Source organism: Gossypium arboreum, chromosome 6 (assembly GCF_025698485.1).
Source record: "Gossypium arboreum isolate Shixiya-1 chromosome 6, ASM2569848v2, whole genome shotgun sequence".
NCBI classification, from domain to species: Eukaryota; Viridiplantae; Streptophyta; class Magnoliopsida; order Malvales; family Malvaceae; genus Gossypium; species Gossypium arboreum.
Genome location: NC_069075.1, coordinates 23,066,130 through 23,138,218, shown reverse-complemented (window position 1 = coordinate 23,138,218; position 72,089 = coordinate 23,066,130). Strand labels below are relative to the sequence as shown.

Below are 72,089 nucleotides of genomic sequence, written 5' to 3'. Positions count from 1 at the left end.
ACTCTTCCAATAAAGAAAATTAAAAGCGGTGGAGCATCGATTAATACGTAATCAACTCCTCAAGCCAAGACAAAATTGAGAATAGAGTTGCTTCTTCACCGCAATACTCTATCGCCAAAAACAGACAAGAAGAGAAATTAAACCTCCAAAGAAGTATGCCGAGGTTGATCTAGTTGCTTATGCTTTAAATGTGGTGAAGATATAGATGCGAATCAAGAGCCATTTAATTATTCGAGGCGATTAGTGTGAAGACTCGAAAAAGTGGATGTTTGCTATGCAAGAGGAGATGGAATCACTCCACAAAAACAGAACATGGGATCTTGTAAAACTTCCTAAAGGTAAAAAGGTTGTTCGTTGTAAATGGGTGTTTAAAAGAAAGAAGGGACTCGAGTTGAAGAACCCAAATATAAAGCAAGGCTTGTTGCAAAGGGTTACATCAAATTCGAGTGGACTTCACAGATGTGTTCTCTCCGGTTGTTAAGCATAGTTCGATTCGAGCTTTGCTTGGTATTGTTGCCATGCATGATTTGGAGCTTGAGCGTTAGATGTAAAACGCATTTTGCATGGAGAACTTGAGGAAGATATTTACATGCAACAACCGGAGGGTTTTATAGTCTCGAAAAAGAGGACTATGTTTGCTTCTGAAAAAGTCCCTTTACGGTTTGAAACAAATCACCAAGACAAAGGTACAAGAGGTTTGATTCCTTTATGACTTCTCATGATTTCAAAAGAAGTAGTTTTGACAGTTGTGTCTACTTTAAGAAAAAGCAGTGATGGTTCTTTTGTGTATCTACTTTTTATGTTGATGACATGTTGATAGCAACAAAAGATAAAAGAGAGATAAGAAAGGTTAAAGCCCAACTAAGTGAAGAATTTGAGATGAAAGATTTAGGACCAGCAAAGAAGATACTTGGTATGGAGATTCTCGAGATAGAAAAGCAAGTAAATTGTACCTAAGTCGGAAGGGTACATTGAGAAAGTTCTTTGCGGTTCAATATGCAGAGTGCTAAGCTTCATTAGTACTCCTTTAGCGACCCATTTCAGACTTTCATCGGCCTTATCTCCTCAATCGATAATGAGATTGAGTACATGTCACATGTTCCATACTCTAGTGCAGAGGATCTCTCATGTATGCTATGGTTTGTTCACGTCCGATTTATCATATGCAACGGTGCGCTTAGCGATACATGGCGAATCTCGTAAAGAACACCGGAAAGCGATTCGATGGATTTTAAGATACTTACGAGGCACTACTAATGTTTGCTTACAGTTTGGAAGAACTAAAGATGGAGTTATAGGGTATGTTGATGCTGATTTTGCTGGAGACCTTGATAGAAGAAGATCTCTCACGAGTTACGTCTTTACAATCGGAGGTTGTGCAATTAGTTGGAAAGCCACTTTGCAAACTACGATCGCTTTGTCTACCAAAGAAGTCGAGTACATGGCGATTACATCGAGGCTTGTAAAGAAGCTATTTGGTTGAAGGGACTATTTAGTGAACTCAATGAAGACCTTCAAATCAACACAAGATTTTGTGACAATCAGTGCCATCTTTCTTACAAAAGATCAAATGTTTCATGAGAGAACAAAACACATTGATATTCGGTATCATTTTGTTCGTGATATTATTGCTCGTGGTGATATTGTTGTGAGCAAAATTAGCACTCATGAAAATCCTGCAGATATGATGACTAAGTCACTTCCTATAACCAAGTTTGAGCATTGCTTAGACTTGGTTGGTATTCATTGTTGAAGTTAAACCCTTAAGGGGTTTTTGGAAGAGGTGAAGAACTTGTTTATTGAAAGTTCGCGATGAAGAACTTGTTCATTGAGAATTTGTGTCAAGGTGGAGATTGTTAGAATTAAGTGACCCAAATTCTTATTTAAATAAAATACGATGGAAAATAAAATAAAAGTAAAATCCATATAGAACTAGACTTCTTTTATTTTATTTTAGAATAAGGTTTTAAACCTTATTAAACTCCATCTATTTTATATTGATTAGATAAGGTGTTTCAATCCTACTAGAATATGGCTTTGCAAGCCTATAAATAGACATAGTCTATTCCTCTTGTATTTGTGTAAAAATTTTTCGACATAGTGAATTTTCTTCTCCTCTCGCGTGGTTTTTTTCCGAAAGGGTTTCCACGTAAAATTTATGTGTTCTTTATTTTTATTTATTTTATTCTATTTTATTTTTCACAGATATATTTACAACTTTCTTTTTTTAAATGATAGTTTTTAATATAATATTAAATTTGAATTTAGGTTAAAATTCAATTTGTCATCAACGTTTTCATGTGTATGGTTTGTGGCTTTGGGGTATGTCTTGCAGTATTTTTGGTGGTTATTGTTGCTTTGATGTTTGAAAAACTTGATCCTAGGACTGTACGATTTGTTAGTGTTGATGAGTGGTCACAGTAGGCAGGAAATGTTGGTCTTGGGTGTATTAATCTTATTTGCTTTTACAAGTGGTAAAGGCATTAATGAGAAAAAAAAAAAAGAAATAGAAAAAAAGAAGAAGTCTATTTGCCTATTGCTATTAACAACTATTGTCATCAACGTTTGTCCTTCAAACGCGGCTTCGAGTTCATCTTCTAAGGTTTTTCTTTCCATCTTCTTGCAATTTTACAATTGTTTTTATTGTGTTTTAAAGTTTATAGTTTAATTTTATTTTGTAGTTATTATTATTTTTTATCTTTTAAGATATTGCAGTCATAAAGTCGAAAACAATTGATTCGTTTTTAAAAAAAGAAAAGTACAAAGACTACACAATCACCTTCAGAAGCGTCACAAATTGAGGTACCACCTTCGTTTTTTATTCATTTAAACTCTGATACTCGTCCTTCTAAAATTCCTAGAGTTGAAGATGAGGCACTTGATTTGTCTAACTTAGAACGTGAACCTAGATTACGTAAGCAAATATATGAGTATCCAGTTAATATGTGTGATGAAATTCAAAGAGCTTATATTAAGGCTGGACTATATCAACATATTCTTTCAGAATATCTTGCTTCCAATTAAAAAAAGAATCCTCGTTATTTTTAACCATAATTGTTTAAACAATTTTGCTGGTTAGAATATTCAACTTCTAAAGATGTAGTATTTTGTTTGCCTTGTTTTCTTTTTAATAACAATCCAAGTAGTTGTTTTAGATCAACTGCATTTACTCATAATGGCTTTAGTAATTGGAAAAAGGTACACGATAGATGCAATTGTGCTTTTTTGAAACATATGGGAAAAGATCCAACTTCACTGCATAACAATACACAACAAGCTTATGTAGATTTAATGAATCAAGCTTAACATATTGAAGTATCACTTGATAGACAAACTGCACAACAAATTTCAGCTAATCGTTTATGTTTGAAAGCTAGTATAGATGTTGCTGGATGGTTGTCATTTTAGGGGTGTGCTTTTAGAGGTCGTGATGAAAGCTCGAGATCAAAAAATTGTGGGAACTTTTTTGAATTATTATCACTATTAGCATCGTATGATGAGAAAGTTGAAGATGTTTTGAAAAGTGCTCCACAAAATGCTAGTTATACTTCTTCAACAATACAAAAAGAGATATTGTAAATTTATGCCAGTAGAGTTCATATTGTAATTCATGAAGAAATTGGTGATAGAAAGTTCTAGCATTATTGTGGATGAAGCGAGAGACGAGTCAAAAAAAGAGAAAATGGCAATTATTTTAAGATTTGTTGATAAATAAGGACAGGTAAAAGAATGATTTTTTGATGTAGTCCATGTTAAAGATATTACATCATTGACTTTGAAGAAAGTGATTTTTAATGTTCTCTTGCAACATAGTTTTGACATACAAAATATCCAAGGTCAAGGCTTTGATGGAGCAAGAAATATGCGTGGGGTATTTAATAGCTTTCAAGCTTTGATTTTGAATGATTGTCGATATGCTTATTATGTTCATTGTTTTGCTCATTATCTTTAGTTAGCATTGGATGCAGCAATAAGAGAACTGGTTGAAGTGCATTAATTCTTTAAAGACTTGTCTGATATTGTTAATATTGTTTCGGCTTCTTCCAAATGACACGATGAATTACAGAAAGCCCAAGCAACTAACATAACTCATTTGGTATCCATCAATGAGTTAGCAACTGGATCTGGAATGAATCAAATTGGCACTTTACAACGTCCTGGAGAAACTCGATGGAGTTCCCATTTAAATTTAGTTACTAGTTTACTGAAGATGTACAATGCTACTAGTACAGTTCTTGAAAATCTAAAAAATACTGCTTCTAGTTATTCCCAGCGAGGAGATGCTCATAACACATATAATAGATTGAGATCTTTGGAGTTTATTTTTATTTTTCATATGATGAAGGAAGTTTTAGGGATTATTGATAACCTTTTTCAAGCTTTGCAACGTTGTTCTCAAGATATATTAAATGGCATGAGTTTAGTTTTAACAACGAAAGATTTAATTCAAAAGTCGAGAGATGATGGATGAAATGAATTGTTGAAAAATGTGATATCTTTTTGTGAAACTTGGGAGCTGGATTTTCCAGATATGAATGCTCAATAAATTGTGGATCGTAGTCGCAACAAGAAGGAAGATGTTATTGTGGAGCATCATTATCGAGTGGATATATTTTTTGCTATAATAGATACTCAGTTGCAAGAATTGAAGAGCAGGTTTAACGAAAATGTTGTTGAACTTCTCACTCTTACTACAGCTTTAGATCCTAAGGAATTTTTCAAGTTATTTGATATTGATAAAATTTGCATTCTTGTAAACAATTTCTATCCAAAAGATTTTTCTTAAGAAGAGAAAGAATGTCTCCCATATGAGTTGAAGCATTATGAACTTGATGTAACACCCCTCACCCGTATCCAACGTTGGGATAGAGTTCGAGGCGTTAACGGACTTAAACATTCACAACAACACATAACATATTACCAACCATGCATGGCAAACAGGCATATGCACATCACCAATATCAAACATAACATAAATAGCTAGATTTATAAGCCAGAATCATTAGCTCACTAAAGACCAATATATTTGGCCAAATTATAATAACACATGTTATAAAACTACGTCCCTATACATGCCACTCACTTGATAATTCTAGCATATGTGTTTATACTGTCAAGGTGTTGGCTTGATAGTGTGATGCTGCCTCCGATGATCTCCAACCCTGAGCTAACCTGACAACACTAAAAGAAATGGAAAGGAGGGGGTAAGCTTTACGCTTAGTAAGCTCGCATGAAATAATAATAAGCAATTTACTAACATGCTTTCCATAGTAAAACTAACCAAATTGTACATTTACACATGTTCTGGTTAAGCTGCTTTCTTGAGTCAAAGTTACTAAATCATTTATATCTGGAGTTACGGAACTCCAAATTAATATATATAAATTTTCCTAGAAACTAGACTCATATATCTTTACACCATAAAATTTTCATAATTTTTGGTCTAGCCAATAAGTACAGTTTATTATCCAAAGTCTCCCCTGTTTCGCTATTTGACAGCTTCGACATTTCTTCACTAAACTTTATTTATCTCATATTACGAGACTCTGATAATGTTCCCATTTGTTTATATTAAAATTAGACTCATCAAATATTCTAAGCATATAAATTATAACCCATAATTATTTTTCTACAATTTTTAACAAAATTTCCAAGTCAGAACAGGGGATCTCGAATCCATTCTAACTGTCTCACAAAAATTAGAATATCACATGATATACAACTCTATTTATCCCCCTGTTTCCTTTATATGAAAATAGACTCATTAATATTTAATTACATAATTTATTTGAAATTTAATTCAACTTACACAAGTTTTGGTGAATTTTTAAAGTCATACAACTGCTGCTGTCCAACATATTTTACTACTAGAATTCACTCGTACATAATTTCACTTAATCCATTTTGTCTTATCGAAGTTCACTCAAATATCAAGCATATTGCTCAAAATTTTCTTAAACATATACCTGCACTTATTCATCATATAATCATGTTCACATGTATTTTTACTTAATCGATTTTCCCGTTAAACTCTTCGAAATAATAACTGATACTCAGTTGCCTGCACATATTTTCACACTTGTAGACAAGGTTATCTGGTACGCATAGTAGCCTGCACTTAGTACTACACATGCGACCAATTATCTGGTACACGTAGTAGCTTGCACTTAGTACTACACACGCGACCTAACCATCTGATACACATAGTAGCTTGCACTTAGTACTACACACGTGATCGAAGTTATCGAGTACGTATAGTAGCCTGCACTTAGTACTACACATGCAACCAATTATCCTGTACACGTAGTAGCCTGCACTTAGTACTACACACGTGACCTCACAATAGATCATTCGTATCGTTTCTATTCCGAAGGCTCAACCGAGAAATTCCTCACTTTCCAACATGTTACAATTTATTCATAGTCCTTTTTCAATTTGCAATTTACAACAAATAATCATTCTATAGGCAGCCACATTTCATATGATAACAAAATATAATAAAATAAAAATAATCGATAAATTATTTACGTACAAACTTACCTCAGATCCAGAAATGGCAATTTACCATTCTAGACCATAACCTTGTATTTTCCCGATTTAAGCCCAAATCTCGATTTCCTTGATCTATAATATCACATTTAGCCTGCTAATTAGTCACATTATTCATATGGGTCTAAAAATCATATTTTTACAAATTTTCATTTTGACCTCTAAATTTTTGCATATTTGCACTTTTGCCCCAAGGTTCGGAAATTAAACTTCTTCCTATTTTCTTATGTTTTATGACATGCTGATCATTTTTCCCTTCTATAGAAACATCAAATTCTCACCCTAACATGTACTTATGAACATTAGGTATTTTCACCGATTATACCGTTTTACTCGTTTTCACGTAAAATCGCTTAGCAAAAGTTGTTTAACACAATTTCAAGCTTCATATTCTACCATTAAACATAAAAATATATGCATATCATTCATGGGTAAATTTTTAAACATAAATCCTAGCTCAAAATAATGGTAGAAATGAGCAGATCATGTTACCGGGATTTCAAAAATACATGGAACATTAAAAACGGAGCTCAGAATCACTTACTATTAAGCTTGGAAGCTTGGAAAAACCCTAAACATGGCTGATCTTGGTACATTGTGCTGTAGCAAGAAGAAAGGGACACATTTGGAGTTTAAAATTTGTCTTTTAATTCATTTTACCCCTAAATGACCAAAATGCCCTTTTTACTATTCTTTCAAATTTTACCCTATCAAGGCCATTTTTGTCCAAAAAGTTATAAAATGGTTTAATTATCATTTAAGGACCTCCCATTTAAAATTTCATAACAATTTGATACCTCTAACATGTAGAACTCAACTTTTGTACTTTTTACAATTTAGTCCTTTTTACTAAATTGAGTGCCTAAACGTCGAAATTTTCGAAAGAAATTTTCACGAAATTATTTCGTGAAATCGTAGACCATAAAAATATAATAAAATGAAATTTTTCTCATCGGATTTGTGGTCCCGAAACCACTGTTCCGACTAAGCCCAAAATCAGGATGTTACACTTGATGTATGTAAGCATCCTGATTTGAGAAAAATATCAACACTTTCTGAACTTTGTAGAAGCTTAGTTGAGAGTGGAAAGTCAGTCATGTACCCATTCATTGACAGATTGATTCTTATTATATTGACTCTTCCAGTTTCAACAGCATCCTCAGAACGTGCTTTTTCTATTATGAAGATTATGAAGACTCGACTTCGTAGTAAGATGGATGATGGTTTTTTAATAAGTTCTTTGGTTGTGTACGTTGAGAAAGAAATTGCAAAAAAGTTTGATATAAACGAAATAATTGATGATTTTAGTGAGCTCAAGGATCGAAGAGTGTAGTTCAAATAAATTTTAAGATATCTTTCTAGTTTATTTTTATTTATTAAATTATTTTTATTTAATTAACTTTTTATTTTTAAATTTTTTATTTTTATTATCTCGGCCCCCCTCTTGAAATTTCTTGGCTTCGCTCCTGCTCTCGCATATATGTATATATAAAACCAAACCTCTCTCTCTTTATTATATAAATAAACAAACCTACCTTTGTAATTCCTTAGCCAATAAAGCCCACCCAGAGACGCAACAATTAATGCTCTCAGCATTATCACGTAAACTTCATAAAACAATCACAAGACCATTTACGCATATATATTGTATATATGCGTACTTATTTACACATATATTATATATACACTCATTAGCACGACAGCTCACAATTTTCACACACACACACACACACACACACACACTCAACCTTTAATGCACAATTCACTCACACACATTTGATACCCTCAACATTGCATAGCAACCATATTTGGAAACTTAAGTAAGACTTCAACGGTTTGCACAAGAAAAAGCCAAAGTTTTCATACCACAAAGAGGTTCGTAGGCCTCATTTTGACATTTCGGATCTTGTAATTCGTGCAAAAATACAGCATACAAGTGCACTCACCTGTAGCTCATCATGACTCGTCGAACTAGATAACTTTCTACTTGCCTTTATCTCGGTTTGTTGAGGCTCCACTAACATTTTCAGCTTTACACAAGAATATACATATTACTAAGTATTCAAAAATAATTTAGCTTAGTCTCTTTATGCTCATACAATGAGTCTCTACTCACACATACTTATTCGGCTTATTTTGTACAATCTATTTCACTTAATTTCTTCTTTTGAACTTAATTAAATCCTTAACCTCTAGCTCCTAACCCCCTAAATAAGGTTTAATTATAGATCTAGATCTTTAATTTTGCTCAATTTCTTTAATTAATAGTTTTTTTCGAAAAAAAACATTCTTCATCCTCATTCTTAAAAGAAAACCACTTAATTCATGAATTACTTAATGATTTTGATAAATTGAATTTGTAAACCTCTTAATCTTGTCAAAATATACTAAAAATCATTTTAAAAACATATCTTAGATCTTTATTATGAGATTCACCATTTTTATGCAAAAGATAGCTTTAAAACCATGAATCTTTAATTTTCTTGCTTAGATCTATGAAAATTCAAATTAAAAACACCTAATAAAAATTTAATACATAAGAAAATAATACATTTACCTTTAGTTTGAAAACCTCCATGAACTTGTAACAATTAAGCAAAAACGAGCTAAGTTTAGATGAGAAATTGGAGAAGAAAGAGTGATTTTCTTGCCAAATTGAAGGAATACAAGGTTTGGATGCCAAGAAAAACTAAAAGGTGCAGAAAAATTTGAGAGAAATATTTCAATCTTAGATCTAACAAAATTTTAAAATGAAAAAGCATTGAGGGAAATTGGGATGGCAGGTGGCTTTTATAGCCAACTAACTTTTTTTTTAAATTGGGCTATTTGTCCTCTAAATCCTCTCTTATTTTTCCCTTGTTCTAATAACTCTCTTTTTAACAACTAATCTTAAGTTACACATTTAACCTCTACTTTAATCACTATTCCAAATTAGTCTATTAATTTTTATTAATGCCCCAATTATTAATACCATTATTATTTTTACTATTATTAACTAATTATTTATTTTATCCTATTTCAATTTCTACGACACAAAACCCGATTTTTCTCTCGAGCCCATAGTCCAATACCCAATACCCAATTCTACTAACCCAGTTTTTGGGATGTGACAATTCTTAATAATTGATTAAGTTGTAGATGTCATATGCATAATTTGGTTGTTGTTGTAGTGCGAACATCCCAAAAACGATTAGGTTTTGACTCTAAACTTGAAAATTAATGCAATCATGCGAAATTGAAATTGACAGTCGATGTCACACGATCATGTGGGCCACATGGGCTGGATAGGTAGGGCGTATGGGCCACATGGGCTTGATAGGTAGGCCGTATAGGCCACACAGGCGTGTGGGCGCATTTCGAACGGTTTAGTTAGGTTGGATGTGTGAGTTTGCAAAAATCTGTAATTGGTTATGTAATTACATCAGATGTACGATAAGGTTAATTCGTTATGTATGGTTTTATATGCAACCATTCTGTGAGCATGTTAGATATGGGAAATTTGTAAAGTTGTTGTATGCGTAATTGTGTGAGCATGCCTCTATTCTGTAATTTCGACTAAGATTTTGTATGTATTTTTTATTTGTAAAATCTGTATATACTCTTAGCATGTTTCTATTTTACTATGTTCATAAACGAGCATGTTTAATCTAATTATATCTGAATGTGTTATGATGTTGAATTTGCATTGGGGTGGATTTTTATTATGTTGAGAGGAAGATCTGATAGACTATGTTCTATAATTTTGACGGTTTACCTGCAAAATCTGCTTATTTGATCTGGTGGTTTTCTGCATTATATATGGCAGCTTGACTGCATAATGATACAGTGGCACATGACCACTAGTTTGGTGTGTGGGTTATATGGGTAAATAATTACCTTAATTGGTGTGTAGAGTGGGATAGAGATGGTGTGTAGTAGTTGAGGGTAGATTATTCTGTATGACATTGCACTGCTAAGCATGCTTTGTATCTGAATTTCTGCTCTGATATGTTATCTATGCATGATGTGAATATCTTTTTTTGTTTTGGTTCGTGTCACACACTAGGCTTCTAGCACACCCAATTACTTTATCTTCTCAGGTAATCCTCAAGACTAAGATCGAGCGGCATTTGAAAACTCTAGTTCAGATTCGTATAAACAAACTGGTTTTCTTTAAAGGTTTATTTATGTTTTAAAACATAAATTGTTTAAAATTTTTGGGATGTTAATATTGAATTTAAACTTTTATTGGGATTTGGTAAGATAGTTTAATTAAACCACACTTTTCTATTATTAAAATTTGATGCCAATTTTCAAAAATTAAATAAGTTGATTTTTCATTGCAAATCAAAACACACAAATGGGTTTTCCAAGAGAGATTTAAGTTAATGGTATGGATTTTTAAATCAACTTGGTTGCAAACAACTAATGTTTTAGAAGTTCTACGCCTAACAAAAGCTAAGTTTACTAAAAGATAAACTAAACAGGTTTTCGTATAAATTATCTTCATTAGAATAAAAAAAGAGTTTAAAAATATAAACAATCTAGTTTAAAGTAGTCAATGTAACCTTCAAGATCCGGTCATAACGCCTAGATCAGATTTGGGGTGTTATATTTTGTGGCATTAAAGTCAAGTTCAAAATTCAGCCTGTGGCTTTTGGTTATAAAATTTGCATGCATAATTTTCAAATTTAAAAGGAAATTTTTGCGAATTATGATATGGGTAAATTTACATAAAATTTACTAAGATTTTGGAAATCTGAGGCTCCAATGTCAATCCATGTAAGATACTTGTACTGTAGCTATTTTAGACAAACTGGTAAATTGTAGAATAAAGATTACTTTACTTTAACTATAGACTGAGATACTTCTATTAAACTTTAGATTTAAGATTAAAATAACCTAAGCTAATTCGTAGAATTTTTGAACTGTAGACAAGTATAATGAGTACTCATGGTATACGTGGTCGTGGTATGCGAGGGCATGGTGGGTGATAAATGTGATGCACACCCACATAAGTACATTCTCATCAACGATGATAATTACTCAAGATGAGGATATTTGGTAGCAAGTACATTGTTAAGTTGCTACATTTTTTCTTCTTTCATGATGCAACAAGCATATTTCTTGGCCTTACTCCTTTAATGTTTACTGTAACACCCCTTACCCATGTCCTACGCCGGGACAGGGTATGAGGCATTAGTGGACTTAAACACAAACAATCATGCAAAACGGGCCATAAAATTTTATTCATATTTTAAATTATTCTATCACATGCACATAGTCCCTTATTTGGGTCTACGAAACTGAAAACATACATTAGAAAAGGTTCGGGACTAAACTGAGAACTTTGGAAAGTTCTGGGAAAACTTAGAAATTTTTCTCATGAAACAGGGTCAGATGCCCGTGTGGACACAGGGGCACACTGTGTGCCATCAACACGCCCGTGTCCTCAGGCCGAGTAACTTTCTGTTTATGATGTCAACAAATAAATTGAACCACACGGCCAGGCCACACGCCCGTGTCACCAGGCCGTGTCTCTCACATGGTTGAGACACACGACCGTGTCTCATCCCATGTAGTTAACTCTTAGGCTATTTTCCAAGCCTTTTTGTCACCCTTTCATGCACACACATAGACACGGATCCAATGGCATTCAACATCCTCAATACTGATACAAACATATCATTTACCTATCAACATGCATCTGTTACACATTCTCACATTAAACCAAGACTAGTCATACCACAGTTATCTTTGTGCCAATTTATTTCAACTTATCATCAAACTTTCATGTTCAAAGCATTATTGGTTTATATCCTTATTACCAATTTAATTCATGGTCATAAAACATGCATTCAACACACATGACATATTGCCAACCATACATGACAAACAAACATAATCATATCTTCACATCATAAGCAATAAATCATAACATGACTCGCTAGACTTACAAGCCATAAACAATATGAGCCACATCTCATGGCTATATATAATAGATCAAAATAGGCCAATACACTTGGCCAAATCATAATAACACATGCCATACAACTAGGTCCCTATACATGCCACTCACTTGATATTTCTAACATATGTATCAAATCTCCAAAGGTATTGGCTTGATAGTGTGATGCTGCCTCCGACGATCTCCAACCCCAGCTGACCTAACAACACTAAAAGAAATGGAAAGTAGGGAGTAAACTTTACGCTTAGTATGCTCGTATGAAAATAATAAGCAATGTATTAACATGCTATTTTTCAATTTCTCTTTATTTATTCAAAGTCCAGTTAAGCTATTTTCTCGAGTCACATTCACTAAATTATTTATGTATGGAGATATGGAACTTAAAATTAAGATTCACTAGTTTCCCTTGAAACTAGACTCACATATATTCTTACCATAAAATTTTCAGAATTTTTGGTCTAGCCAATAAGTACAGTTTATTCTTTAAAGTCTCCCCTATTTTGCTGTTTGACAACTTTGACTTTTCTTCACGAATATTTATATATCTCTTAGTACGGGATTTGAATAATGTTCCCATCTGATTTTATTGAAAATAGAATCATTAAGGACTTAGTCATATGAATTCTAACCCATAATTATTTTTTTAAAATTTATATTGATTTTCCCAAGTCAGAACAGGGGATTCCGAACTCATTCTGACTCTGTCTCACAAGAATTTGAATATATCATAATATTAATTTTTTTTCTTGTACCATTTCTTCTATGTGAAACTAGGCTCAACAAGCTTTCATTTCATATTTAATTCAGCCTTTAATTCGACTTTCAAAATTTTTTGTGGATTTTCAAAGTAGGACTACCGCTGCTGTCCAAACTGTTTTAGTACAATATAATGATACCATCACAAGATTTTCATGAAATTATGAAATTACTCTCATAAGTATCACTCATTCATTTTCATTCTTATCACAAGTCCATGGGTTTCGAGTACTTACTTGTGCTATCATTTAGGACAACACTAGTCCAAACATGACAATTCATATGCATCATAGTAGTATCATATAACATAAATGAGTTTATCATGGCAAGAACCTTTTTATTTCATTTCTTATATTAATCTCGTTGAATTTTCTCAGAAATTTCGATGGATATCCCATGTATTGTCAAATCGTACAAATGATCATTTCAAGTATGCACTCCCACAAACTTCGCATCTTATGGAAGAATTACCAGTCCAAGCTAAATCCCTTGTAACGACAATTACTCTCATGAGCTCGGATCTAAATTACCAGTCCAGGCTAAATTCAGACCCTAATCAGATTACCCGTCTGGGTTAAATCCATATTGCATCCATATTCTTCAGGAGGCTAGATCACTTTACAAGTTCATGTCAGTCAATTCGTATTTTCCTTTTCTAAAAAGCACACTCCCGTGAACCTCCTTTCTTATAGCGAGATTACCAGTCCAGGCTAAATTCCCTATAATATAAACTCATAGAGTATTGTCGGGATTACTAGTTCAGGCTAAATCCCCTACAAAGACATATACTCAAATGAGATTGGATCTGAATTACCAGTCAGGCTAAATTTAGAACCTAATTCGGATTACCTGTCCGGGCTAAATCCGTTCACACATATTCTTCGGGAGGGCTATATAGGGATTGGATTACCCATCCGGGATAGATCATTTTTACCATCAATTACTTTTCAAGAATCCATCGAATATCCTATTTCATTCAACCAAGATTTTTCTTCCTCTTATTATCAATCATGTCAATGTTTCATAAATTTTCATACATTGAGCATTCAAATCATATCCTTGTCAAGAGTGTACATTTATCACATAATCATTATTTGAACAATTAACATACCTCACACATTGTATTTACTTACAAATGGACTTACCTTCCTTTTCACTCTTTCACAAGTTATCCAACTTAATAAAACATTATGTTATATCAAATTCTCAATATATTCAGCTATTATATAGCAAGCCATCAATGATTGAACCATCAAACATTTCATGTGCTACTAGACATATATCATTGTTCTCACAAATTTTATTTACCATTCTTTCATCACTTTTCAATATATATTAAATCATGTCATTTGTGCAATAATAATATAGAATTTTTAATTCAAATATAGGATTGCAATATTATTGACACACAAACTTACCTCGGCACCAAAATAGCAAAAAGGAACCTAACGGTCGATTTTCCATTTTTCACTCGATCTAGGTCCAATCCTCGTTTTCCTTGATCTATAATATCACATTTAGTCTAATTATTAGTCATATTATTTAATGTGATCCAAAAATCATATTTTGGAAAAATTATGTTTTTGCCCTTAAACTTTGTCAAAATTACACTTTACCCCTGGGCTCGTAAAGTGATTTTTATTCAATTTTATCACTCTATAGGCCTAGTCGAACCATTTCATAACTATAGAAAACTACAATTCTCATCAAAAACACCCTTTTATGCCATTTTTACAACTTTTACAAAATGGTCCTTTCTGACGTTTTCATCGAAAATCGCTTAGTAAAAGTTGTTTATTTAACACCCAACACTCATTTTCTACCATTGGAAATCAAAATGCATGCATGTCACACCTGGGTCAATTTTTAATTATGAACTCTAGCTCAAATTAATGGTGGAAATAGATAGATCTTGTTATGGGGATTGCAAAACGTAAAAATCATTAAAAAGGGACTAGAACAGACTTACAATCAAGCTTGGAAGCTTGAAAAACCCTAGCCATGATTTCTCCATGCAAGTTTTGGCCAAGAGGTTGAAGATGGACAAAAATTGGCTTTTAATTTTGTTTTTAATTCATTTTAATAACTAAATGACCAAAATGCCCTTAATGAAAAACTTTAGAAACATGCCTAACCATGTCCATTTTTGTCCACCAACTTAACCAATGGTCTAATTACCATATAAGGACCTCCAATTTAAAATTTCATAACAATTGGACACCTTTAGCATGTAGAACTCAACTTTTGCACTTTTTACGATTTAATCCTTTTGACTAAATTGAGTGCCCAAACGTCAAAACTTTCGAACAAAATTTTCAAAAATCATTCTGTGAAATTGTAGACCATAAAACTATAATAAAAATAAAAAAAATTTCATCGAATTTGTGGTCCCGAAACCACTATTTCGACTAGGCCCAAAATCGAGATGTTAAATTTACTTTTCTTTTTTTAAAAAAAAAGGAGATATTGAACTTCTTGCATTATCTGACACTACTTTATTTGGATTAGAAGAAAGTGCAATTATACTGATTTTCTCACTGAATTTTTGCTTGTTTTGTTTTTCTAATGGTAGGTTATTAGAAATTTGTTTTGTTTTGTTTTTCAAAATTTTATTTCTTGGGAATCTAAGATAAATTTTCTTAGTCATGTCTCAAAATTAGAAGCTAAATATGTTATTATTGATAATTTTTTGTAATATTCTATGGCTAGCAGGTAGAGACTAATGATGATGAGTGACTTTGTCATCCAAAAGCTAATAGATTGCTTTGATTTACAATCTACATGGTGCTCTTACATTAAATGTTTAAGCTTTGAAAAATAATTCCTTGTGTATAGTGGGTCTAGGCTTTCTTGTATATAATGTATATTAATATTGTGTTATATGTAATTAAGTTCTCATGTCATGGAGTATTAGTTGTAAATGTTAGCGAGCCACTGATGAAATAAAGATTCATGCTTTAAGGAAATGTATAGTTGTTAAATTAGCATCACTTGCTTGCAAGTCCATAATAGAGGTTGTAGAATCTAAAACTTGGACAAGTGTGGACTAGCTAGAATCTGGGACGAATATCATAGGCGAATTATTCTGGATGGAGACACAATGTAAGTTATCAACAAGCTGCAAGATTCGAAGATGATCCTTTTGTATTCAAGATTTGCAATTGAAGCTAGGGAAAAGGATTGCTCATGATTTTCTTGAATGCTCTTTTAAACTTGCTGAAAGAAACTCAGAAAAAAGCTACTTATTTGCTAGCCAAATATAGTTTTAGTATGAACTCTGACCTGTAGTGGATTATAAATAAATTAATATTATTTTGTTTAATATTATAAAAGAAACATAGTTGGATTTGGTTAAAGATTATGCTTAGACTAATATTTTTAAAGTATATTGAATTAAAGGATATAAATAAATCAATATTATTAATTGAAGTTACAAAATTCATAATTGGATCATATATCAACAATTAATACTGTTGTTATTTGTTCAAGGATATAATAGAAAATTCCCCTTATACCAATGCAGGAAGAACTATCAATATATTTATATTAGTAAGATCCTGACGATTTGTATTGTCGCTATTTGTCAAAGGATATGATAAAAATTTCAAATTGTACTTATGCTGACATAAATATCTGATGTTATATGTACTAAGCAAATCATGGTACATATATAGACAATTGCTACTTTACTAACATTTTAACTGTCGTTCTAGGACTTTATAGTTATTTCGACAATCACAATTTCCATTGATATACCGTCAGTAAAAGTTTATACCAACGTTACATATACCAACTGTTATTTTTTTTCATCAGAATAGCTCTTTTAACTGTCGGTATAGGGTTTTAAGATTGAATTTTATTTATTTTAGCGAAATTTTTGAGTCGTCGATATATGAAAGTTTGTTTGTAATGTTATCTCATTCAACACTTTTTTGTTGAAAATTTTAAATGATTTATGAAACACACTATGATTTATGAAACACACTATCACACCCCAAAATTAGGCCTAGAAGTTTCGAGGGTAAAATGGGGATTTTAGCTCTAGTGAGCTCGAGAATTTCATTAGCATGGTATTTGGAAATGTTTTTGTCTATGTCATTTTGAAAATTAAAACAATTTTTGAAAATAATGTTCAAAAGACTTTCAATTTTGCAATAAGGACTGACTTGTAAAAGGGTTTAAGTTATGAGTTTTTAAAAGTCAATTTAAACCAAATTCTAATTTTCACATTATTTTCCCATTCATCTTTATAAAACTCATGTTAGTCTCTTCTCCATATTTTTGTTTTGCCGTCCATTGCATTCCAAAGCTCCTCTTATTTAATTTTGATTCCCAAAATTAATTCTTTAGATTTCTATCATTCCCCAAGCCATAAATCTCTATAGTATTTCAAGAAAAAATATCCAAGAACACTATAGATTTCTTCATTGTTGAGTATTTGGGTTTTTTGGGTTTTCGATCAAACGTTCAATTTTTTGTTAACTAAGGTAACGATTAGATTCCTTGTTAGTTTTTGATGTTATTTGATACTTTAAATTGAGTTTTTACCTATTAAATCACATGTTTTGAATAAAAGCCGAAAGTTGGGTCATTAATGGTGGATTTCAGGATTTTGGGTAAAAATATAGTTTCAAAGTGTTTCTCAATTAGTTATGATATGATATTGTGATATGAGACATATGTGATGACTATTGTGAATTGTGTCTTGTTGTGGGCATGATATACATACAAAATAATAGTGATAATGATATGTTAAGAATGCAAATATGCAGTAGAAGTAAGCGATATTTCGGTAAGTACATATTTGTTGAATTGTGGAATGTGATATTATTATGATAGGTAATATGTGAGAATAATTGTATGTGATATATGATGTACTGATTTTAATGCACACATATGTGGTTGGATATGTGATAGCTCAATGAGCATTATTGGGGCACTAAAGTGAAAATAAATGTGAATTCGATAAATGTGTAATGTGTAAGACACTGCAATTTGAACAGATGAATATGAACAGAGATGATGTGCATTAAATCAATAATTAAAATTATGTAATTGTGGATATTTTTGGCCTTGTGATCTCTTGAAACCGTTGGATATAGTTGGCATGCCATAGGATTGTGAATACTCACCTATATATATTGTGTTTTTGGGCATTAAGGCCTTGGGACAAGTTTTGGAGATAAGGGAATGTGAGCTAAGCTCCATTCAACGGGACATGTTTGGTATGTTGAAGAGTGTTAGCTTTATACTTCACTTTTCGGGATATATTTGACTCTACGAGTCAAATGGTGTGTTTGAGATCCATGTATCCGATGTGTGGTGGTAAAGCCAACTTTTATGTTTCATAGCCTCAAGTACCAAATTACCATTTAAATGTGATCTTATATATTGTGATTACGATGTGAGATGGATGCATTAACATGTGAATAATATGCTAAATGAGCTGATTTAAGTTTAATGAAAATGTTAGTATGTTCTCATAGTAAATTGCGTTTGTAATTGTGGCTTGGGTCATTTCCATTTAACTTGTGAATGCATACGAATATATCAGCTAGACTTGTGAAGTTATTAAAGCATGGATACGTTGTTTAGTCTTGATGAATTATTGTTAAATGAATTACATATATAAGCAAGTTGAGTGTAATTGCATGTAGGAGTGTATGTTAGTTTATGATTTAAAGAAATGTAAATATGTTATTTTGACTTGGGTAGAATATGGTTGCAAACGTGTTGTAGTATGCTATTGTTTAACCTTTGATATTGTGTATACTTTGTGGTTACTTCGACATTCATTAAGCTTGTTAAGCTCACCCACTCCTTTTTAAAACCATTGCAGATTAGTAGCGTTTCGGTGTGAGTGATGTGGTTCCAAGGGATTGATCCAAGTGAGACTTCTACATTATTCGTAGGTTCATGATTTGAGGAAATAAAGGCAATGTGGTAGAAATGTTGCATGATATTTCCATGATGTTTTGGATGTTTTATAGTTTAATTGTTCCTAGGAATTATAGGCTTGGTATGTTGATTCTTGCTCAGACATGTTTTTGGTGTTTTGAATTGTTATTTTGGTTGTTTTGACATTGGTTTAAAGTGGTAAATGATACATGTTGATTAGATATTTGTTGGAATGGATTAAACTCTTAGATGTGTTGTATTTTTTTGGTATAGAGTAGAGGTATCGATATTCAGGGTTATAAAAATGATACCTCCATGATTTTCGAAAGTGCAAGAAGTTAGATTGTAATTCGGTATTGATACCATATCACGAGTATCAATACTCGAGGTAATAAAATCAATACTTTTTGAAATGTACCAATATTTTCTTGGATTTTGATTTTAGACGAGAAACAAAATGTTGTTTTGGTATTGATTTTCCAAGCGGTATCGATACCTCAGTTTCAGTATCGATACCTATGTGAATCGTATTGAAATTTTCCTGAATGATTCATATACATGCTATAATTGTGCAATAAGCTCGATTGATGTTTGTATGGCTTAATTTAATGCTGCTTTAAGTATTTGTGACTTAGGAAGTCTATATATATGTTTAAAATTAATAATGTGACATTAATCGCATGTTTGGCTATGATTGTTGATGAAACGATGGTGTGACATCCTAATATTCAGGCTAGGCGACCTGGTTGGGTATGGGATGTTACACACACCCTTATTCTAGGTAAAACTTCCTTAACTATCAACTACGTACTACAGGATAGGAGTTTTATTAGACAACTCGTGTTTTTTTTTCTTTTTTGCAAATGGAAAATTTCAGATACAATTCATATATAAGATAAATTACCATATATAATGTTGGATATTTGAGTGGAGACAATAGAATCGGAGACTTGTTTGGAAATAAGCAGTAGATTTTAAGGCACAAATGACACTTTCCAAAGAGAACTATTTGCCCCCACACAAAGTTGCTAGAGGGTTAAGACAAAGGTCCTCCTGGGATACAATAAAGTTTTGAATTTCCTTTGATTAGCAAAATTGAGGAATTCCCTAACTCTTACTCTAGTTTTCAAAAATAAGATTGATTGTAATTGTATATTTGTGAGCACCATAATGCCTCTATTTATATGCACTCAATGAATACAATTTGAAGAGCTACAACCCTTCATATTGGACATAATCCTTGGGAGAAACATGTCTAATGGAAATGTATTCATTGGATGATAAATCATCACTTTTAATTTGAATAAGCACTTTTAATTTGAATAATGCTTATGAATAATTAAATTTGTAAGATGATAAACCATCACTTTTGATTTGAATAGTGCTCATATTAATTTGTAATCTATACTTTCCATCAATCCCCTACTATATTGTTAATTCTAGAAAACAAGTACACAACGATTATGCATAAAGAAGGGTGTCCGCAGATTGAGCCTTTCTTTAGTGCAAACTTTTAGAGTATCAACAAAGTGAATGGTGGCTAGTCGCTTGAAATATCACTCTTAAAGTTAATATCGAAAAAATTTCAAACATAATCGTAAATTATTAGAGTAAGAATTTAATGTGCTTTAGCGCTGTTATGGCCATGTGCTCATCCTGTTTCATGAACATTTACAAAACCATAAAGAAAATCTCATTGAAGCAACACTGCTTCTTGTCCATATAGGTGGATTTCATGACAATTAATGTCCATCCATTAACAGTAAACCTCATTCTCCTAAAATATAAATACTAAATCCTGATTCTTAGTGTACATTGTCATTCGATAACTTGTTATTACCCTTTAAACCTTGAAAATAACTTTTGGCTAGAACAAGGTAGGGTTTCCATTATCAATGATGTGATTAGAATGATTTTAATCCCATCTTAGTGGTGGTACTCTTAACCAAATCCCTTGACAAACCTTTTGTCAATGGATCCACTAAATTGTCAATTGACTTAACATAGGTAACAATTATCACATCGTCCTTAATCAATTATCTCACATACTTATGTCTCAAACTTAAAATTCTAGACTTTCCATTGTATACCTTATTGTACGCTCGATAAATGGTAGATTCATTATCACAATATACGAAAATGGCGAACTTACGTTGTGGCCACAACTTTATATCTAGCAAGAGATCTCTTAGCCATTCCGCTTTCTTGACAGTAGCCGCTAAGGCCATAAATTCAGCCTCCATAGTTGAATGTGAAATGTATGTTTGTTTCTTGGAAGCCCAACTAATGGCTCCACTTCCTATTGTAGAAATCCATCCCGATGTGAACTTATTATCACTTAAACTTGTAATCCAACTTGCATTCGAGTAACCTTCTAGTACTGCAGGATAATCATTATAGAATAATCCCAAAATTTTTATTTTCTTAATATAGCCAAAAATCCTACAAATTTCTCTCCAATGATCGGTACTAGGACAATTTGTAAATCTCACCAATTTGCACACAACAATTAGGATAGCAGGTCTAGTACAATGCATTGCATACATTAGACTTCCGATTGCGCTAGCATACTCAAGTTGCGCTATAGCCGTACTATTATTCTCACTTAACTTGAAGTTCAAATCGTATGGAGTGTTCGAATCTTTGATATTCAAGTATTTAAACTTTTCCAATACTTTCTTAATGTAGTGAAATTAACTTAGTACAAAGCCCTTTTCATGTTTTTTCACATTTATACCTAGAATTGTATCTACCTCATTGAGATCCTTCATTTTAAATTTCGAGGCTAGATACTCTTTGGTCTCACAAACACCTTCTATGTTCATACCAAAAATCAACTAATCATCTACATAGAGACAAATAATTACACCACACCTATCGATGAATTTAGTGTAAATACATTTATCCGCACCATTTTGTAAAAAACCCTATGACAAGATAACCAAGTCAAATTTCTGATGCCACTATTTAGGCGCTTGTTTTAAACCATATAATAATTTGATCAACTTACACACCTTATGTTCATTTCTAGGAAGCACAAAACCTTCTGGTTGCTCCATGTAGACTTTCTTTTTGAGATCACCATTCAAAAAAGCCGTCTCAACATCCATTTGATGTACATGTAACTTATGGATAGATACAAGTGCTACAAGAATTCGAATGGAGGTTATCCTAGCTACTGGTGCATAAGTGTCAAAATAATCTAGGCCTTCTTTTTGCCTAAATCCTTTAGCCACCAACCTAGCCTTAAAGGTTGGAGAACCCCCTATTAGAGTATTCTTCATTTTAAACACCCATTTACACCCGATAGACTTTGATCCTTGAGGAAGATCAAGTAGAATCCAAGTATTGTTGGATAATATTGAATCCATTTCATCATTGATCACTTCTTTCCAAAATGTTGCATCACTAGAAGTCATGACTTCACCATAGGATTGTGGATCACTATCCATATTAAACATTATGGGGATCTTTCTAATTATGAATTCTCTATTTCTCACAACAAGGAATGCTAGAGATTGCAAGGAAATGAAATTAGGACCAAAGTCCTTCACTTTTCTCACTCTTTGACTTTTTCAAGGCTCCGTATCCTTATTATCACAAAGACTTCTTTTGGTTTGATCACTTGAAATATTGGCTGATATTTTTTTTTCGAACTTGTTGAATCATTGGAAACCTTATTTTCAATGAATACAACATCTCTTGTTTCAATTATCATATTTGACACTAAGTCAAGAACACGATAAGCCTTAGAGTGTTGAGCATATCCAACAAATGCACCCTTGACTGTTCTTGGACCTAACTTTGTTCTCTGTTGGTCGGGAACTCTATAGTAAGCCAAACACCCCCACACTTTGAAATAATCTAAGTTTGGCATCCGACCATTCCATAACTTGTATTGAGATACTTTGAATTTTCTTGATGGTATTCTATTAAGAATATAACACGCAGTCAATAATGCTTCACCTAATAGATTATATGGAAGTTTAGCATTTAACAACATTGAGTTAACCATATCTACTAAAGTACGGTTCTTTCTTTCCGCCCAACCATTTTGTTGCGGAGTATAATGTGTGGAACACTCATGTACCACACCTTGTTCCTCACAAAATATATTAAATTTATTTGAAAAATATTCACCACCTCTATCACTATGGAGCACTTTGATTTTCTTACTAAACAAATTATTAACCTCATTTTTAAAATGTTTAAACATATCAAAAGCCTCGTATTTACTTCTCATGGGATACACATAAGTAAATCTAGAGAAGTCATCTATAAAAGTGATAAAATATCATTTTCCACCTCTTGTTAGTGTTCCATTTAATTCACAAACATCCAAATAAATTCAATCTAACAATTCTGAATTCCTTTCACACTTATTAGGAAATGGCTTCTTGGTAATTTTTGATTGAATACAAATTTCACATTTATCCTCAAACTCATCATTACTTAGACTTATATAACCATTCTTTTGCATATATTGTAAAGTTTTAAAATTAAAATGTGCTAAACGTGCATGCCACAACAGATAAGATTCAACAATATAAGCAGAATAATTAACTTTATTCATATCAATGCTCAACATACCCTCGTTACAATATCTTTTTCCTACATATATCACCCTTAAGCAAGACAAACTTACCAGATTCCAAGATAATTTTGAACCCCTTGTTACATAGAATACTTGCAGACACTAAATTCTTTTCCACTGTCCCTTGACCAAGCACCTTAACCGATTGATAGTTGCCTATAATCACTTTACGATTTGTCATTCGTTCATAACTCTTGAATTGTAGTCGGTCATTACACACATGGATAGTAGATCCAGAGTCGAGCCATTATTACAGGACTTATCAATCATGGCTATGTTGAGTTTAGTAATCATACCAATCTCCAAATTTTTTATCCCTTCCGTAACCATGGCCACTAAGTCTATGCCCTCCACCATATTGGCTTTGGAAGTTGTGGCATCTTGCTTCTTTTTGATAAGTCTGCAATCCTTAATATAGTGTCATTTCTTATTGCAATTATAACAATTGTGAGCTTTTTTCTTCTTGTCTTGTACATCCTTGGTCTCGGATGTGGCTTTTCGCTTACCATTTCGAGAGTTCTTGGACTCGTTCACATGGTTCACTTTAGAACTTTAGGGAAGATACACTACATCACGCTTCCAAGCTTCCTCTTCAATACATAAATGCCTAAGTTTTTCTCCACAATGAAGTCCTCTACCATATGTAGAAGTTTCTACTGATAATTGTTCCAAGATAAGGGAAACTTCGAGATGATAGGCCCAACTTGTAACAATTCCGGAATAAAAACTTTCAAGTCACGAAGCTTGCTTACAAGGACTTGTAATTCATGGACTTGATTCATGATCGGGATACTATCGATCGTTTTGAATTCGAAATACTTCATCATTAAAAATTTATCAGTACGTTGCAGCTCAGTGTTGTATTTCTCTTTAAGAGCTTTCCATATTTCCACCGGAAATTTCATTGACATGTAAAGATCATACAATCAATCAGACAAGGTGTTGAAGATATGTCCTCGACATGTGAAATTGTCTTCTCTGTGCTTCTTCTTGAGTTCATCCGCTTTCACAATTTTCTCGGAGTTTGCATTGGGGGCGAGATCCTTTACAGGTTGTAGGTTGGATCCAGAACGTATGCCACATTTAAGACAGTAAGAAGGAACAACATTTTGTCCTTCCAATGATTGAAGTTTGAACCATCAAACCGGTCAAGTTTCATAAACTCTTGCTTCATCACTTTGAATGCAGTGTTAGCCTCCGTCGCCATCTCAAAAAATAGTTCTCTTTGATTGTTGGATATTTTGGTGGAGGCGATAGAACCGGAGACTTGTATGGAAATAAACAGTAGACTTCGAGGCACGAATGACGTTTTCGAAAGAGAACTATTTCCCCCCACACAAAGTTGCTAGAAGGTTAAGACAAAGGTCCTCTCGGGATACAATGAAGGTTTGAATTTCCTTTTATTAGCAAAATCAAGGAATTCCCTAACTGTTACTCTAGTTTTTGAAAATAAAGTTGATTGTAATTGTATATTTGTGAGCACCATAATGCCTTTATTTATATGCAATAAATGAATACAATATGAAGAGCCACAACCCTTCATATTGGACATACTCCTTCGGAGAAACATGTCTCATGGAAATGTATTCATTAGATGATAAATCATCACTTTTAATTTGAAAAATGCTTATGAATAATTAAATTTGTAAGATGATAAATCACCACTTCTAATTTGAATAGTGCTCATATTAATTTACAATCTATACTTTCCATCATATAATACAAAATTTCTCTACTGATTCCTTCTAGTCAATTATCTCGATTTGTCATTATACCTTAAGAAGTAGAAAGAATCACAATCCCATCCCGCCTAAAACTTTAAGAATTTGTTGATAGTTAGAATAAATTCCTATACCTAATCTACTGATCCATCGTAAATTTATAAACTAGTGAAAGTTTATAATTCACACCTACATCCATCAGCATCCATGTATAACAAATTTACAAAAGTTAATTACATTTCTCAAACATAATCACACTATATATATACCATTTCCATTTTTTGTTTTCATTTTTCTTATAAACCCCAACTTAGGAATCCAAATTTTCACCACAACAAAAGTGAATATCTATGATATAAAAAAAGATAAAGTTTCTGATCATACTCTACTTTTTGAAGCATATACACTCCATCAAAACTGTTCATCAAGGAGTGTGTGTTTGCTTTTCTCTATCAGCATCAAAGGCATCAAAAAGTAGAGTATGAAAACTTTTTGACTACTTAGATAGACACAGAGGGGAGTTTGAAACGCATTAAAAGAATCCAAAGTTAGTCAAACAAATTGGTAAGTGCATTACGTTTGGCACATGGTTGAGGCAACATCACCTTTTGGTTAACCCTTTGAGTGACTACAATTACATTCTCTTGATCAGAGGGTAGGGGTGGGAGGGAGGCTTGCTTTTGTATATGCTCCCATTTGTCTTGGAAGAGGTAAAACAAAGCAATGAATGAGACTTGAGCTGTGAAAAGTATGGTCCAAATTCCTGTACTTTTTGATGTTTTCTTATGGTAGGCTTCTAGACCTGTGTAGATGTTAATGATCCCCACCATTGATATCACTGTTCCAAGAATCCAATGTGTCAAGTACCATGTACTTCTTCTTTTGTTTCCTCTGTAGGAAAAGAAAAATAAAAATGGACAATGAATTTATATAATATTTTTCTTAAAAGAAATTGAATTGATGGTTACCTAGGAGGCCTGAATATTCCAATCAAAGCTTGCATCCAAATGGCAACATAAAGAGCCAGACCTAGTCTTTGGTGGTGGTTGTTGAATGAATTCTCAAAGTTCTTTATGGACATTACAGCTCCAACAGTTACAAGCAGCACTGCAAGTGTCTGCCAAATGGAAAGCCCCAATAGTAATCATAAGAACAACAGCTAGCTTTCTGAAAAACTATAGCTTTAAAGCAATTTGGACCCTTAATTAGTTTAGTCCTGCGACGCCCACTATATGGATAAATAAAATATATAATATAAAATGAATTTTTCAAAAAAATTATTTTATTAATAAAAGGAATAAAATTTTAAAAATTTATTGAGTTGAATTTGTGAAAGTGTTTTTTAGGTTAGTAACTCTGAATTTTGTTTTTAAAAGATATTTAAAATGAGTAAACTACATTAATAGTCATCCAACTATTTATAAATTTCTTTTTGGTCACTTAACTATAAAAATTACAAAATAGTCACCTAACTATTGGTAATTTTTTTTGGTCACCCTATTATATTGGATTTTTGGGTGTTTTCATATTGATGTTAACATGCTGGTGACAGAAAAAAAAAATAGAATAGTTAAGTGATCATTTTATAATTTTTTATAATTTTTTATAGTCGAGTGAGAAAAAAAATAAAAATACACTATTAACTCGTGAGTGATTCCAGTAAATAAAAAATTAAATAATCACTTTAATATTGCAGAGACATCTGAGCAAACCAAAACATGATATGAGCATATATAAGTATATGGAAAATTAAAGTAGATGATCTCCCTTTCGTCTTATTCAAGTCTTCATGATAAACCTGATTGAGGTTAGTTTAGATATCAGTAAATGGAAAACCTTGGGGTGTTTTAAGAAATTAAAAATGGTGGACTAGACAGCATCATTAAAGTGAAACGTAGGTTTATAATATTGGTGAAATAAAGCATATTATATATAAAATAGTTGCTGAAGGGATGAAGATAAGATAATTACCTGAAATATTGCATGAAGATAGAATAAAACTTTAACCCTTCTGCCACCTTCCTCTTTGTTGGCCATTCTAATAGTAAGTATACCAACAGGCATTAAGAACCCCATGGAAACCCAGAGGATAAGGCCATGAACAGCGATATAAGATGTCATTTGAGGACTCGTCTGCAATATTGTTGGTTAAACTCAAATCCTAATAATAGCAGACAAATAATATTGCATGCATGTTCCTATATGCTCACTACTCAGCATCCAAAAAGAAGAAAGAGAACTACAAACAATTGACTTACCTTATGCAAATTTTCCTTAATGCTGGTGTGATTGCTGATAATCTCTCCATGGGATGAGCAAGAAACAAGTGGTAAAAGGAAAACATAAGCTAATGCAGTAACGGTAAAAGATCTTAGCATATGATCAGAAATTTGCATCTTCAATGTATCAATTCCAAGCAATACAGCAAAAGAACTTAAAAGCTTTTATAAACACAGCAACTGGAGATAAAGAAAGGCTTATTCAAGAGTGGCCATTAGAGCAAATGGAGAGGAAAGCTGGTTTATAAAACTCTCTTTGTATAAAGAAGCTAATGTGTTATGATTAGTGAAAAACGAAAAGGGAGGTGTGCAAGTGTAAACCTAACATTCAGTATTGGCTTAAAGAGTTTAAAAGCATGGGCAAATGATGGTGCTTGTAGGAGAAGAAGATTATTTAATACTATAAATAAGATGAAAATTAGGCAAGTGAGGGTTATGAGCAGCCAATAAGAATTTGGAGATTGTGGGGTTGGCAATTTGCCTAGTTGCTTGCACTTTTAGGTTGCGGATGAGGGCAAAAACACAAAGATGGTCAAGATTTTAATGGATGGAAGGTCTAGAAGGGCTGTTTGGGTGGATTATACACAGTAGATAAATAAGCTTAAATAATCATACATTCATTACTCAATAATTTATACTTCATTAGATCTGCCTATCTTTAGTTACTCCATGGATTAAGAAGTAATTTTTTATTGCTTAAATATAGACACAAGTTGAGTCGGGTTGATTTTGGGTTGTGTGGATTTGAATTTAAAATTTTGGTGTTATTTTGAGTAGAGTTAATTTCATGTTTGGATTATTTTAAGTTCAAGGTTAAGTTATTTTTATTATGAAAATTTCACTTTTAAATTATTTGAGTTTAATTTAATACATGAATAATTTTCAATCGGATCATTTTTTTTGTGGAAAAAAAAAAGAAATCATCTAATTGATTATATCCATACGATCAAAGAAAAAACTTTTAGACTGGTAAATATCTAAGAAATTCGATCAATCGATCGTTTTTAGATTCCGATTATTTGCATGTTTTAGTGTTTGACTGTTAAAAGTGGATATAATTTATTTTTTTAATTTTAAAATTAAATTAAATTAAACTAAACCTATCTTATATAAAATCAAAGTAAAAACGGTTTGAGTTAACGTAAATAGTTATTGATATCTATTTTATTTTTAAATTGTCATTTTATAAATATTTTAATCTAAAATGTTGATATTTTATTGTTACTAACATTATCTACTTTTTTTTGAATAAGAAGAAATCAATTAAATTTTTAAAATTTAAAATACATGTAAAAATTAAGAAAAAATAGTAAAACATCTTTTAGGATTTCCAAATAAATTAGAATCTAAATATCAAGCATAATCAAAATCGAAGGTTTTGAAATATATTAGATTTTTTAAAAAAATTTGCATTGTATTTTGATAATTTCCTTCACTTACTAATTTTTCTTATGGCACGCTTATTATATGAGCAAAAAATAAAATTATATAATAAATATGTCTATAAAAAATTCATATAAATAATTAAATGAGGCTTTTGTTGCAATTATAAAGTAAAGATGTTGAAGAACCCCGTACAAGTCAAAGTTGTGTGGTAACTATTTTTATATAATAGAAGGATGAAAAATAAAATAGATTTACATTTATATGGGTTCCAACCAGTATACCAAATCTAATAATTTTTAAAAAAATTAAAAAAAGAAGATTTTATTTGAACTAGGACCAAATTTATTTAAAGTTAAAAAATTTATTTATTTTTATTATTTTAATTTGACAAAATAATTTTAGTGAAAATAATGAAAATAACTTTTTATTATTTACTAGTTTTCACATATTTTCATTTTCCAAAATTCATTTTTAATATTTCAACTAAACATGTTTTCTTCAACAATCTCCATCTTCCAAGATAATGAAAATGACTTTTGTCCTAAAACCAAATATAGTCCAATGTCTTAAGTTTAAATATATATATATATATATATATGTATATATTTTAAAAATTATATAAAAGATATAAAAAATAAAAATATCTAAAAACAATATAATTTACTTTGTAAAACAACAGTATTTTAGACTTTTAATCCTTACTCAATCGAGATGGTATCCGATAAAACTAACTAATTAGGGACTTAATCTGTACTATAGATATTTTTCGTCAAAGTGTTTATTCTATTTGTAATTTGCTGTCAAAATCATATATGCTGGAATTCACAAGCTATAAATTAAAACAAATTAATACTTTAGGTTGTAGGTATATTTTTATTATTATTTTTTAAAATATTTGTTATGATATTTACTATTACCGACATATAATTCGAATGGATTTAGGTCGAATTTTACACAGTTTGCATATTAAACTCGCATATCGAGCTTGCATGGTAATTAGTGTTTGCAGGAGGGGAACTTATACCCTTTCACGAGATCACATGTGAGATCGCATATAGGACTGTGCAATGTGAGTTCGCACGTCACTACATAGGCGAACCCTATTGTATAAACACGTGTTAAGTCTAGAGTAGAATATGTATTAACATGCATAAAATCTATCTAAGATATCACATCTTGAACATTAATCTAAAATGAGAGAGAAATACATTGGATAAAAAAACAGCAAATAAAAAGCATTAGTTATTTCCTTTCAATGGTCCAACTTCTTCTCATCCCATCTCTCTTTTTCTTTTTAATTGAGGGAGAGACACAGTCATAATAATAAAAAGACATGCTAAATCTGGAAGAAGAGTATCAATTAACGTTAAGTCTGTCCTACGTCATTCTCTTTACCCCGGCCCCTTTCCTTATCAGCCTTTTGACATTCCTTGCTCAATAATGGCACATCCTTTTCACCTTTTTACAAAAGTTTTGCCCTATGTCAACACCAACCTGTTTCCTCATTTCAAACTTAATTATTCTACGATAACTAACCTAAACTTTTTTTTTCCTTCGATGGGTTCTAACTTGACGTAACAGTTTCAATTGAGTTTCGATTTGGTAATAGTTTTCACATTCGAGTTTGAACTTGTTTTTTATTTAAGTTGATTCTTGAATTTGATAATTGTTTTTATATTGGAGTTTAAACTAGGCAATTGTTTCCACATTAAAGCTTAAATTTTTTTTGTCTAAGTTAGCCATTAAACTTGACAATTGTTCTCATAATGGGATCTGAGCTTTTTTTTTATTCCAACTTGTTTTAAAGAAATATAAAAAACAATTATCAAGTTTAAGGACTAATTTTGACAAAAAAATTCAACTCCAATATAAGAATCACTAGCAAATTAAATGACTAACTCAAACAAAAAAAAGTTCAAAATTTCAATATGTAAATATTTGTCAAATTCAAACCCCAAGTATTAACCCAAAAGAATATTGCCTTATAGTGTTGCGTGTCTACCCATGGATAAAAGCATCCTCACATGTCATTATTTCTCTCTTCTATTTTTTTTGGTCACATCAAAGATTCTTTTACTATATATAATCTCAAAGCAAAACGTTATCATACTTTTAAAAATTCAAATTTAAGTATAAATTTAGCCCTATGTTTATTTAATGTTGATGTAGTAGTTTACATAATAATTTAGGTATATTTCACTGTTGGACTGGATATTTTAAAAAAGTTTTCATGAACTTTTGGAAATTTATTGAAATTTTAATTTTTTATTAATTTTTAAATTTTTATGAAGTATAAATAAATTGTTAGAGGAATTGTCACTTTAGTGCTATTAAAATTTTAATGATATATTTAACTTTTCCATTTAAAAAATAAGAATAATTTGACTAAACTTTAAAAATTAAAAATCAAAGTAATAAAAAAGAATTAATACCAAAGCAATCCAAAGAGTAAACGTTAAGGGCTGAATTCATATAATTATTAAATTACTTATTATCTTCAATCCTTAAAGTAAAAAATATTATACGATTAAGTGCGTTAAAATATACATCGTTTAAAATATTTTAATAGTAATAATGTTAATTGAATTAAGATATTTTATAAATAAAAACAAACATAACATATTTATTAAAAAATCAGATATTGACAAAGTTTCGATTAGCACATTTTAAATTTATTCATATTGTTATAAAAATATATTTAACAATACTCCCATAACCAATTTTGGTGAATTATATATATTAGAGAGAAGGATGAGTGGTATGAAAAGAAATGTAGGGTAAGAGAGATGCAGATAGTGATTGAAAAAGCTTAACGAATCTTTGTCCCACCAATGGCCATTGCAATTGAGAGCACTGCTCTCCTTTTCTTCATTTTCATGATTACGATGCGCACTTTCACTAACTTACAAATCTCCATCACAGGTAGCTCCTAGGTTGTGAAGGAAATCCCATTTCTTTTTTTTTTTTATAATTTTAAAATAAATTTTAAACCTCAAAAATAAATAACACGTATTTTATTTGATTTCTTGAAAAAATTATTTAATACATATATCTTGAAATAGTTAAACATAAAACAAAAATAATTAGTATAAATTTAAACTTAAAATTAGAATACTAAATAAATTTTTTAAAAATATAAACCTCTACAAAATAAGTAAAATTTTTCAACTCTGCCAAAAATAAGTTATTTGAGTGGCTAAAAATTACCAATCAAAATTAGTTTAATGTTATCTCATACAGAATTAATATATTATTTGGGGTTTGAACTTGGCACATGTTCTCATATTGAAGCTTGAATTTTTTTATTCAAATTAGTCCTTCAATTTGATAATTGTTTCTACATTGGGGACTAGACTTTTTTTATCCAAGTTAATCCCTAAATTTGATAATTTTTTCTACATTGGGACTTAAATTTTTTTGGGGTGCAAATTAGTTCTTGATATTTTCTTGAAATTCAGACTTCAGTGTGGAAATAATTGCTTAGTTCAGAGACTAATTTAAAAATAAAAAAAATTCAAATCTCATTGAAAAATCTATTACCAAGTTTAACCCAAAAATAGATTAACCTTATACTACAGCATTTGAAGAATAATATTTTTACCCACCCTTAATGTCCAACCCTTGGGAATAATGTTTTACACTAATGCATCCAATATAAGATTCTACGCCTGTTAATTCACATTTCGAATGTGTTTAAATATACAAATTAATCCAACTAATTTCCCATAAAACTAAAGTGGAAATATTCTTCCAAAACAAAATTTTGAAATGGACCCAAAAGAAAAATATCCCAGAAATTGCAAAAATTTTAAGTTCTAAGTTCCATTTACAGGTTGTAACTTGAAAAAGGATAACTTAATAATGACAATAAATCTTTTTGTAAAGTCGTGGTAATCATTACCCATTGCATTAATATTCAATGAGTCATTTTTAAAGAGAGCAAAGGAGATCATCACAGATTTGGTGGGCAATCAGCATCATCATAATCCTCATTATCCCTTGTTTTTCTTATATAAATAAAAAAAACTTCTTTTCTCTTTCCATTTGAGTTAACGGTATATTCAAACTCCTACGTTTTCAACCGATTTTAAACTACATATTGAATTCATATTATTCATTAATTAAATTTAAATTCAATTATAAAATTATTAAAAATTTATTTTTTTATAAAATAAAAATATAATTTTAGAGATATTTATATCTTTATATATTTTTATAAATTAATTGTGGCCGTGTGAACTAATTGTCACCTAAATCATACAAGCCACAGTTAGTTACACAGTTTAGCGACATGACCATGTAACCTTGAAGTATACGACATCAATCTGTTGCACAATTTGGGGACATGACTGTGTGGTTTAGCTCCACACGACCTCAGCCTGTCACACGACCGTGTGACCATTGTTTTATATTTTTACCATACTTTTTTGAAAAGTTTCAAATTAGTCCTTTTTTTGTTCTGAAGTTGTTTTAGAGCTTCTGTAAGCTCGATCAAGCCCTGATAATGTATGAATAACATGTTTTTGACTATATGATTGATGATTAAAATTTGTTTAGAGAAATTTGGATTGATATAGCATGATTTTATTTTGCTGTGTACGGTAGCATTTCGTAACCCTAATCCAATGTCAGAGACGAGTGAGGGATGTTACAAAAATATTTTTTTTTGTTTGATAAATTTTCTTGAAATCAATCTTTAAAATTTATCTTAGTTAAACAAACATAACATAAAATATATTTGTTACAAAATATTACAATAGCATTTCCTTTTGAAAATCAAAAGTTATTTTGTAGATGATATTTTATAATAATTAATATTATACATAAACTTAATAATAAATAATGCTTAATTAAAACTTAATTTAAATTATATATATTACATATATGAAAATAAATAATAACACATTAGAGTTATAAGAGATAAACATGATTTAAACAATTAATCACTCAAACTAAGGTACTTAAATATCTTTATTCACAAAATAGAATGATTTCTACGATGCAAGTATTTTTTGTACCACGTTAGTAGTAGCCTTCACTTTTCTCACAATCTTTGTTTTCTTTGATCTTTTTACGATTCTTTATTTCTTTTCTTAAAATTTTAGTCTAGGACGAAGTTAAAAATTCTTTTAGGGAAATCAAAATTAAATTATTATAAAATTTAATTTTATTATTTTAATAGTTTATATTTTTATAATTTAAATTTTATTATTTTTAAGAATATCAAAATACAATTTTACCTTTATTAATTTAAAATTAATTTAAAATATTTAGAGGGGCGGCGGCCTTGATCCCAACCATAGTTTTCTTCAACAACAATCGATTTACCATTAAGAAAACAACAACGATAGCTTATTTGGTTTGAAACTAATTTCCAAACATTTTTTTTACCCGAAAGAAGAAAATATTAAGAAACCAACAAATCACCTTATCAGCCATCAAGTGGGTTATACTAAAAATATTTTTTTAAGGAAAAGGAAACTATAAAGCAAATTTAATCCAAACAATACAGTCATATATATTAGCAGGTTCCAACAGGTAGGAAAAAATTGCCACATTTTTTTGCTATAATCACATCACAATAAATTCATTATTCAATTTGACAGCTATGTCGTCTTAGTATTTGATTTGTTAATGAGTTGATTCAGCATTGATATAAACACCCTAGTGAGGATATGGGGAACTACTGCCGTATGTTGGAAATTGCCTCATTGGAGTGGATCAAGTACCATGATGGTCTCCATCATTTTTGGGTTTCACCTGTGGAATTACGTCAAGAGTTTGAAAAGCGCAATGTTGATGTCGTGTTTGCCTTCCAGCTTAGATCACGGATACTCGTCGTAGGCTTCTCCAGAAAATATAAATAAATAATTTGACATATTGATTAAATTGTAGAATAATAGAAAGTATTGTAGCTAAAGTAGGAAGTTAAAAGCTAAAAAGAGTGAGAGAGACAAGAATCCATGGAATTGATGAAAAAGGAGGAAGGACTAGAACAAGGGCAGCCAGAACAATTTTTTAAGGGCCGAATGAAATTTTAATTTTTTATAGTTTATATCTTTATAATTTGTAAAGGATTAAATCGAATTTTTATAATTATAGGGGGACCAAAGTGCAACTTTACTTTACTAATTTAATATTTTTTAAAAAAATTTAAGGGCCTAAATAGTAATTGTACATTTTAGGGGGGCTAGCGCTTCGCCCCTGGACTAGAAATGAAATTTGACCAAAATAAAGCCTGAGTCATGCATGGTTTAGTAGAGAAAGTTGAAGGGTTAAATATTAATTACTTAAATTAGATAATTAAGAAAAAACATTAAGGATGAAATTGTATTAAATTACCATTGGCAGGTTAGATTGAAAAACTATTATTTTAATTATTTAAATGAGAGATTTTTATATGGAATTTTGTAGAAATTAGTAGAAAAGATGAAAAGTATTCATCTAGGAAGCCAAAACGTCACTCCCAAAACCTATCCATCTAATTTTTTTATTTTATTACATTTAGGTCCTTCCACCATTTTTAAGCCATTTCAAGCTCAATTCCTCCAATTTCTTCGATGTTTTCTTAGTAAATTCATAGAGAAAATTAGTAGTCACCTTAGTTTCATGAGAAGAAGCATCAATAGCTATTTTTGAAGAGGGAGAAAATAAGAATAGAAATCCAAGCCTTGGTTGTAAGTACATCAAGAATTTTACCTTGTCTAATTCCAATTTAGTTATAAATTATGTTAATTAAAAGTTTAATTACTAATCTATTAAGGTTCTATGTAGAAATTATTAGTTAATACTAATGAGTATGATTCAAATTTTAGTTTATGTTATCAAATTTAAGTGATTTATGATGATAGTGGAAAAAAATATATTAATTATCCTCCTTCTGATGCTCAAATATCCCACAATCAAATAATTCTTTGTAGAATAGGCCTAAGGCGGTTAATTATCACATTCAAAAAAAATCTTATAGGAGGTTTTTAGTAAAATGATTGGACGAAAATCCTTTATAGTTTTTGGCCTAAAACCTTTCAGAATAAGCACCATATGTGCCTTCAACATATCCAAATCCACTTCCCCAGCCTTCAAAGCCTCCTCCACAAAATTAAAAAGTGTCTTTAACCACATCCAAATTCCTTTTGATAAAAGATTAGTTGAATTCCATCAACACCCAGTGCCTTAAGACCCTTCATGGAGAACATTGCATTTCGCATCTCCACCACCTTGAGGTCATTTTTCACACTAGCTATTTCTTCACTTGATAACTTGAAGCTGAAAACATCATAAGTTGCTTCCAACGGTTCACAAGATTGCCTACCAAAAAGAGAGGAGAAAAACTAAGTGACATGCCTGATGCCTCCTCAAAACATCTTGATCAACAACCCAATTCCCCTCAACCATCAAGCTTGTCACAAAATTACGGTGCTTCTCATCGTGATACTCATGTGAAAAAACTTTGTATTTCTCTCACCAATTTATACCCAATTAATTCGATATTTTTGGAGCTATAGGGCTTTCTCTTATTGCAGCACTTGATGATAATCTTACTGTAAGCAAGATTCAAGTCTTTGAAGAAAATTTAAAACTCCAAAATCTGTACTTTGTTGAATACCCCGGATTCTTGCTAAAAACTCTTCTTTTTTTTTTTTTAATACTACCAAAGACATCCTTCTTCCAAACCTTAACATCCCTGGTAACTTTCTCAGTTGCCTTAATAAAGCTGTCATTATCCTTCCTTCGAGTCGACGCAAACATCAATTTGAACCTTGAGTGTGATAACCAATTAGTTTTAAAGCGGAAAGGCTTGTTACTCGCCAAACCAAACCGGACACAATTAGTATAAAAAAAGAATCGGATGATAATTTGAACATAAGTGAGGGAGCACAATAGCTTTGGCATTCGGATTCTCTAGCAAAGCATGTGAATTCCATAATACCCTGTCAAGCTTTTCTTGCAAAATAATCCTTCCATCATTCTTTCTTACCCAAGTGAAATGACAACCAAATATGCCGACATTCAGTAAATCACAACTACTCCAATGATCTTTAAATTTTACAATGTCATTAATAACATTATGAGAACTCGAACTACCACCCACCTTTCATCAACCACTGCAGAATCATTAAAATCACCCAAAACACACCAAGGAGAATCAATTATCTTTGCAAAAACCTTAAGCTCCATTCAAAAATAATCCTTTCAAGCACAACTTGGTCTAACATACACAAAGGAGAACATCTGCCGAACTGAATTAATCAACATGGCAGTATGTATACATTGTTTAGATGAATCCAAAACATTTACATCAATTTTCTCTTCATTCCAAAATAAAGTAAGTCTACTAGCCATACTTTGCTCTAGAACGGTAAAAGAAGAGGAAAACTTAAGCTTCTTAACCATTTTATTTCAATTAAGCAAAAAACATATGGTTTATTATCTTTCACCAATTCTCTCACCGTTCTTCGTAACTTAATGTAACCTAAACCCCTACTATTCCAAACTATCAACTTCATTGGAAAACATGTTCAATTGTTTGGTGTTCAACACCATTTTCCACTTGCATGGAAGCATTTATTGCCTTAATTGCCATATGTTGAGGATTGACAACAAATTGTTCATTGTTCACTGATTACAACACTATCTCTCCTGACTCAACTAAGGAGCCTTGCAAACATTCACATCCCATAGATCTATTGATATCATTTAGCCATTTCAAACCCTGCAACCTCTCATATGCAACTTCTATAGACTTAATAATTTCCTTTTCCTTAATTACATAGACCTTTCCTTTTTCCTGGTTACAATTTACGAATTGAGCTGGCCCCTTTACACTGCCTTTCCCAGAAGCCTGACTTAGGCCCATTATTCAACTACTTCCTAGAAGAAGCAACAACATTTGGCCCATATATGTCCGAGCTTACTTTTAAATTAAATTCGACTAAATCAAAAGTATTAAGATGCCTAGCCAAGTTTAGAACCGATTTTCCCGCCCTTGTTCCCTTTTCTTTAAAATACACTTCCTTTCCCGTAGACTTAGGTAACATAAGTCGCTCTTTCCTTATCCTTATCCAGTGATTTATGTTGATAAAAATCTCCCTCTCCAGATTTTCTTCTCTCGACAAACTCTCTAGAGTTACTGGATTTGTTCCGTAAGTCACGCTCAAAAGAACCATCCACCTGATTATTTCCTTCCAAAAAATTTAATTTTACCAGCTTCCATTTACACTAACGTCCATGGACCGTAAACTTGATCCTAGATTGTAACTTGTATGTTCGGCACTAATGCATACGTGACCTTCAATTGCAACTTGCGTCTTCGGCACCACTGTAGGCGTGACCTCCATTTTGGGACTAGTGGACAATCCTCCTTCTGATGCTCGAATAAAGCCCCTCATACTCCACCTTCACATGTTTCTTCTCCATTAAAAGCTTCGGTTGTAATGGCTTCATCAGATCAATTTTGACACACACCCTAGCATAACACCCCCTCATACCACCAAATGAACCTAAGCAATAATCTTTTTAATATGATCAGAACATCAAATAAAATTAGGCTTCCATTGACAAAACGTTAAATAATGTCCGTTGATGATTGTTGGAACAATGGCAACAACAAAAGTAGCAAAACAAAATTGAGTTTTCAAAGTCAAGTAAAAACAAAGAAAAAATGAATGAGAAAGAGTTTTGAACAACAAGAATTGAGGAAAATCATCAATTTCATTAATAATTCAAAAGATATATAAGTTACATAACAAATTGGACAGTTACCTACTAATATAATTGCTCCCATTAATTTACTAATATAAATTTGAATTACAAATACAAGCAAGCTGACATATCAGCTACTACATCAACTTCAAATCAAAGACAAATCCTACTAACTTTAACAACAAGTTACAAAGTAACTAAACTAAGTTACATAGGAACAAAATGATCAAAATGAACAAATCATGCTGCTACACTCGGTTCTGCTCCAATACTAGTCTGTTTGCTGACTTGCTTGCCATATGTTGCATTGCAGGCCAATGCTCAACACTCCTCCTTGGACTGTATGCAACACATACCAATTTTGATTCTTAAATTCTCAAACTTTGCTGTACCAAGTGGCTTAGTTAAAATATCAGCCAATTGGTCTTGTGAGCTGTAATGAACAAGGCTAACTTCTCATGTCTGCTCAGCCTCTCTAACAAAATGAAATTTGATTTTAAAATGCTTAGTCTTGCCACGGAAGATTGGATTTTTAGCAATAGCCACTGCTGATTGATTGTCAACCTTAATTTCAGTAGGCTCAAGTTGCTCTTCATTGAGATCATATAGCAACTTCCTAAGCTAAATGGCTTGATTTACTGCTGCTGCTGCTGCAATGTACTCAGCTTCAGCTGTAGATTGAGCAACCATTTGTTGCTTCTTTGAACTCCAGCTAAATACTCCTGAGCCAAGTATGAAGAAGCAACCCGAGGTGCTTCTCATGTCATCTGCAGAACCTGCCCAGTCACTGTCTGAATATCCCACAAGTCTAAGTTTATTTTCCTTCTTGAACATGACACCAAGCCTCAAGGTTCCCTTAATGTATCTAAGTACCCTTTTTGTTGCCTTGAAATGAGATGTGTCACAATAGTGCATGAATCTAGACAACAAGCTAACAGCATGCATAAGGCCAGGTCTAGTTGCTGTCAAATAGAGAAAACACCCAACTAAGCTTCTGTACTCCTTTTCATCAACTCTCTCTTGGTTTTCAAAGCTGGTCAGCTTCTCTCCTTGAGCCATTGGTATGCTCACTAATTTGCAATTTGACATGCAGAACTTGTCTAGGATCTTCAGGGCAAAAGCATACTGGCTAATGAAGATTCCTCGATCAGACTAGTTCACTTCCATGCCAAGGAAGTATGTCATGGCTCCCAAGTCAGTCATATCAAGCATTTCCTTCATTTGAATCTTGAAGTCATTGATTAGATCAGTTCTGCTCCAGTCACTAGTAGATCATCTACATAAACTGAAATAATCAACAAATTTTCATCTTCAGTCTTCTTTACATAGAGTGTTGGTTCACTCAGACTTTTCTAGAACCGAAGTCTGCACAAGTAAGCATCAACTCGATCATACCAGGCTCTAGGTGCCTATTTCAGACCATACAAGGCTTTCTTCAGCCTATAGACTTTGTTCTCTTCTCCTGGAACTTTAAACCCTTCTGGTTGCTCTATGTAAATTTCCTCCTTCAGAAAACTTTCCCCCTTCAGAAAACCATTCAAAAAGGCTGACTTGACATCCAATTGGTGAATCTTCCACTATTTCTGTGCAGCTAAGGCAAAAAGAAGCTTGATTGTGTCAAGCCTAGCTACTGGCGCAAATGTCTCCATGAAGTCAGTGCCATACTCTTGACTATAGCCCTTTACCACCAATCTTGCTTTATGTTTGTTTAAAGAGCCATCAGAGTTGATTTTGGCTCTAAAAACCCACTTGACACCTATGACTTTCTTCTGATTTGGCCTATCAACCAAGTTCCAAGTTTCATTCTTTCTGATCATCTTAAGTTCATCTTCCATTGCCTTATTCCAGTTTCTGTCCCTTGCAGCTTGTTCATAGTTTGAAGGCTCAACTATGGCTACATTACACCTATGGTAGATGTCAACAATGGTTCTGGTTCCTCTCACAGGAGGATCATTAATGTTTGCATTTTTTGGTTCGTTCTCAACTGGCTCTAAACTGATGTCAAGCTGTTCTTCATCAATCTGACTTGCATCTGAACCTTCCCAATTCCAAAACTTTTCCTCATCAAATTTGATGTCCTTGGTCACTACAATCTTCTTTGTTGAGGGATCAAACACTCTATATCCCTTTTTGGTACTGCTGTAGCCAACAAATATGCCAGGGCAGACCTTCTTTCTAGTTTTGTTCTTCTTTCAGCTGGAATGAGTGCATAGCACATGCATCCAAACACCTTCAGATGGGAAACTAATGGTTTAAGCCCATACCATGCCTCAAAGGGTATTTTGTCTTTTACTGCTCTTGTTGGAAGCTTATTCAACAGGTAAACTGAGGTGTTGACTGCTTCTGCCCAAAATCTGCTTGGAAGTTTGCTTTGAAACAGCAGACATCTAGCCATATTCATCACTGTCCTATTTTTCCTTTCACAAACTCCATTTTGCTGTGGAGTATAGATTGTGGTTAGCTGATGATGGATCCCTGCATGTTCACAAAGCTTTTGAAATCTTTCAGATAAGTATTCAGCCCCATTGTCAGTTCTCAATGCCTTGATTTTACAGCCTGTCTGGTTCTCAACTAATACTTTAAACTTGCTAAAGGCTTCAAATACCTCAGACTTTTGTTTCAAGAAGTAAACCCAACAAAGTCTGGTAAGGTCATCAATGAACAGCACAAAATATTTGCTGTCATTCAAAGAAGATGACTTCATTGGTCCACAAATATCAGAGTTCACTAATTCAAGCCTTTCTCGAGCTCTCCAAGCTTGGTTCACTGGAAATGGCAATTTGGCTTGCTTACCAAACTGACAAACATCACAAACACTGTCACTTGCTTCCACTTTAGACATATCCTCCACCAAATTCTGTTTTTGTAATAGGTCAAGTGATCTGAAGTTAACATGGCCTAATCTTCTGTGCCATAGGCAAGCATTATCAGTCAAGTTTACATAAGCTTTGTTTTCAAGTTTATTAACATCAAGCATGAAACATTTATCTACCATGCCTACTGTAATCAATTCTTGACCATGGCAGTCCTTTATAACACATGAATCATTTTTGAAAACTAGGGAATACCCTTTTTTCAACCAACTGACCAACACTCAGCAGATTCTGATCAATATTAGGCACAAAGAGCACATCTGAAACGATTTTGTTACCTGAACAAGTGCTGACAAAAACACTGCCTCTGCCTTTGGCTTCAATCAGCTCACCATTGCCAATTCTGATTTTTGAGACATAGCTTCTGTCTAGATCTTTGAACAGACTCTCATCACCTGCCATGTGGTGTGAGCAGCTACTATCCACCAACCAATTGCTTCTGACTTTGTTTGAAGATGCAAAGCAGGAGGCTGTGAACACATGCTCCTCCTGAGCTTGAAGATCCTCAGCAGCTTGAGCTTGAATTTGCTGTTGTGCTGGTGCCTTTGGTCTGTTTTTACAAACTTTCTCAACATGGCCAAATTGCTTGCAGCTTCTACATTGAATGTCTGGCCTAAACTAGTAAAATTTTTCAGAATGTGTGGTTTTCTTGCAGTGAGCACTTGGTGGAAACTTTCTTTTGCCTGAATCTCTCTTTGGCTTATCCCTCTTATCTAGCCAAGGCTTCCTTCCTTTCTGGCTTGAGCTAGAGCTCTCTTTGGCTTTTACTTGGAAGGTTCCTTCAGAATGGTATTCCTGCCTATTGGCCCTTCTTTGCTCCAAAGCATAAAGGGAGTTCACTAACTCAGACAAGGAGATGGTTGTTAAGTCCCTTGAGTCCTCGAGTGATGAAATTTTGGACTTAAATCTTTCAGGGAGTGTGGTGATAACCTTCTCAACCACCCTGCTATCACTGAAATCTTCACCAAGCAGCCTTATGCTATTGACAGTGGCCATGATCCTGTCTGAGTATTGCTTAATGCTCACAGACTCTTTCATCTTCAGGTTTTCAAAGTCCCTCCTCAAGTTGATCACTTGTTGCTGTCTTGTTTTATCTGACCCTATGAACTCCTCCTTCAGCCTCTCCCATGCTTCCTTAGGTGTGCTACAGGCCATGATCCGAGTGAAGATTACATCTGACACTCCATTCTACAAGCAGGCTAAGGCTTTGTGCTTCTTGGTGCTCTCCTCAGCATGCTACCTAATCTGAGCAATTGTGGGATTAGCCCTCAATGGAGGTGGTTCAATGTCGTTTTCAACTACACTCCACAAGTCTTGAGCTTGAAGATAAGTCTTCACCTTGACTACCCAAATGTGGTAGTTTTCACCAGCAAATACTGGAGGTGGTGGAGGTGTGAAGCTCATCCTGATGCAACAAGTTCAACAGGTTCAAACTCTTACTTTCTCGTGCTTTGTTTTCTCAAATGAAACAACTAACAATCAGAGGCCCTCAAAGACTTAGGCTCTGAATACCATTTGTTGGAACAATGGTAGCAACAAAAATAGCAAAACAGAATTGAGTTTTCAAAGTCAAGTAAAAACAAAGCAAAAATGAATGAGAAAGAGTTTTGAACAACAAGAATTGAGGAAAATCATCAATTTCATTAATAATTCAAAAGATATATAAGTTACATAACAAATTGGATAGTTACGTACTAATATAACTGCTCCCACTAATTTACTAATACAAATTTGAATTACAAATACAAGCAAGCTGACATATCAGCTACTACATCAACTTCAAATCAAAGACAAATCATACTAACTTTAACAACAAGTTACAAAGTAACTAAACTAAGTTACATAGGAACAAAATAATCAAAATGAACAAATCATGCTGCTACACTCGGTTCTGCTCCAATGCTGGTCTGTTTGCTGACTTGCTGGCCACATGTTGCATTGCAGGCCAATGCTCAACAATGATCCATGGACCTCTTTCAAGCAAATACTTGTAATTTCCCTTTTTCTCAAAATGAATAATTAATTAATCATGATCCAAATTGGTCACCTTCTATGCTTCTTCCAACTTCCAAAGTTGTTCAATTTTTGAAGACAAAAATCTATACCCTATGGTCCTTCCCAACAACTTCATGATCAAAGTATTACGCTAAGGCTTTCTCATTACTGCCTTTTCTTCCATAGAAAACGTGATGGCACCCTTACCACCTTCCATCTGCTCATTATTTGAGTTTTCATCCCCAAAGGACATCACATCATTCGGATACTCATTTTTCCAATCAGCCCATATCCCTTCATCCTATTTATTATTCCCTTTTACCATATCAGCAAAGGACCATGGACGTGAAGCCTCCATCCTATCATCACCCGACTTCTGAACAAATTCTATTCTAGAATCTATAGCATACTGTCGATTTTTTTGTACTTTTTTTGATTCCGTTTCAAATCTTCCCCTTGCATATCTGAATTTCGCGGAGCACTCTCCATTTTATTGCTAATTGATGTTAATAAGTAAGAATAAGATCTTGGAAGTATAATATAAGGTAGTTCATAGAAATTGATATTTTAATGGTTTAAATTCTTGTTGTACTTACTAAGCCTTTGTTGGCTTAACGCGCTTATTTCCAACGTATAGGTAGAAGATAAACTAACGAGCTAGGACAATGATTGTGGTCAGTTCATCTCATCACATCGTTAAGCTTGGAAGAAAGCATGATTATCAATTTTTGGCTTAATTGGCATGTACATAGATAATATAGTTTGGGACTAAAACGCAAACTTTAGCAATTTAAGAATTTGATCAAAATCTCATATTCTTGTGGTGTATGATAATATGTTAGTGTTATTAGTGATTTATATGCTTAAATTGTAGATTGGTTTGGTTGCATTTGAAGTTTTGTGTGCAGTTACATAAATGTTAAAATTGTGAAATTGAAATTATCTCCTAAATTTCAAACCACATGGTTCCCAAAATCCACATGGGCCAACCGAGCCGTGTGATAGACACGACCATGCGATCTTCGAGATCCACATGACCATGTCTTCTGTTTTTCACAATGGTCCTTATTTCACTTTAATATACTATTTCAAATGCGAAAATGTTTGAAAACAATTATCAAGCTCATCCTTAATCTTGGTAACTGTTATTAGTGTGTCGATGATATACAGATATTCAAAAAAAAGGCTTCACTTATTACATATGATTTATTAATACTCAGACACTTAATGTAATATCCCGATACAAAATATGATAGTCAAGTTGGGTATTGTGGTGTTACAAAGAAGATGAGCAAACTAACAATGAACTTTTAGTAGTCGTGTGTTTTCAAATTGAAGCATGCAAATTTCATCCCAATTTCATACTAAACCGGTATCCACTTACCCATATCCGATGCCGAGACAGGGTTCAAGGCATTACCAGAATTAAACATGAACATTCATACTAACCCGGGCCATAAAATTTCATCCAAATTAAAAACTTTTCAATCACATGCAAATTGTCCTTTATAAGGGTTTACAAGACCCAAAACATGTATCGGGAGAGGTTCGGAACCTCTTCAACACTTAGAAAATTATCTTGCCTTGGGAGAGCCACACGGCTGTGTGAGTAGGCCGTGTGGTCACACACACTCGTGTCCTTAGCTCGTGTAACTCTCTGCCTATGAAATCATCAACAAAATAAGGTCACACGACCAAGTCACACGCCCGTGTACTTAGACTGTGTGGCAAATTAAATTCCAAAAATTAAGTGCAGACTTCACACAGCCTGGGCACAAGCCCATGTCCTAAGGCCGTGTCCCTCACACGACTGAGACACACGGCCGTGTCTTTGCCCGTGTGTTTATTACTGGCATTCTATAGGGTGAAGGGGACACATAGCTGGATCACACGCCTATGGGGCAGACCGTGTGTCACACATGGTCTAGGCATATGCCCGTGTGTCTAACCGTGTAGACAATTTCTAGGCTATTTTCCAAGCCATTTGCCACCTTTAAGCACTCACATACTTACACTCACTTCATGGCATGCAACATGGCACATTTGATTACTCAAACATTCACATTCATGGATAAATTGTGACTTAACAATGTCAACATATCACCTATCCAAACTATTATGCTTTCATATGGCATTTCACACCAATTTCATATTTATTCATCAACTTTGTTAACCTACTTTCAAGTTACACATTCATACCACATATATTGTATACACATTAATCATATTTCATACACTCAACATACAAGACATTCATTACACTCATTAACCATAAGCAACTATAACCACATTAAGGCATAAGCACATTTGCATGCATGCATCAATAATTAGGGTTACAACCCAAATAATCAATAAGAGCCACCTCTTATGGCAATATACAAAATAATCATAATAATATCATGAGCCAACGCATTTAGCTGATCAATATGACACATACCAAAAAGACCAAGTCCCTATACATGCCATACTCAAAATGATAAGACTAGCTATACCCTAAATATTCAATTGCTAGTATGGTCGTGTCTCCGACGTCTTCCGATCCCCGAGCTACTTGGCGACACTATAAGAAAAAGAAATGAAGGGGGTAAACTTTAAAGCTTAGTAAGTTCACATGCAAATAAAATGGAACTTAATCAAGCATTAATCATGCATTTAACATAACAAACACAATCTTGCATTTTATCAAATCTCATAACTTATTCCTCATATATATATACATATGTTCTTACTGCTAGCTCATTGTATTTCATGTCATTCACATGAGTTCGATGTACGTACCTGTGCCAATTTGAACATAATAACTTACTTTCTTGTCTTGATGCCATCATTAAGCTTACTCATTGAACTTCTATTGAATTACCCGTTGAACACTAGGAATACTATTGGATACATCGAAAGCTTGCACCTAAGTGCCTCACATGTAACCAATGCTACTTCATATCTCTGATCACATGTTGCTCGCTTACGAGCTACTCATGCGACTGCTCATACAGGCCATCAGGTATTCGCAACACATGCCAGACTACCTCGCCATCAATAGAATATACTAGACCAGTACCCAAACACCAAAACATGTGTCATGTATATATCACGAACTCAGACCACAGCTCAATGAGTTCAGATGTCACATATATCATGAATTCAGACCACAATTCAATAAGTTCATATCACATAATTCCTAGTGACATGTCACTTGTATCCTAAACTATTCCTAAGTTTCAAACGGGATTTCCTCGATACCACATTTTCGTTGATTTTGCTCGTAGTGTCAATTTCAATGCTCATAGCACCAATCACATACTCATGGAATAATTAAGGCATCATTTATAATGAAAATGTAAGCATTTAAACACATGGTACAACATCACATAAATTATATATATACTTAATATACATGCAATATCAAACATTTAAAGAATTATATGTTGCATTATTTGTAAGTGAACTTACCTCGGTACAAAATGATAGAAACAAGCTTAATCCTCGTAAACTTTGTTTTTCCCCCAATCAAGTCTCGAATCACGTTTTTCTTGATCTGTAATGTCATATTTAACTTGTTCAATACAGACATTAGTCAAATCAACCCATAACACATACTTTGGTAAAATTATCATTTTACCCTTAACTTTTCACTTTTTTACAAATTGGTCCCTAGGCTCGTAAAATGAAATGCCTGTATTTTCTTGGTTACCGAAGCCTAGTTGATTCATATTCTATCTTATATCAACCCATGTTTTCCTTTATTTCACATTTCTACTACTCATTTTTACATCTTTTTCAAACAAGTCTTTTTTAGGTGTTTTCACTAAAAATCACTTAGCAAAAGATGTTTATCACACATCAAACATTCATATTCCTCCACTAAACATCAAATTACAACCATGTTAGACTTGGGTCAATTTTCATACATGAACCCTAGCTCAAAATAATGGTAGAAATAGCTAGATTTGTTGATGACAACTTTAAAAATGTAAAGAACATTAAAAACGAGGCTTGGGAGAACTTACAATCAAGCTTGAAAATTTGAAAACCCTAGCTATGGCGAGCATGAAATTTTTGGCTAGCACTTGGAGAAGATGGACAAGATTTTCACTTTATTTTCCCTTTTTATTCTTTGATTTACCATGTAACATCCCAAATTAGGGTCTAATCAGAACAATGATTTTGAGACCACAAATGCAAAGTAAAAATAATTATTTTATGATTATTAGGAGGTCTATGATATGATTGCATGCTTGTGTGAAAATTTCATGAAGAAATTCCATTGATAAAGTGTTCAATTTGAAGTTAGGGACTAAATTGAATAAGTTACAAAATATGTATTCTAGAAGCTACAAGCATGAAATTGCATTGGATTATTAATTTGAGGTACTTAAATATCAATTTGACCAAGTTCTAAAATTTTGGACAAAAATGGGCATGAATAGGAAAAATTTGAAAGAAAGGCCTTAAGGGCATTTTAGTCATTTGGTTAATAAAATAATAAAAAGGGAAAAATCAAGAAAAATTTTCTCATCTTCTCCATGCCATAGCCGAAATACTCAAGCTCTCCATAGCTAGGGTTTTCAACTTTTCAAGCTTGAAAGTAAGTTAATCCTAGCCCCATTTTTAATGTTCTTTGCCTTTTTGGGATCCTTGAAACATGATTTAGCTATTTCTACCCTTTATTTGAGCTAGAGTTCATGTTTAAAAATTAACCCATGTGTAACATGGTTGTATTTTGATGTTTGATGGAGGAATATGAATGTTTGATGTGTGATAAACATCTTTTACTAAGTGATTTCTAGTGAAAATGGCTAAAAATGACTTAATTGTAAAGTTTGTAAATGAGTAGTAAGATGTATGATTTAATGAGAAATGTGTGCTGCTATGAGCATGTGTTAGGGTTAGCTAGGAAATGGACACATTTCATTTTACGAGCCTAGAAACTAATTTACAAATATGTGAAAGTTTAGGGTCAAAATAGTAATTTTACCTAAATATAGTTTTTGGACTGATTTGAATAATGTAGTGATTGAATGAGCTGAATTTTCTATTATAGATCAAGAAAAATGGAGTTTGGACCTAGACTGGGGAAAGAACAAGCTTTTGGACTAAATCGAATTAATTGTCCATATTTTGTATCGAGGTAAGTTCATATGTAAATAATGCAATGTTGCATCATGTTTTAATGTTTTATTAATGTATGTATGAATTTCTATGTTTAATTATTATAATGAGTGTATGAATGATATTATGGTTAATGAGAATGACATTGTGAATGAGTTCGACGAAGATGCGACATCGAGAAAATCCCGCTTGAAATTTAGGAATAATGTAAAAATACAATGTGACATGTCACTAGGAACTATGTGATTATGAGCTCATGAGATTATGTGTATATGTGGTTATGTGTATCCGGGTGCTAGTCTTGTACGTTCTACCGGTGGCTGGGTAGCCCGGCATGTGTTGCTGGTGCCTGTCAGCTTGTGTGAACAGCTCGAGTAGTTACGTCCTGACTGTCAGCTTGTGTGAGCAGGCTTGTGATTAGCTCGAGAGCGAGCAATGTGTGATTGTGATATAAGGTAGCATGTGGCTACATTTGAAGCACTATGTGCAAATTTTCCGTGTATCCAATGGTATTCCAAGTGTTCAATGGGTAAACTTGTGAGTTAATTAACAAGTAAGTCAATGATGAGGAAATATGACAGTGTGGTTTGAGTTGGTACAGGTATGTACGAAAAAATCATATGTATGAGCTCGATATGTGATGAATTTTTGGTAAGATTGAAAATGTGTAAGTTATGTTTACAATTTGAGTTATGCTTATGAATTTATGACAATACATAAGCAAACTTTATCATGTTATTGGTATATATATATGTATTAATGATCATGTTGCTATTTATTTGCATGTGAACTTACTAAGCTTTATACTTACTCCCATTTCTTTTTCCATTTTCTTATAGTATCACCAAGCCAGCTCAGGGATCGAAGGATGTCGGAGGCTCAATCATACTATCAACTAGACATTTGGGTATAGTTAGTCTTAACATTTTGAGTATGGCATGTATAGGGACTTGGTCTTTTTGTCATATGTCATATTGGTCTAGTCAAATGTGTTGGCTTATGGAAATATTTGATTCATTTTGTATACAGTTATGTGATATGGTTCATATTGATTATTTGGGTTGTAACCCTAATCAATTATGCATGCATGCCATGTATTGTGCTTGATGTGATTGCTTGTGGATGTGATGTGTAGTGAATGACACATGTGCTAAAAGAATGAATCATGGCTGATAAGTATTGCCAAAACTATGGTATAATTGAGTAAATTGAAAGTTGGTTTAGCATGATGAATGAATATGAAATTGGTGTGAAATGCCATATGGAAGCGTGATGTTTTGGATAGGTGACATGATTGACATATCAAAGGCATGGATTAATCATGTTTATGAGTGTTGAGAGTAACTAAATATACTATGTTGCATGCCAACAAAGATGAATAAGTGAATGAGCATTTAAGGGTGACAAATGGCTTGGAAAATGGCCTCAAAGTTGTCCACACGGGTTGACACTTGGGCATGTGTCTAGGTCGTGTGTGACAACGGTTTGCCCCATTGGTGTGGGATCTGACCTTGTGTCTCCTGCACCCTAATTAATGCCAACAGAATGCCCAGTAGTAAACACATGGGCAGAGACACGGGCGTGTGTCTCTGCCATGTGAAGAGCACGACCTTAGGACTTGGGCATGTGTCTAGGCCATGTGAAGTCTACACTTGATTTTAGAATTTAATTCACCACATGGCCTAAGCACACGAGTGTGCGATTTAGCCGTGTGACCTTATTTCGGTTGATGATGTCATAGTTAGAGAGTTACACGGGTTGAGTACATGGGCGTGTCCCAAGCCACAGGGCGTGTGTGACCACACGGCCTACCAACACGGGCGTGTGACTCTCCAAAATAAGAAAATTTCCTAAGTTATCTAAAGTTCTCGGTTTAGTTCCGAGTCGCTTCCGATGTATGTTTTGGGCCTGTCTAAGGGACAATATGCATGTGAGTGGATGGATTTGATTTGGACAAAAATTTTATGGCTCGACTTTGCATGAATGTTTATGTCTTTGTTCGGTAACGCCTCGAACCCTGTCCCGGCGTTGGATACGGGCAAGGGGTGTTATATACCAAAAACCAAAAATGCCCTTTAAGCCTTTCTTTCAAAATTTTCCTATTCATGCCCATTTTTGTCCAAAATTTTAGAACTTGGTCTAATTGCTATTTAAGGACCTCTAATTAATAATCCAATGCAATTTCATGCTTAAAGCTTCTAGAACACAAGTTTTGCAACTTATTCAATTTAGTCTTTAAATTCAAATTGGACACTTTAGGCATAGAATTTCTTCATGAAAATTTCACACAAACATGCAAACATGTCATGGATCATCAAATAATCAAAAAATAATTATTTCTATCTCGAATTTGTGGTCTCAAAATGTAACAGCCCGATTTAGACCCTATACGGAATGGTGATTTTGGGACCATGAATCCATGTCAGAAAAACATTGAAAAATTATTTTTTGTATTTATTATGTGTGAATTTATGTTTTTGAAAATTTCATCCGAAAATTTTATCGTTTGAGTGCCCGATTTAATAAAAGGGCTTAATAGCGTAAAATGAAAATTTGATGGTTTAATTTGTAACGGCCGAATTGTGATTGTCTTTATAATTTGAAGTGTTTAAGTTGTAATTAGACCATAGTTAAAGGTGATGGACAGTTGTGACCTTATTTTATAATGGTTACATATTAATTAATAAAGGTTAAAAATGTAAAATGGTAAATATGTTAACATAATAAAACATATAATAAAATATCATGCACTCGTCTTTTATTTGCATGACTGAATGTTAAAGAAAAGAGAAAGAGATAAGGTTTTCAAAGTTTCGGTCAAGGTTTTTTCTTGATTAAGGTATGTAACTAGCTCGGTTTTTGATAATTTTTACGTTTTTGAGATCGTTGCAGTTTAATGTACAAAGCCCATGCTTAAATTTCTGATTTTGATGAATATTTTGAGTTATGCCATTGATGAATAATTGAGCTTTGTGATGTTAGATGATGAATTATGAAAGATATGTTTTGGATTAATATATTTGTATTGGAATTTTTTGCTGAATTTGAGTAATTAGGGCTAAATTGTAAAAATAATAAATTAAGGGACTAAAATGTGAAATAAATGAAATGTATAGACTTTTATGAGCATGGGTAACATTCGACCTAAGCATGGTGTGTGTAAATTTTGCATGTTTTGTGTTTTGTTCAATTTGGACTAAATTGTAAAAAGTGTAAAATGTTAGGGGCAAAATGATAATTTGCCCATTTATGTGTTTTTGGACTAAATTGAATGAATTATTTTTGAATGAGTTTAATTTGAATATGTTTAGATCAAGAACTAAAGAAATCAGATTTGGAGCGGGGGAAAACCAAAGTTATCGAATAATCGTCCTGTTCTGATTATCGTTGTCCAAGGTAAGTTTATAAGCAAATAAATGTTGTTAATTTTAAATAAATACGAGTTTTACATGCTGAAATAAACTATGTGAAAGTATATATGTGGTAGCTGTAACATCCCAAAATAGGGCCTAAACGGAACAGTTGTTGCGAAACCATAAATTCGAGGTAGAAAAATTTATTTTATTTTCATTTTAAGGTCTATGCCATGATTTCATGATTGTGTGAAAATTTCGTTTAGAAATTTTATCGATAGAGGGTCCAATTTGATAGTTAGGAGTAAATTGCAAAAGTTGTAAAATATGTGTTCTAGTTCACAAAGGTATTAAGTACTTGTGAGTAATGAGTTTTTAAAGAGGAGGTCCTTGGATAGGAATTAGACCATTATACTAGTTTGGATAAAAATACATAAAGGAAGATAAAACACCATAGTTTTTAATTAAGGGCATTTTGGTCATTTTGTTATTAAAATGAATTAAAAACAAAATTATAGCCAATTTTTGTCTATCTTCAATCCCTTGGCTGAATTTCACATGAGGAATACATCGCTAGGGTTTTTTAAGCTTCCAAGCTCGATTGTAAGTCCGTTTTAGCCCCGTTTTTAATGTTTTTCTTTTTACGTTTTTGGAGTCCCAATAACTTGATTAAGCTTATTCTAGCAATAATTTAACCTAGGGTTTATATTTGGAAAAATACCAATAGGTTAAATGTGTTTATTTTGATGTTTTATGGTAGAATATAAAGCTTGAAATTGTGTTTAACAACTTTTGCTAAGCAATTTTACGTGAAAACCAGTAAAACGACATAATCGGTAAAAATACCTAATGTTCATAAGTACATGTTAGAGTGAGAATTTGATGTTGCCATAGAAGGGAAAAATGATCAGCATGTCATAAAACATAAGAAAATAGGATAAATTTTAATTTTCGAGCCTTGGGACAAAAGTGTAAATATGTAAAAGTTTAGGGGCAAAAATATAATTTTGCTAAAGTTTAAGTCAAGGACTGTTTTAATAAATGTGAGTATTAAATAAGCTAAATTTTTTATTATAGATCAAGAAGAACGAAATCCGGAGTTAGACTGGGGAAAGAAAAAGATAATAGGCTAAATCGATATAGTTGATCGTATTTTGTTTCGAGGTAAGTTTGCGGTAAATAAATGCAATATTCTATTATTTTATGTTAATGTTGTTAATTTCCAGCATGTGTAAATTTATTTTATGAAATTATTCAAAGAAGACTCAAGCATGAATTGTCGGAGAAGTAATTTCAGAAAGTCTCGGTTGAACCTTAGGAATGTGTAGGATACAAATGTAATGACATTAGGGTTTAAGGATACCATGTAAGACCATGCCAAGGCATGGAAATTGGTAAGGTTTCTAAAGCAAGAATATCATGTAAGACCATGTCAAGACATGGCATTGATAAGTTTCTATAAGGCAAAGGTCCCATGTAAGACCATGCCAAGGCATAACATTGGTGAGTTCATAAGGCAAGGATACCATGTAAGACCATGTCGAGACATGGCAATGGTAAGTTTCAAAAGGATACCATGTAAGAGCATGACAAGTCATGGAAATGGTAAGGTACCCGTGTATCCTTAGTATTCCAAGTGGTTCAACGGGAAAATTTAAAGAGAATATCAAGGTAAGGTAAGGTAAGGCGAGTTATACAAAAAAGGGTAAGGCAAGTTCATGCTAGAAGAGCAAAGGTGTAACACCCCTGTCCCTTATCTGTCGTCGGAGTAGGTAAAGGGCATTACCAGATAAACAGATCATTTCAAACCAATTCAGAATCACAGATATCATATAACATCATTCATGAGCAATCATCTTTTAAGGTGGTCTACGAGACCTAAAATATACTCTTAAGAAAGGTTTGGACTAAAACGAACACATTCAGAATTTTCAGAACTTAACCAAATCTTTCAAAATTGTTAAAGTCACACGCCCGTGTGACAAATTCGTGTGACATACACGGGCACCAGACACACCTATATGATCCGATTGTGCCAAAAAGAGGTCCTATACTGACTTTTTCACACAGCCAACAGACATGGCCGTGTGCCATGGCCATGTGGTACTTAGCTAGTTACTGACTTAAACCCACGGCCATATGACACGCCGTGAGTCTTAACAGTGTGGTGCAATGCAGGCTTGGTTTAAGCCAACTTGCCACCCTTATATGAGTCTTTCCTAGTAGTAATGTTAAACAACATTCATACAACAATTTTCAGCCAATTCCACGCTCAAAACATGCTTCATTACAACTAGATCATCATCATTCAATAACCCATTCAAAACCATATCAAAACTTAACACATTCATACCATTTGCTAGCCAACTCTCATGGCTTAACATATAATTACAAATCAAAACTTAATACATAGACCTTCTAGCCTATACATGTCATACTTTAAAATATTTACGCTTTCAAAAGTACCAAAATGAGTTAGATAGTGTGGTGACGATCCTCGACTATCCCTGAGCCTTCAGTAGCTACGATAACTGTAAAACAGACAGAAATCACACAGAGTAAGCTACAAAGAGCTTAGTAAGTCAAATATAATTATTCTAACTATTAAAGCATATAAAATGGAAGTCCATAGTATGAATTCATAGCCAATTCACAACAACAGAGTCTTCTATATTCAGAAATTCTGTACGATACACGCGTACCTGTAAAGATTATACATTCCATATATATACATTCTCATATCTCGTACTCTATCATGGACGGTTCATAAGTGATACAAATACCCATAATGGAGTACAATGCCGACGTCCCAGACTTGGTCTTACATGTAATTCAGTATCGATGCCTCTGTCCCTGACAGGGTCTTACATAAAATCAGATACGATGCCGATGTCCCAGACATGGTCTTACACATAAATCTCAAATCGAGGCCTGTGTCCTAGACACGGTCTTACACGATATCTCCGATCAATGTCAACATTTCTTTAGAAACATACAGAGTTTTTCTAATATTAGCATATTATCTGTATTTATTCAGAATTCACTCATTAGGCTCTCACGGCCGTCCAATATAGATTATAACTAGTATATGCAACATTCAATCAATTTAACACATAATCGTATTTTGACTTACCTCGTACGAAATTTCGGACGAAACGAGTTGACTATTTAACTATTTTGGACTTTCCTCGATCTAAGTCTGATTTTCTTTGTTCTTGATCTATTAAAATTCAAATTCAACCATTCAATCATTCATTTCATTCAAAATAATCCATTAACACGTATTTAGAGCACTTTGCATTTTAGCCCTTACATTTTCACACTGACAATTTAGTCCATTTTTCACAAAATCACAATGCAAAATTCACCAAGACTATAGCTTAGCCGAATATACATAGCTTTCATACCAGCCCAAATAATATATTTAATTCACAATTTAGTCCTTCAAAACCTCATTTTCACAAATTAGCCTAAATAGCTCTATTTCATCAAAATTCAAAGACAAAACTTATAAATCATCCACCAAGCCTTTATAATTCATCCAAAAACATCACAAAACTCATTATATCAACAATGGCATTTCATGAAATCTTTAACAGAAATAGAAATTCAGACATGGGTTTTGAAGAACACGAAGCAACAATCACAGAAACGTAAAAATTATCAAAAACGGACCAAAGTACATACCTTAATCAACCAAAACAAGTGCCGAAACTTACTATTCTTTCTTATTTTTCTTTGATTTTCGGCAAGAACAATATGATAATGGCCATTTTTATGATATGTTTTATTATATTAAACATTATATTCCATTACCAACTTTGCCCTTATTAATACATGTGAAATTTCACCTACTAATGTCCATATTTGTCCACTATTTAAATAAATGGTACATTTAACATGCAAGGACCTTTATTTTAAAAGCCAAGCCAAGTAGGTGCTTTAACATCTAGCAGTCAACTTTTACAATTTACGCAATTTGATCCTTTTTCATAATTAAGCACAAAAACGGACAAATTAAATCACAGAAACTTCACAGGTGTAAATTCTCATATCAAAGACACAGAAATTAATATTAAATATTTCTTTCAGAATCGATTACGTGGCCTCGAAACCATTGTTCTGACTAGGGTCAAAACCGGACTGTTACAATTCTCCCCCTTAGGGATTTTCGTCCCCGAAAATCTTACCATTAAACAGATTCAAATATTATTGTCTCATTGAATCTTCAGGCTCCCACGTAGCTTCTTGAACACCGTGACGATGCCACATCACTTTAACTAAAGGAATTTTCTTATTTTGTAACTCTTTGACCTCACGAGCTAAAATACGGATCGACTTTTCTTCATAAGTCATATTAGATTGAATCTCAATATCAAACGGTGAAATTACATGTGAGGGATCGGATCTGTATCGTCTAAGCATCAATATGTGAAACACATTATGAATCTTTTCTAACTCAGATGGTAGGTTCAATCTATAAGCAACCGGCCCAACTCACTCGATGATTTCATATGGTTCGATGAACCTCGAACTCAACTTGCCCTTTTTGCCAAATCAGAACAGTTTCTTCCACGGAGATACTTTTAGAAACACTTTATCACCAATCTCAAATTCGATATCTTTTCGTTTTAAATCCGCATAAGATTTCTGACGATTAGAGGCAACTTTCAAACTATCTCGGATTACTTTCACTTTCTGTTCTGTTTCTTTTATCAGATCAATACCATAAATCTTATTCTCACTGAGTGCAGTCTAGTATAACGGAGTTCTACACTTTCTATTGTATAAGGCTTCGTACGGTGCCATTTTAATGCTCGATTGAAAGCTATTATTATAAGAAAATTCAATCAAAGGTAGATATTGTTCCCAGGCACCTTCAAACTCAAGAAGGCAACATCTCAAAATATCCTTGAGTATCTGAATAACCCGTTTAGATTGGCCATCGATTTGCGGATGAAAAGTAGTGCTAAAATGCAAAGTGCTCTAAATATGTGTTAATGGATTATTTTGAATGAAATGAATGATTGAATGGTTGAAATTGAATTTTAATAGATCATGAACAAAGAAAATCAGATTTAGATCGGGGGAAGTCCAAAATAGTTGAATAATCGGCTCGTTTCGTCTGAAATTTCGTACGAGGTAAGTCAAAATACGATTACGTGTTAAATTGATTGAATGTTGCATATACTAGTTATAATATATATTGGACGGCCGTGAGAGCCTGAAAAGTGAATTCCAAATAAATACAGATAATATGCTAATATTAGAAAAACTCTGTATGTTTCTAAAGAAATGTTGACATTGATCAGAGATATCGTGTAAGACCGTGTCTGGGACACAAGCCTCGATTTGATATTTATGTGTAAGACCATGTCTGGGACATCGGCATCGTATCTGATTTTGTGTAAGAACCTGTCAGGGACAGAGGCATCGATACTGAATTACATGTAATACCACGTCTGGGACATCGGCATTGTACTCCATTATGGGTATTTGTATCACTTCTGAACTGTCCAATGATAGAGTACGAGATATGAGAATGCATATATATGGAATGTATAATCTTTATAGGTACGTTTGTATCGTACTAAATTTCTGAATATAGAAGACTCTGTTGTTGTGAATTGGCTATGAATTCATACTATGGACTTCCATTTTATATGCTTTAATAGTTAGAATAATTGTATTTGACTTACTAAGTTCTTTGTAGCTTACTCTGTGTGATTTTTGTCTGTATTATAGTTACCGTAACTACTGAAGGCTCGGGGATAGTCGAGGATCGTCACCGCACTATTGATATCATTTTGGTACTTTTGAAAGTGTAAATATTTTAAAGTATGGCATGTATAGGCTAGAAGGTCTATGTATTAAGTTTTGATTTGTAATTATATGTTATGCCATGAGAGTTGGCTAGCAAATGGTATGAATGTGTTAAGTTTTGATATGGTTTTGAATGGGCTATTGAATGATGATGATTTAGTTGTAATGAAGCATGTTTTGAGCATGAAATTGGCTGAAAATTGTTGTATGAATGTTGTTTAACATTGCTAGTAGGAAAGGATCATATAAGGGTGGCAAGTTGGGTTAAACCAAGCCTGCATTGTGCCACATGGTTAAGACACACGGGCGTGTCACATGGCCGTGGGCTTAAGTCAGTAACTAGCTAAGTACCACATGGCCATGGCACACGACCGTGTCTGTTGGACGTGTGAAAAAGTCAGTATAGGACCTCTTTTTGGCATGATTGGATCATATAGGCGTGTCTGGTTCCCGTGTGTGTCACATGGCTTAGTCACACGGGCATGTGACTTTAACAGTTTTGAAAGATTTGGTTAAGTTCTGAAAATTCTGAATGTGTTCGTTTTAGTCCAAACCTTTCTTAAAAATATATTTTAGGTCTCGTAGACCATCTTAAGAGATGATTGCTCAGGAAATGATGTTATATGATATCTGTGATTCTGAATTGGTTTGAAATGTTCTGTTTGTCTGGTAATGCCCCTTACCTATTTCGGTGACGAATACGGGATAGGGGTGATACAAAAGTTAAGTATATAATGTTCATGTATGCTTGATAAAAAAAAGGTAAGTACAATGTATTAATAAATTTGATTAAGTAAGTAAGTATTTAAGTAAGTGAGTAAGTGTAGAAGTTTAAAATATGTATATGACAATTAATGAAGTTACATTAAGTAGTATCATGCCAAGTAGTATGATAATTCTTATGAATGTTATTATTTATTTTCATGCAAACTTACTAAGCTTAATGCTTACCCCATTTATTTTCCTTCTTTTTATAGTTTTGTCAAGCTAACTTGGGGATTGTAAAGTACGTCGGAGGTCCGGGCACACTATCACAAGGATTATTTTGGTATAGCTAGACGTTTCATTTTGAGTATGGCATGTATAGCATCGTAGCCATTTTGTGTGTATGATCTTATGATATGAGTAATGAATGGTATGTAAATGCTTAATAATGATTAGCTATTGGAATGACTAATCAAGGACATGTTTGGTGTTATGTATGCCTAAATGCTAGTTATTCAATGGAAATCATGAAAAAGGTAAAATTAGCTTTAAAATAGTATCGGACATCAGTAATGACGTGAATTTGAAAAATCACTAAAAATAGTATAAATGGATTTAGATATATAGAATTACAGCTTATTGAGTCTATATTCATATGAAAGAAATAGAGTAAATAAAGGAGTTGTATTTTATGAGATATTTAAATTTTGGTGAGACAGGGTCAGAGTGATTTCTAAATCCCCTGTTCTAACTTTAGAAATTCACTAAAAATTGTAAAATATTAATTAGGAGTTATACTTTATATGTATAGATTACTTATTGAGTCTAATTTTAAGAGAAATAAACAGCATGGTTATTTGAATTCTGTATAGGGAGAAGATTAATTCGTAGTGAACAGAGGTCAGAGTAGCTAAACACTAAAAGAGGGCAAACTTTAACTAATAAACTATACTAATTGGCTAGACCAAAAATTTTGAAAAGATTTAGTAAGAAGATATACGAGTCTAGTTTAGATAAAATTTACGGAATTGAATTTTGAGTTTTTTAACTCGAGTTATGATTTATTTAGTGATTATGACGCAGATGGACAGTTTATTTATGAAAGATGAAATAAATTGTTTTGATTTGTTTAAGTGATTGGAAATTTTTTATTGATTCTGGTTTATTCCCGAATCGTTTCAATTTCATGTTTTAGGGTCTCGAGGACCCTTTTTAGGGACATAATGAATGAATGAAACTATATTAATTTTAAAAGTAAATTTTTATGCCTCGAATTAGTAAGCTAAGTCTGGTAACACCTCGTGCTCGACTCCGGCGACGGTCTCGGGTAAGGGGTGTTACATTTATTGGTATCAGAGCAAAGGTTTATTCAGTTCTTGGAATGTTTAGTATGAGTAAGAGTCTAGCTATACATGCCATACTTATATGTTAATAGTGTGACGACTCTTGACGATTTTAAAATGTTTTCTTTTATAGTTATGGATCCCAAACAAGCTGGTGCAGATGATGTAGAGAGTAACACACCAGCTCCAGCAGAAGGGACGGTGCCACCAGATAGTAGTGAAATGTCCGTTATAGTTCGTCAAGGTGGAGGGGCTCGAAAATCCTTCTTCCAAGCTATGAATGAATGGTTTGCCGAGTTCGTTCGTACGAATCTGACTGTTAGACCTCCACCCCCTCATGATCATTAGACCACCCATGTAGCTCCCCTAGTCATAGGTATGGTTATAAGAGAAAAGCCACCAGTTGATAAAATCAGAAAACAAGGAGCTGAAGAGTTTTGAGCTACAAAAGATGATGATACAGAAAAGGCAGAATTTTGGCTCGAGAATACTATCAGTATCTTTGATGAGTTATGCTGCACACCTGAGAATGTATGAAATGTGTTGTATCACTTCTTAGAGATTCAGCCTACCATTGGTGGAAGACACTTGTATCAGTTGTACCGAAAGAGAGAGTCACTTGGGATTTCTTTCAGGAGGAATTCCGTAAAAAGTACATCAGTCAGAGGTTTGTTGATTAGAAAAAAAATAGTTTCTAGAGTTGAAATAGAGCAATATGACAGTGATTGAATATGAGCACGAGTTTATTAGACTCAGCAATTATGCTCGAGAGTGTGTGTCTACAGAGGCTATTATGTCCAAAAGATTTGAGGATGGGCTTAATGATGATATCCGATTGCGGTTGTTGTCGTAGAAATAAAAGAGTTAGTTGTCCTAGTTGAGAGAGCCTGTAAGGTAGAGGAGCTATTAAAAAGAAAGGGCAAAGTTGAAATTGAGACGCAAGACACGAAGAAAAGACTAATGAGCAAGTCATTTCAGTCTACATCCAAGAGGCCTAGAGAGTTCTCTATTAGATCTAATTTTTCAGCTGGATATTTTAGCCGAAATAGAGGCAGAAGATTTATGAGTTCGTAAGCTCAAACCACTTCAATTGCAAGTGTTGGCAGTGCTCAGCCTAATAGACCAGAGTGTCTCCAATGTGGTCGACATCACCCAGGTCAGTGTCGAGCAACTGAGACAGGTTGTTTCCGATGTGGTGCACCAGACCATTTTATTCGGGAATGTCCCGAGATGATTAAAAGAGAAGCAATACCGAGTGTAAGATCAGGCAATGCTCCTGTCAGAGGTAGACCACTGAGAAATCCGAGAGCTGGGGCAAGTAATAGAGGTGCATCTAGAGATTCAGCAGTGAGGCCAGATGTTAGAGCACCTACGAGGACCTATGCTATCCGTGCTCGCGAAGAGGCATCCTCCCCTAATGTGATTACGGGTACATTTTCTCTCCATGATACTAGAGTTATTGCTTTGATTGATCTGAGTTCGACCCATTCATATGTTGGCATTAAATTGATGCCCAATATGAGTATGCCTATAGAATCTACAGAATTTGTGATTAAAGTATCGAATCCATTAGGCAAGCATGTATTAGTAGATAAAGTATGTAGAAATTGCCCTTTAATGATTAGAGGTTACTGTTTCCCGACCGATCTCATGCTATTGCCGTTTGATGAAATTGATGTGATTCTTGGTATGGATTTGTTGACCACGATGTGATAGTAAATTATGGAAAGAAGTTCATTAAGTTGAAATGTGAAAATGGTGAAATTCTTCGGGTTAATTCAGAAGAGTCAGATAGTTCATTTGCCATGATTTCTATTAGGTCTGCTCAGAAATGTTTGAGAAAAGGGTATAAAGCTTATCTTGATTTTTTGTTGAACACTAAAGATCTAGAAATGAAAATTGAATCAGTGCCTGTGGTATGTGAGTTTCCCGATGTGTTTCCAGAAGAACTACCGGGTTTACCTCCTGTTAGAGAAGTTAAGTTTGGTATTGAGTTGATTCCAGGTACCACACCCATTTCTATTGCTCCTTATAGAATGACCCCATTGGAATTGAAAGAATTGAAAGCTCAGTTGCAGGAATTAACAAATAAAGGCTTTGCAAGACCTAGTAGTTCACCATGGGGTGCACCAGCGCTATTTGTGAAAAAGAAAGACGGATCGATGAGATTGTGCATAGATTATCAGCAGCTTAACAAGGTAACAGTAAAGAATAAGTATCCACTGCCTAGAATTGATGATTTTTTATCAATTGAAGGGAGCCACTGTGTTCTCCAAGATAGATTGGAGACCCGAATATTATCAGTTGCGAGTTAAAGAGTCAGATGTCCAGAAGACTACTTTCTGGACTAGGTATAGTCATTATGAGTTCCTTGTGATGCCATTTGGCTTAACTAATGATCCTGCCATTTTCATGGACTTAATGAATCGAATTTTCAGATCGTATTTGGATAAGTTTGTAGTTCTGTTCATTGATGATATCTTGATTTATTCTCATGATGAGATTGAGCATGCAGAGCATTTGAGGACAGTTTTACAGATTCTGAGAGATAATCAGTTGTATGCCAAGTTCAGCAAAAGTGAGTTCTAATTACGAGAAGTTGGTTTTCTTGGACATATTGTTTCAGGTGAATGTATCAGGGTTGATCTGAGCAAGATTTCAGCTATTGTTGATTGGAAGCGTCCTAGAAATGTATTAGAATTCAGAAGTTTTCTTGGTCTTGTCGGATATTATAGACGATTTGTAGAGAGATTTTCCATGATAGCTACCCCGCTGACAAGATTGCTACGAATGGATGTCAAGTTTGAATGGACTGAGAAGTGTCAATAGAGTTTTGACAAGTTAAAGGCATTGTTGACTAAAGCTCCTGTTTTAGTACAACCAGAATCGGGTAAGGAGTTTGTAATTTACAGTGATGAGTCCTTGAATGAACTTGGTTGTGTACTTATGCAGGAAGGAAAGGTCATTGCTTATGCCTCTAGACAGCTAAAGCCACATGAGAAGAACTATCCGACACATGATTTAGAGCTAGCTGCCATTGTTTTTGCGTTGAAAATCTGGAGACATCATTTGTGTGGTGAGAAGTGCTGAATATTCACTGATAAAAAAAGTTTAAAATATTTGATGACTCAAAAAGATTTGAATTTGAGGCAAAGAAGATGGCTAGAGTTGATTAAAGATTATGAGCTAGTGATCGATTATCACCCAGGTAAGGCAAACATTGTTGCTGATGCTTTGAGTAGGAAATCTTTGTTTACATTAAGAGCTTTGAACACTAGTCTAGCCTTATCAGATGATGGTTTTATCTTAGCTGAGTTGAGAGCTAAACTGATGTTTCTTGAAGAAATTTGTGAAGCTCAGAAAAATGACAGTGAGTTGTTAGCCAAAAAAGCTTAGTGTGAGTTGGATATAGAGTCAGATTTTCAGATCAGTTCTGACGGTTGTTTGATGTTCAGAGACAGGGTATGTGTACCGAAGAATGATGAGCTTATTCGAAAAATCTTACAGGAAACACATAGTAGTTATTTGTCTATTCATCTAAGTGGTACAAAGATGTATAATGATTTGAAGAAAATGTACTGGTGGGTAGGAATGAAAAAGGGACATTTCAGAGTTTGTTTCTAGATGCTTGATCTGTCAGTAGGTAAAGGCTGAACATCATGTACCTTCAGGTTTGTTGCAGCCTGTGCTAGTCTCTGAGTGGAAATGGGACCAAGTCACTATGGATTTTGTGACAGGATTACCGTTGACACTGAGAAAGAAAGATATAGTATTGGTTGTGATTGATAAGTTAACGAAGTCAGCTCATTTTATCCCAATTCGTATGGATTATTCACTTGACAAGTTGGCTGAATTGTATATTTTAGAGATAGTTAGACTACATAGGGTACCATTATCGATCATTTCTGACAGAGATCCAAGATTTACTTCATAATTTTGGAAGAAGTTACAGGAAGCTTTAGGCACAAAGTTGAGTTTTAGTACAGCTTTCCATCCTTAGACCGACGGTCAGTCAGAGAGAGTTATTTAGGTACTTAAAGATATGCTTAGATGCTGTGTACTGGAATTTCAAAGTACTTGGGAAAAGTACTTACCATTAATAGAGTTTGCCTACAATAATAGTTATCAGTCGAGTTTGAAGATGACACCTTATGAAGCTTTTTATGGACGTAAATGTCGCACACCTTTGTATTGGATAGAGCTTTACGAAAATCAGATTTACGGGGTTGATTTAGTTAAAGAAACAGAACAGAAAGTAAAAGTCATCAGAGATTGCTTGAAAGTAGCTTCAGACAAACAGAAGTCGTATGCAGATTTGAAGAGAAAAGAGATTGAGTATCAAGTTGGTGACAAAGCGTTTTTGAAAGTATCCCCGTGGAAAAAAGTTCTCAGATTTGGCAAGAAAGGCAAACTAAGTCCACGTTTTATTAGACTGTTTGAAGTGATTGAGAGAGTCGGACCATTATCATATCGGTTAGCTTTGCCAATTGAGTTAGAAAAGATTCATGATGTATTTCATGTGTCTATGCTACATTGTTATCGTTCATATCCGACACATGTGATTTCTCAGACAGAGGTTGAGATTCAACCGGACATGACTTACGGTGAAGAACTGGTAAAGATTCTAGCTCGAGAGGTAAAACAATTAAGGAACAAAAGTATTGCACTTGTGAAAGTATTATGGAATAGACATGGGGTAGACGAGGCTACATGGGAGCCCGAAGAGGCTATGCGAAAACAGTACCCAAATCTCTTCACAGGTAAGATTTTCGGGGTCGAATATCCCTAAAGGGGGGAGAAATGTAACATCCCAAAATAGGGCCTAAACGGAATAGTGGTTGCAAAACCACAAATTCGAGGTATAAAAAATTATTTTATTTTCATTTTAAGGTCTATGGCATGATTTCATGATTTTTTGAAAATTTCGTTCAAAAATTTTATCGATAGAGGGTCCAATTTGATATTTAGGACTAAATTGCAAAAGTTGTAAAATGTGTGTTCTAGTTCACAAAAGTACTAAGTACTTTTGAGTAATGGGTTCTTAAAGAGGAGGTCCTTGGATAGTAATTAGACCATTATACTAGTTTGGACAAAAATACATAAAGGAAGATAAAACACCATAGTTTTTAATTAAGGACATTTTGGTCATTTTGTTATTAAAATGAATTAAAAACAAAATTATAGCCAATTTTTGTCCATCTTCAATCCCTTGGCTGAATTTCACATGAGGAAGACATAGCTAGGGTTTTTTAAGCTTCCAAGCTCGATTGTAAGTTCGTTTTAGCCCTATTTTTAATTTTTTTTTACGTTTTTAGAGTCCCAATAACTTGATTAAGCTTATTCTAGCAATAATTTAACCTAGGGTTTATATTTGGAAAAATACCAATAGGTTAAATGTGTTTATTTTGATATTTTATGGTAGAATATAAAGCTTGAAATTGTGTTAAACAACTTTTGCTAAGCAATTTTACGTGAAAACCAGTAAAACGACATAATCGGTAAAAATACCTAATGTTCATAAGTACATGTTAGAGTGAGAATTTGGTGTTACCATAGAAGGGAAAAATGATCAGCATGTCATAAAACATAAGAGAATAGGATAAAGTTTAATTTTCGAGCCTTGGGAAAAAGTGTAAATATGTAAAAGTTTAGGGGCAAAAATATAATTTTTCCAAAGTTTAAGTCAAGGACTGTTTCAATAAATGTTTGTATTAAATAAGCTAAGTTTTTTATTATAGATCAAGAAGAACAAAATTCGGAGTTAGACCGAGGAAAGAAAAAGATAGTAGGCTAAATCGATATAGTTGATCGTATTTTGTTTTGAAGTAAGTTTGCGGTAAATAAATGCAATATTCTATTATTTTATGTTAATGTTGTTAATTTCCAGCATGTGTAAATTTATTTTATGAAATTATTCAAAGAAGACTCAAGCATGAATTGTCGGAGAAGTAATTTCAGAAAGTCCCGGTTGAACCTTAGGAATGTGTAGGATACAAATGTCATGGCATTAGGGTTTAAGGATACCATGTAAGACCATGCCAAGGCATGGCAATTGGTAAGGTTTCTAAGGCAAGGATATCATGTAAGACCATGTCAAGACATGGCATTGATAAGTTTCTATAAGGCAAAGGTCCCATGTAAGACCATGCCAAGGCATGGCATTGGTGAGTTCATAAGGCAAGGATACCATGTAAGACCATGTCGAGACATGGCAATGGTATGTTTCAAAAGGATACCACGTAAGAGCATGAAAATTCATGGAAATGGTAAGGTACCCATGTATCCTTAGTATTCCAAGTGGTTCAACAGGAAAATTTAAAGAGAATATCAAAGTAAGGTAAGGTAAGGTGAGTTATACTAAAAAGGGTAAGACAAGTTCATGCTAGAAGAGAAAAGGTAAGTATATAATGTTCATGTATGCTTGATAAGGAAAAAGGTAAGTAAAATGTATTAATAAATTTTATTAAGTAAGTATTTAAGTAAGTGAGTAAGTGAAGAAGTTTAAAATATGTTTATGATAATTAATGAAGTTACATTAAGTAGTATCATACCAAGTAGTAAGATAATTCTTGTGAATGTTGTTATTTATTTGAATGCAAACTTACTAAGATTAATGCTTACCCCCTTATTTTCCTTTTTTTTTAGTTTTTTCAAGCTAACTCGAGGATCGTAAAGTACGTCGGAGGTCCGGGCACACTATCACAAGGATTATTTTGGTATAGCTAGACGTTTCATTTTGAGTATGGCATGTATAGCATCGTAGCCATTTTGTGTGTATGATCTTATGATATGGCTAATGAATGGTATGTAAATGCTTGATAATGATTAGCTATTGGAATGGCTAATCAAGGACATATTTGGTGTTATGTATGCCTAAATGCTAGTTATTCAATGGAAATCATGGAAAAGGTAAAATTAGCTTTAAAATAGTATCGGACAGCAGTAATGACGTGAATTTGAAAAATCACTAAAAATAGTATAAATGGATTTAGATATATAGAATTACAGCTTATTGAGTCTATATTCATATGAAAGAAATAGAGTAAATAAAGGAGTTGTATTTTATAAGATATTTAAATTTTGGTGGGACAGGGTCAGAGTGATTTCTAAATCCCCTGTTCTAACTTTAAAAATTCACTAAAAATTGTAAAATATTAATTAGGAGTTATACTTTATATATATAGATTACTTATTGAGTCTAATTTTAAGAGAAATAAACAGCATGGTTATTTGAATTCTGTATAGGGAGAAGATTAATTCGTAGTGAACAGAGGTCAGAGTAGCCGAACACTGAAACAGGGCAAACTTTAACTAATAAACTGTACTAATTGGCTAGACCAAAAATTCTAAAAAAAATTAGTAAGAAGATATACGAGTCTAGTTTCAGATAAAATTTATGAAATTGAATTTTGAGTTTTGTAACTTGAGTTATGATTTATTTAGTGACTACGACGCAGATGGACAGTTTATTTATGAAAGATGAAATAAATTGTTTTGATTTGTTTAAGTGATCGAAAATTTTTTATTGATTCCGGTTTGTTCTCGAACCGTTTTAATTTCATGTTTTAGGTTCTCGAGGGCCCTTTTTAGGGACATAATGAATGAATGAAACTATATTAATTTTAAAAGCAAATTTTTATGCCCCGAATTAGTAAGCTAAGTCTGGTAACGCCTCGTGCTCGACTCCGTTGACGGTCTCGGTTAAGAGGGGTTACAGTAGCCGAATATGAATCTGCTTGGGAGATATGTTTATGAATTTGATTCGACCGAGTTACAACGTCTGAAAGCCCCGTACAAACCTTAGGAATAGCTAGGATACATATGTCATGACATAGGATTTTCGATATGTGTTCTCGTGTAAGACCACGTTTGGGACGTTGGCATCAATATTAGATTACATGTAAGACCCTATCTGGGACAGTGGCAGTAATATGTGATTACGTGTAAGACCATGTCTAGGACATCGGCATCGTATTTGATTTGTGTAAGACCCTGTCTAGGACAGTGGCATCGATATGTGATTATGTCTAAGACCACGTCTGGGACGTTGGTATCGATATGTGATTATGTGTAAGACCATGTCTGGGATGTTGGCATCGATATGTGATTACGTGTAAAACCACATTTGGGACGTTGGCATCAATATGTGATTACGTCTAAGACCACATCTAGGACGTTGGCATCGATATGTGATTACGAGTAAGACCACGTTTAATACGTTGGCATCGATATGTGATTCTGATATGTGTGTGCGAGTAAGACCACGTTTAATATGTTGGCATTGATATGTGATTCCAATTTGTGTGTGCGAGTAAGACCATGTTTAATACGTTGGAATCGATAGGTGATTCCGATATGTGTTTACGAGTAAGTCCCTATCTGGGACAATGGCATCGATATGTAATTATATGTAAGACCACGTCTGGGACTTTGGCATTGTACGATATGTGCAACTATCCAAGTATCCTATTTAATTTCGAATGATTCAACGGGCAATGTTAAGTAAAGACCAAATGTGAAATCGAATTAAAAGGTACAAGTATGTGTTAGCTAATGTATTGAAATTAAGGTAAGTTTTGGTATTTGAAGTGATGATATGAATCATGTTATAAATTTGGTTATATGTATTGAATGCAAATCTATAATCGGCAAAATGATATAAGTATGTGATATTAAAGTGTGAAACATGTGTATATATATTTATATATATATATATATATATATATATATATATGAATGTGTACATATATTCGTCTATATGATGATATTATGACCTTGGAAGTAAATGATAACTCTGATAATGGATATATATGTATTTCGGCCAAGTTAAAGTTGATACATGAATGTATATGTTGTATATGAATTTGCAAGTTTGATATTAAATGTGATTATGATAGCATGAATTGGTTTGGTTAAATTGAGTTGATTATGTCATTGAGATGTTTATTTGCTTATGTTACCTATTGTTTAATGGTTTGGCTATGTCTCGTATTTAGTAGTAATGATTTAATTTGATTGATGAGTGTATTCAGTTAAATGTTGAATTTAGGTAATGAAATTATTAATCATGATTAGCATATGATGTATTGGTTTGATATATATATTTATATGTGCTTATCCAAACGTGTAATCATTGAATTGGTATTGAATATGACCTTTGTTACATTGCAAGAAAGGTGATATTAACATGTTTAGATTCGACTTTGATACTTTATAGCATTAGACAAGTGTTTGCTATGTTATATGTATATATACATATTTGTGATGTGTTTGATGTGAAATGCAAATTATGATTAACATATTTGTTTGGTTATATGAAATGTTACATGAGTGTAAAGTAATAGAGTAAAATGAAAGTAGACATTGAATAAAGCATATGTATTTAACATGTTTTAATATTCGACTATTGCATTGGAAATTGACCATATGAATAGTAATTCATGCTATAAGATAACAAAATGGTTATATACGACTTTAATAAAATTGTTTTGTGCTTTGTGTATTAATGATTAGGCATATTATAAAAGAATGAGTATACCGTAATTCATTTTGTGGTCAAATGAATTGGGTGTGTTTGGTTATGTTTTTGTAAAGATTTAACTTGTCTTTTGGCTTAATAATTTAATATAATAACTTAGATATTAGGCATGCAAAATGGTTCATGTTTTTATGTACTATGCGCATAAAGCTATAGTAATAGAACTAATATTGATTTCTTTGGAAGATATATTAATGCAGTTTATGTTATAAGCTTAAGCCTTCGAATATGATCTGAGTGATTATGTGAATGTATGAAAGTTGTATCTTTTTCAGTCATGCCTCATAACCCCATTACGGCCATGGATATAGGTTAGGGGTGTTACACGAAACCACTATTCTGACTAGATCTTAGTTTGGGATGTTACAACTCTCCCCTCTTTAGGGATTTTTGTCCCTGAAAATCTTATCGGTGAAAAGATTTGGGTAATGTTTTCTCATCGCCTCCTCGGGCTCCCATGTAGCCTCTTCAACCCCATGTCTCTGCCATAGTATTTTCACCAAGGCAATACTTTTGTTTCTCAACTGTTTGGCTTCTCGAGCCAAAATTTTAACTGGTTCCTCACCATAAGTCATATCTGATCGAATCTCAACCTCTATCGGTGAAATTACATGTGAAGGATCTGATCTATATCGGCGTAACATTGACACATGGAATACATCGTGAATCTTTTCCAACCCTAATGGTAAAGCCAACCAATAGGCAACCAACCCTATTCTCTCGGTGATCTCATACGGCCCTATAAAACGAGGACTCAACTTGCCCTTCTTGCCAAATCTCAAAACCATTTTCCATGGAGACACTTTCAAAAATACTTTATCACCGACTTAATACTCAATTTCTTTTTGTTTCAAATCCGCGTAGGATTTCTGTCTATCTAAAGCGGCTTTTAGACAATCACAAATTACCTTTACTTTCTTTTCGGTTTCTTTGACTAGATCAACTCCGTAAATCTGATTTTCCCTGAGCTCAATCCAATACAATAGCGTACGACACTTACGCCCATATAATGCCTCATAAGGCGCCATTTTCAAACTCGACTGATAACTGTTATTGTAGGCAAACTCCACCAACGGTAAATACTTTTCCCAACTACATTGGAATTCCAATACACAACATCAGAGCATGTCTTCTAAGATTTGAATTACTCGCTCAGACTAACCATCAGTCTGAGGATGGAAAGTAGTGCTAAAATTCAACTTCGTACCCAAAGCTTCTTGTAACTTTTTCCAAAACTGTGATGTGAATCTCGGATTTCTATCCGATACAATCGATATAGGTACTCCATGAAGTCTAACAATTTTACCAATGTACAATTTAGCTAACTTATCAAGTGAATAATCGGTACGTACCGGGATAAAATTAGCCGACTTTGTCAATCTATCGACAATAACCCATATGGCATCTTTTTTTCTCGGAGTTAAAGGCAACCCTGTCACAAAATCCATAGTAATCCGGTCCATTTCCAATCGGGAACCATGATGGGATGAAGTAAACCTGAAGGTACTTGGTGTTCCACCTTTACTTGTTGACAAACTAAGCATTTCGATACAAACTTTGAGATATCTCTTTTTATACCATTCTACCAATACATTTTCTTCAAGTCATTATACATTTTTGCTCTGCCTGGGTGAACTGACAAACAACCGTTGTGCGACTCATGTAAAATATTCCAAATCAACTTAGTGTCTTTTGGAACTCAAATCCTACCATGGAATCTCAAACTACCATTGGAGTCACTTAAAAAATCCAATTCATTGCTGGACTCACACTGAATTCTTTTATCTTGCAACTCTTTATCAACTTTCTGAGAATCACAAATCTATTGAAGAAAAGTCTGTCTAGCTCCTAGCTCGGTGAGAATTGAACCATCATTGGACCAAGTCAGTAGTGTATTCATAGCCCTCAAGGCAAACAATGATTTCCTACTCAAAGCATCGGTGACCACATTCACCTTACCTAGATGGTAATCAATCACAAGCCCATGATCTTTTAATAATTCTAGCCATCTTCGTTGCCACAAGTTCAAATCATTTTGAGTCATCAAGTACTTGGGACTTTTGTGATCGGTATAGACATGACACTTCTCAGCAAATAAATAGTATCGCTAAATCTTCAAAGCGAACACTATGGCAGCCAATTCTAAGTCATGTGTCAAATAGTTCTTCTCGTGAGGCTTCAATTGCATCAAAGCGTAAGCTACAAATTTATCCTCTTGCATAAGTATACATCCCAAACCATTGAAGGAAGCATCACTATAAATCACAAATTCTTTTCCTGACTCGGGTTGTACCAAAATCGGAGCCTCAGTCAATAATGCCTTTAATTTTTCAAAACTTTGTTGGCACTTTTCTGTCCATTCAAACTTGACATCTTTCTATAACAACTTCATCGGAGTAGCAATCATGGAGAATCCTTTAACAAACCATCTGTAATAACCAGCTAAGCCTAAAAAGCTTTTTACCTCAGTTACATTCCTCGGCAGTTTCTATTCAACAATGGTTGAGATCTTACTCGG

At 33.3% G+C, this 72,089-nt stretch overlaps 2 protein-coding genes across 2 annotated transcripts; both read right to left on the bottom strand.

Moving 5' to 3' along the window:
* Positions 1-24,602: 24,602 nt before the first annotated feature.
* LOC108485821 (cytochrome b561 domain-containing protein At4g18260-like) lies at positions 24,603-28,308 on the bottom strand. Its single transcript, XM_017789671.2, has 4 exons — positions 27,724-28,308; positions 27,437-27,598; positions 26,434-26,582; positions 24,603-26,356 (listed from the first exon to the last, which is right to left on the bottom strand). The coding sequence occupies exons 1-4, from the start codon at positions 27,859-27,861 to the stop codon at positions 26,014-26,016; spliced, it is 792 nt and encodes a 263-aa protein (XP_017645160.1). The 5' UTR covers positions 27,862-28,308; the 3' UTR covers positions 24,603-26,013.
* Positions 28,309-39,453: 11,145 nt separating this feature from the next.
* On the bottom strand, positions 39,454-39,891 carry LOC108485358 (secreted RxLR effector protein 161-like). The gene has a single exon (XM_017789169.1). The coding sequence runs from the start codon at positions 39,889-39,891 to the stop codon at positions 39,454-39,456; it is 438 nt and encodes a 145-aa protein (XP_017644658.1).
* Positions 39,892-72,089: the final 32,198 nt, after the last annotated feature.

Coding starts and splice junctions, on each gene's coding strand:
- LOC108485358 (XM_017789169.1), bottom strand. CDS start 39,891: ATGGCTCAAGGAGAGAAGCTGACCAGCTTTGAAAACCAAGAGAGAGTT.
- LOC108485821 (XM_017789671.2), bottom strand. CDS start 27,861: ATGCAAATTTCTGATCATATGCTAAGATCTTTTACCGTTACTGCATTA. Junction 27,599..27,723: donor TTAAGGAAAATTTGCATAAG/GTAAGTCAATTG, acceptor ACAATATTGCAG/ACGAGTCCTCAAATGACATC. Junction 26,583..27,436: donor ATCTTCATGCAATATTTCAG/GTAATTATCTTA, acceptor TCCATTTGGCAG/ACACTTGCAGTGCTGCTTGT.